At 43.7% G+C, this 60948-nt stretch overlaps 3 protein-coding genes across 6 annotated transcripts; all 3 read left to right on the forward strand.

Annotated features, from left to right (window-relative positions):
* Positions 1 to 2525: 2525 nt before the first annotated feature.
* On the forward strand, positions 2526 to 8810 carry znf408 (zinc finger protein 408). Of its 4 annotated transcripts, none has more exons than XM_077003348.1 (5): positions 2526 to 2546; positions 3464 to 3678; positions 3770 to 3828; positions 4944 to 5197; positions 6934 to 8810. In XM_077003348.1, coding segments are annotated over exons 1-5 (2328 nt in total). In that variant the 5' UTR covers positions 2526 to 2545; the 3' UTR covers positions 8733 to 8810. The 4 variants fall into 4 exon arrangements, with proteins under 4 accessions (XP_076859463.1, XP_076859309.1, XP_076859384.1 ...); XM_077003194.1 differs by lacking the exon at positions 2526 to 2546 and adding an exon at positions 2660 to 2809; XM_077003269.1 differs by lacking the exon at positions 2526 to 2546 and adding an exon at positions 2743 to 2869.
* Positions 8811 to 8946: 136 nt separating this feature from the next.
* f2 (coagulation factor II (thrombin)) lies at positions 8947 to 21683 on the forward strand. The gene is made up of 14 exons (XM_077003560.1): positions 8947 to 10282; positions 10400 to 10557; positions 10981 to 11005; positions 12166 to 12237; positions 17095 to 17200; positions 17633 to 17763; positions 18712 to 19023; positions 19184 to 19294; positions 19961 to 20084; positions 20198 to 20365; positions 20546 to 20719; positions 20875 to 21053; positions 21229 to 21299; positions 21446 to 21683. The coding sequence occupies exons 1-14, from the start codon at positions 10207 to 10209 to the stop codon at positions 21599 to 21601; spliced, it is 1863 nt and encodes a 620-aa protein (XP_076859675.1). The 5' UTR covers positions 8947 to 10206; the 3' UTR covers positions 21602 to 21683.
* A 3429-nt stretch (positions 21684 to 25112) lies between these two features.
* On the forward strand, positions 25113 to 35956 carry arhgap1 (Rho GTPase activating protein 1). The gene is made up of 13 exons (XM_077003688.1): positions 25113 to 25199; positions 26996 to 27165; positions 28096 to 28188; positions 28332 to 28419; positions 29500 to 29631; positions 30092 to 30178; positions 30413 to 30511; positions 30634 to 30744; positions 30865 to 30941; positions 32745 to 32822; positions 32924 to 33052; positions 33734 to 33837; positions 34028 to 35956. The coding sequence occupies exons 2-13, from the start codon at positions 27033 to 27035 to the stop codon at positions 34196 to 34198; spliced, it is 1302 nt and encodes a 433-aa protein (XP_076859803.1). The 5' UTR covers positions 25113 to 25199; positions 26996 to 27032; the 3' UTR covers positions 34199 to 35956.
* Positions 35957 to 60948: the final 24992 nt, after the last annotated feature.

A 60948-nucleotide genomic window follows, 5' to 3' on the forward strand; every position in this document is an offset into this window, starting at 1 on the left:
AATCCATACTCTCCTGTAACATTAGTGCGGAAGAAACATCCTGTGCCCTACCCACTAACTTACAATGCAACAGTAATGCCCACATCTCCTTTGGCCAACTCAGACACAGCTATTCGTTCAAATATCCCAAAATAGGTATCCACTTCGGTTTCCCGAAAGTGGGGCACCAAGGATACATTTTTACTCACATCAAACGTGGCTGGAACAGCTGGATGAGTTCCACCCATGGAACTCGCCAAAACAGATGGAAGTCTGTCCAACAATGGACCGGCTTGGGCAGGGATGGGCTGAGGCTGCTCTAGGTGAGCCGCGGAAGACTCCTTCACCTCCAACTCCCGCATACGCATTTCCCTCTCCAAATCCAAGTCCAATTTACATAAGGCGACGGACAAATCAAAGTGTGCTTGATGGTCACGAGCTTTCTCCCTCGCCTGAGCGTCAATCTGAAGTCGCGCTAAACGCATTTTCAACCGAGCCCCCTCTCCGGACCCCGCAGAACTCGATGACAACGGGTCATACCGAGGTAAAGTTGCCTTAACCTCTGGTTGGACTGGATTAGCATGCTCACATACCTCATCTTCCATAGCTACTGCGCCTGGAGTTCGAAACCCCTGCTGGACATCCTGGGTTAATGTATCCATAGAAGACACACCCACAACACCACGTTCCACCAACCTACCTACTACTAAACTCCTGATGTCCTGCTTTAGCTAGTGCCTTGCCACCGGAATATCAAAGTGGGCAGCTACTGTAAGTAAGTCAGCCTTCCTACACCCTTCTAACTGATCCAGAGTTGGATTATCCAGAAACTGTTGTAACACAAAGGACGCCATACCTCACAGCTTTCTACTCAAAACTCAACACAATCACATCCACACAAAAAACGCCAGACAACAGAGAATCCCGGACGAGCCCCCATATGTTACGACCCTCGGCTAGGTCTAGGAAGGTGAGAGTCATAACATAGGTGTTTAAGGAACTGGTGCAGTGTGACCAGGAGAGGAAACAACCAAAATGCCAGAGCTCCGATGCTGATATATGTATTTTAATGGCAACAATTAAGCAGTCTGTATTTCAACAATAGGGAAAACCCACTGGACGGCACCAAAGAAAAGAAAAGAAATCTTTTCAAAAGAAAAACAATACCTCAACAAAGTAAAAGACAACCCCTAAGCTTAACCAATAAAAGTATAATCAACAGGCTCCTACGTGGTGCATACATGTATAGGCATGCCTCATCTAGCCTGCAGGTTTTCCCATATGTTAAGCTAAAACAGCACATACACAGGTAGAACAACCACCTGTAAGACACGCAGCACAATAGTACACTAGCACACTAGCACACTAGCACACTAGCACACTAGCACACTAGCACACTAGCACACTAGCTGCAGCTTCCATACCAGCAGCAGTAATCACAATTCAAATCAAGCCACCATCACACATGGCCTCCTTGCCTCTCCTCTCTTTAGCCATCTTGGATTTCACAGTTTTTATACCGGAGGCTCCTCCCCTTCAGCAACTAGAAGTCCTCCGGATTGGTCCAGGGATGGGAAAGAGTCCACCAATAACTGAACACCTCATTTCTCATTGGAGACACAAACAGACTTTATGCCCCAATAGAGAAAAGACCTGTGGAACAGCATCTACAAAGAAAAACATCAGAGGCACAACAAAGGACAAGCGCCACAGCACGTAACACAAATGTTTTGTCTTTGTTGCTTATTAAGGACATGTTAATGCATTTATATGCAGAAAATAGATGTATGTTGGTGCAATAAACATACAGATCTGAATACATTTAAAATGTGTTCTTATTGAGAATAATTTGTAGTGTCTTTCATATCCAATTATTTGAAGTGCGTGGTCATGTGGCCCTCCAATAATAGTGCTGAAAAAATGTTGGCCCCCTTTGTCATGGAAGTTGCCCATCCCTGATCTAATGTGTATTGTAACAATTTATGTGACCATAAGGCAGGGGTAATCAATTAAATCTTTCCGCGGTCCATTTTTGGCAGATAGCTCAGACCTTAGGTCCAGGTCCGCGGTGGCGAACGAAAGTTGTTGAGCGGTAACACTCGTCTGAAAATAAATTCTCCGGTTTAAAATATAGTTTCCCGTTAAATTTTTTTTGGCATTTGGGTCCGTATCCAGTTAATCAGGAATGTGATTGGGTCTGGACAGGACGGCGTTCGGGTCCTGATCCGGACCGCGGTCCGCCATTTGGTGATACCTGCCATAAGGGATAATTATTTTACTAATTAATATACCAAGGTACATGTTATAGAAAATGTATATCACTAAGGGTGATATGTTTGATATGTCTGTAGATATATTTATATTTATAAAAATAAAAAATAAAACTTTTATTGCTGTCATAGGATTGAAATGGCGCCATTGCTCCAGTGACGCTCTTTAGATGTTGCTATGGCTTCAGTTGTCCACCAGATGTCACCGTCACTGAAGCTTTAAAGCTTCGAATCTTTTTAGGCACAATTGTTTGTAAAGCCTTAGTGAATCATGAGGCTTCACTTGCCCATCCCTAAGTATGTGCAGCAACTGTCAAAATCTTTTAAAATACTTTGTTCATACATATGCGTCACGAAAACAACATTACATCGATTAAGAAGCAGTCGCTGTGTTGGGTTTCTTGGCAGTAGTGGATGTTTCTGGACGAACGTGTTAGTCTGTGACACCCGTCACTCACTTCCGGATTGTAGACTTCCTCGTTAGTTGGACGACGACGATGTTCCCGGAGTTTTGGCTGCACCGTGGACCCGACCAACGTGCACAGCAAACACAACCCTGAGTGGGTTGAATTTATACTTACGCTATAAATGCGAATTACTCTCCAAAAACGGGCAGAACAGTTAAGACACCGCTCTCATGTCATTTGGCTGGCGTAGCTATAGTGACTATTGTAGTCAGCAAGCTGCATGTTAGTTTAGAGAAACCGGGTAATGTTGTATTATCTTCACCCCACATATTCTATACAATTTGCCTACGTTAAAGATAAATAGATTAACACAAAGAAATTAAAAATTCATCTTGTATCCTCTTATATGCTGGTTCTCTATTCGCAGACATTAAGCCGCGCTGTTTCTGTTGTAGGTTTAACTGTGCTTTTAATAATATATCGTTAGATTGACTTGTTTATTTTCTGTGAGAAAATAAGTATCAGTATCTCGGCTCACCTGCTCTTAACTTTTAGCTGTTTGGAGAAAAACGCTTACTTGGTGGTCTGTAGTGAAACTGCAGACTAAAGTAGTGAACCCTGGTGCGCATGCGCGATGGCTGCAGGGTCACTCCGGGTTCTCCAGAGATGTTTTCATTACACGCGGAGCTACACATGCATTTCTCAGTTGTCACAGACATAGCCCATAATTCATAAACCAACACACTGGAGATTTCGCGTTAGGATTAATTTTGTTATTCATTCAGCATAACTTCACTTTAATTTCAGTGGCTACACACAGTAGATGTGAGGTGTCCCTGGAGAAGGTGAAGGAGTCTTTCAGTAGTGTCCTGGGATTACTGCCCCGTGGACTCACCCTGGGACCCTCTCTGGCTGAAGATGGACAGATGGGCTTGTGGTGTGTGGGGCGGACTTTAAAGAGCGGAACCGTCTTGGGGCTTGACGACCCAGACAGACTGACAAACGATGGGCTGCAAGAGGAGGTATGGTTTATATGTTATATACCAGTTTATATGAGCTACTTATAGAATATAATGACATTAAAGTTCTTAAACTTTATTTGTTATATTTAAGGGGATGAAAACCTGCCAAAAAACACCTACAGGACAAACAGTGAAGAAGTACTGGATGAGGTATGTCTGATACAGGGTATGATGTCTGATACAGGGTATGATGTCTGATAGAGGATATGATGTCTGATAGAGAGTATGATGTTTGATAGAGGGTATGATGTCTGATACAGGGTATGATGTCTGATAGAGGAAATGATGTCTGATAGAGGATATGATGTCTGATAGAGGGTATGATGTCTGATAGAGGGTATGATGTCTGATAGAGGGTATGATGTCTGATACAGGGTAACGGTTCACCAGTCTCATGCCTTGAATACAGATGAGTACAGAATGGTTGAATGGTGAGGTCATGGTTAACCCCAGTACAGAATAGATGAACGGTAAGGTCATGGTTAAGCCTAGTTTTGTGCGTGGTTTGTTTACAAGCCTAGCGAGTCGCTAACACTTTGGTAGAAAACTGGAGACTAGCGGTATGAAGAATCTGTGATATTGTGATTGTGATTTGAGTCTCGTTGGTGAGACGCGGTTCTTCTGTCACACGTTTGTAATAAACCACATACGAGGTGCAGCAAAGGCACCGCACACGACTGAGGGAGGTTTAAAAACTACTGACACTGTCTGTTCTTTTCTTCCTAAGGTGAGCGCAGGTCAGTGGCGTTGTAACGAGTGTTGATAACGGAGTTTATCCACTTTTTACCTAGAAAACAACAGTTGTGTACATAACAGAGCTCGTAGTGTGCGTCCACCTCCTCCAACCGTGCCAAAGTCCTGAAGCAGATCACGCCTGGACCCGGTTGGGAACACTCACATTAGCCAACCCTGCATGTGCTTTAGGGGCCTTCCAGATCCTTACATTTATATCCACGTTTGTGTTTGTTTTTTTAATGTGCTGTTCGCTTAGCTTGAGTTCACCCCAGTACTTTCGTCAATGTGCCCATGTGTATGATGTGGCTCTTTGCTGTAACACAGAAAAAAAGTGGCTTTTGGTCTCTGATGGGTTGGCCACCCCTGCCCTAGTACAAAATAAACAAAGGGTAGCACAGGTAGCACACCTACTTCAACAGGCGCCTTTGCACTGCAGTTTCACTATGACAACCACTAAATCAAATAAAGTGAAAAACGACGTGGCCGTCTGAGTGTCGGACAACGCTGTCTTTCTTCCCTGCTCTCTCCAGGTTTGCCTGCACTGCTACATGTGAAGATGAGAGGAATGTGACCGTGCACAGGGAGAATGGGCAGCTGTATCTCAGGACCTGTAGAGACATCAGACCAGGAACAGAGCTCCTGGTCTTGGGAGATAGTCTGCCTGAACCTGGGGAGCCACAGCAGACGGATGTGAGCAGTTCTGGGAAAACCCTCAAACTGGGCCCAGCATTCAAATCAACAGACAGTGAATCCACCCAGACTGAACAGGCACCTGCAGTGTCGGGTAGGTTCAGGTGCACTTTTTTCACTCTGCATTACTATTACCTGTAGACCAGATGTAGACCTGGTTCACACCTTTACGCTCTGCATGAGTAGACCAGGTGCATGCGTTCTGCATTAATAGTACCTGTAGACCATGGGATGCCATGATCTTCTGGGACCATTGCTGAGTCTGTTGTAAGGGCCATGGAGCGGAGAGTTTAATTCTATGACCAGATTATGCTCTGGATATCTGTGGACTTTCAGATATTATTCTGTTTTAAGGACCATGTTTTTTTTTTAAACAAGAACAGTAATCATGGGTTAAAGTTCTCCGTCACTATGACGGATTTCCGTCATTTGATTTTTTGGGGGGAAAATTCCGTCAAATCATAATAAACCACACACGCGCGTGCTATCTGTTTTGTGGCCAAAATATGATTCTCTCACTGGTGCTCTTCAGCACTGGATGTATATATATATGTATATAATCGAGGGTCCGCGCGCCGAAAATGACGTAATCGCGGTGGCTCCACTCGTGCGCGAGAGCCTCGCGCGCTGGCGATTCGCGAGGTCGTGCACCTCTCGAATTTTGTAACTTCGCGCGCGCCACGCTTCAGCCCAATGTACTAATCATTAAATATTCATTTGTTCATTCATTTTGAAAATTATAATGTCATGTCCATACTATAAAGTGACTACATTTCAATTTTTATTTGAATTTGTAGTGAAATATAGATGTTATGGTTATTTATACTGGAGAATCTCTCCACCGATCACAGACTTTTCTTCATTTAGCTTTAATACAGTCGGAGAAAATAGGCGCATTTCTTCCATTAAAATGTCAACTTTTTATTTCTAAACCAATTTAACATGGATGGTGGTGTTCTGTTTGTATTTAAAAGCTCTATCCAGTGGTGTGATTTAATTTGCCATTTTTGGATATTTAATTTTTTTGTAACATATCTACTTAAAGCAGGTAATCTTACAGCTTATGTTTTTGCTATAGTGAATCTGATAAAACCAAGAGAGCTTCATACCTTTTAAAACTCACCAGGATTCACTAAATTTGACTTGATCTTTAAATAATTTTCTGGAAGAGCACCCCCAGATAACTCCATTATATAAACATTTATGTACATTTATTGCTCAGGTGTTGCATTTTGTTGCTTCATAGATTCTCTCTTCTCTCCTTACACAGGCTGTTTAGATAAATATACTTTATAAATGTGTTTATTGTGTAGAATTAGGCAAAAGAGGCCTTGTCCCAACTACACCACATTGTCAGTAATTTACATTTATGGCACTTGGCAGACGCCCTTATCCAGAGCAACTTACATTTTATACAAGTGAGCAATTGAGGTTTAAGGGTCTTGCTCAGGGGCACCTCAGTCATGGCCCACAACCTGGGAATCGAGCCCACAACCCTCCGGTCACAAGACCAGTTCCCTAACCGCCAGGCCATGATAATTACTGGCATTGTCTTTTGCCAGGAAAAATTTTCAGTCAAATGAAAATTTCTTGCTTTAACCCATGAGTAATCCTCTGTTTATTGTGGTTGTTGTTTTGTTTTTCTTTGTTTTTGTTTGTGTGTGTTTTTGTTTGTTTACTCTGACCTGCTATGGTGACATAAGGAAAACAAGAGAGTGCAGTGTGTGGTGTTGCCATGGATGTCACTGATCAAGCAACATGCACTTTTGAAGATAAATATTTTTTGTATCACTAGCAATTAACTTTGAACGTGTGGCATTTGTCTCGCAGCAAAATGCATGAAGGATAAATTCCTGTATGACGATCACGGGGCGGAGAAGAGTGCTGCCGACGGCTGCCACACCCGAGAGACTGGTGAGCTGGATCAGAGGGCGTCAGAAGCAGGCTGTGGAGAGAGATCTGTGGAAGGCCTGAGTACTGAGGAGCTGCGCAGCATTAATGGAGGCTCAGCACCACAAGAGCTCCCACACCCACGTGAAGAAGGTGGAGGAGCTGTGAGAGCCAGCTCTCGCCTAGCCGCCAAACCTCGCAGGGTGCACTGTCTGCGCAGCCACGCATACCAGCGACCACAACGGCCAACGAGTACCAACGTGTGTCCCAAGGAAAAGCCTCTGAGCAAAGAGACAGACACCGAAAAGGCCAGAGTGAACAAACAGAGCTCACAGCATTGTAAGGACGCAAGGTCAGATGACAGTCCACAGGACTTGACCAGAGAGGAGCAGACTGGGGATGGAGGAGATGATTCTCCAGACACCTTTCAGTTGAGCGTGCGAGAGCGGAAGCACAAGTGTGACACGTGCGGTAAACGCTTCTTCCAGCTGTGCCATCTGAAGAAGCACCAGCTCACCCACATGGAGACGAAGCCGTACGGCTGTGCCGAGTGTGGGAAGCGCTACAGCTCGCAGGAGAGCTACCACGCCCACACGCTCATGCACCAGGGCCAGCGGCCCTACGAGTGTCCACACTGCGACAAGACCTATGGGCTGAAGCGGGACCTTAAGGAGCACGCGGTGCTCCACACGGGAGCCAGGCCCTTTGTCTGCGACGTGTGCGGCAAGGCCTTCGCCCGCCGGCCCTCGCTGCGCGCCCACAGGGAGGCCCACGAGGCCCAGGAGGCCGGGCGCTGGGTGCCCAGGATCAAGTGCCCCGAGTGTGGGAAGGAGCTGGCCAACGCGGGCTCCTTGCGGAACCACCTGCGGCTGCATACGGGTGAGCGACCGTACGAGTGCACACACTGCGGCCGCCGCTTCCGTCAGCGCGGCAACCTGCAGGGTCACCTGCGGCTGCACACGGGCGAGCGGCCCTATGCGTGCGAACACTGCGGCCGGCGGTTCGCACAGGCGCCTGAGCTTCGCCGGCACCTGATCGAGCACACGGGCGAGGCGTACCTCTGCCCCGTGTGTGGTAAGGCCCTGCGCGACCCGCACACGCTCAGAGCACACGAGCGCCTGCACACGGGAGACCGCCCCTTCAGGTGCGAGCGCTGTGGCAGGGGCTACACCATGGCCACCAAGCTGCGCAGGCACATGAAGTCTCACCTGGACGAGAAGCCGCACAGGTGCGAGACGTGCGGGGCCAGGTACACGCTGATGCAGAGCCTGCAGCGCCACCTGCAGTCACACGTGGACCCAACTCGGAGCAGACACCCGCCCCCGGCTAGAGGGCGGCCCAGGAAGGAGACACTGGCCGAGGAGAACGAGGAATGTGCTGTGCTGTACGTTCAGGCCCTGGAGAACCTCGGCGTGGTGTCTTTCTCCGAGGACGCCATGGCAGGCTGCCCAACTTTCACCCAAGGATCTGCCATTGTAGACAAAGCTGAAGATCTTGCAGGACGGGTGAAACTCGCCAAAGATGTTGTGCAGATCATCATGACGGATGGCGCTGCCAAGTGTATTGTGGTTCAGGAACAGGGTGTTCAGGGAGCTGCGGGGGAGGAGCAGGCCGAGGACGCTAAATGTGTCTTAGTGGAAGAGCACATGGTGAACAGCAGTGCGGTCATACTGCAGGGCCACGATGGACCAAGCACAGTGGCAGAGACCATTGAAATAGAGTCAGGTAGCCAGGACTGAGAATGTTTATATATTTATCAAGATTTGAAATATTATACAGTACAACTGTGTGAGTAATAAACGTTTATTGCTGTTAAAGATGTAAAAGACTTTTGTCAGGTGTTTGTTTTTTTTTTTTTGTCACAGCAGCATACACGTTAAATGTAGGGGTAAATATTGACTCACCCCCTGACCTTTGTGTTATCGCTGTTTGTACCAGATCTGTTCAAGCTCTTGTACAAAACAAAACTCTGCTGGAAGAGTATCTGATATCCAATTCTTTTAGGAAGGTCTGTGTCCATGTTGTCTGATTAGTATTTAAATCTTAACTAGAAGACGCATGTTTTGTTAACCATTATGACGGAATCATATTCAATTTTACTCCAAAAACAGACAGAAAAAGCCAATGTTTAGTGCTTAACTAATAACGTCCATTGACTAATGTGTGTTTCTCTCTTGATTTGAGTTTGTCCTAATTTATCTTCCAAGGCCTTGATGCAAGAGCCTGTTATCTGATACTGCACGAATTACAGGCACAGTTCAAACAGTACAGATCAAACAGTACAGATCAAACACAATTTCAGCATCATCTTTTCTTATTTTTTCATATTAAGCTGTCATGCATCATGGTTGCATTTCCCCTTATTGCAAGAGATGTTTGGTCTGTCCAGCACTGATTGGTGTTTGGGAACCAACATGTCATTTACCTTCACTGTTTGCCCTGTTATAATCCTACACGCTGAAGAAACCACTGGTAGTTTAACGCCGATGGTGTCCTGTGGTAGTTTAAACCTTTTAACATTTTGGCTCTGCTCTCTCAACAGTTTAATTTCAAAAGTACATCCAACTTGGGGCCCATTCATTATAATCACTCCCTCCCTGTTTCTGTCTTAGATTTAATCTTTGCTCTGTCAGGCGAAATCTTTTCATGACCCTGCAACAATAGCTTTTTATCTTAACCCTAACTAAATTATCTTATTCTTTTAAAACGTCTAATCTTACTAATCTTTTTCTACACTGACACTATACAGAAACATTTTTGTCTTATTCCTGCTTTTACAAATAAGCTCACAGGGATGTTTATTTTGCTATTATCAGCTCTGACAAAGTTTATTTAGTGTACTTTAAACTGGGAATTTATCTGGTATTTGATATTTACTACAATTAATATTCAAAAGTTACAATACATCACTAGTGTTTTACTGTATATGCCAAAAAGTGATGAAGTGATGTAATATATAATTCACATCCACCAGCATATCATAAGAGTCCATGAAGAACGTTCTGGAATGTCCCCAGCCTGTCCTGGAGGAGTATGGGTGAATCACTGCTCAGACTGATATGCAGTATGAGGTCTAGGCAAGCTTGCATTAGACTCCGTCTGTTCTGTTTGAACTCCAGTAGTTCAATATTAACTCAGGTTGCACTGGTGGGTTTGGGGGTTTGCTAGCAGCCTGTGTGTTCCAGGTCTTCTCAGTTGTAGTGTCTTTAAAGAATGGGGGCTGTATCAGTGTCTCTCCTCACAACCCTTCTTCTCACCCAGGCGGTTCAGCTGATGTTCTGCTATGACGGTAAGCCACCTTTGCTGGTTACATTCAATAACGGATGGCCATTTGTCATTCACATTCAAATGAATCCACTATAACTTTTGATAAGGGGTGGCAGACAGGTGGTTTTCTGTCGTTCAGTGTTTATCGATAGTAAGAGGGCTGCTCAGGTTATCCGTGCGAGGAGAGCCAACATGCCATTTGAGGAGTTGAAGCAGGGGAACCTGGAGAGGGAGTGTATGGAGGAGATCTGCAGTCACGAGGAGGCTCGTGAAGTGTTTGAGAAGACCGACACAACGGTGGGCAGAGCAACACCACCACAGAGTAGTGTTTACGCCAAAATATCAAATCATAACACCTCTAAATGTAACCACCTATAGCTTAGGGGTAGGGCATTTCTAAATGCAACACTAAATGTAGCTTAGTTACATAAATGTAATACTATGTAACTATAGCTTTGATATAGAACACTTATGAATCTAACACTTCTATGGACACTGCAATAGGACACTTCTAAATGTAACACTAGCTTAGGGGTAGGGCATTTCTAAATGTACTACTATGTAACTATAGCTTTAGTATTGAACACTTCTAAATGTAACACTGTATAACTATACCTTTAGCCTCATCCCACTAGAGTTTAATTTGTCTTTTATTAAAGGAAACTGGACTTCATTTTAAAATGTCATCATAATTAGATGATCTTTTTCTCTTTCTTTTAGAGTAAATTTTGGGTGAAATACACAGGTAAGTCTTAAAGCTGTACACTGCCCTAGGGTTCAGGCTGCTAAGTCAGCGGTGACCTCATTTTGTGTAAATATGTGATATTGAACAAGGAGCAAAGGGCACAACGTTCCCCATCTTTGAAATCAAATTAGACAAAGTCTGAACTCTGACGGCTACTGACCGCTCATAGGCGGTCCGTCCGTTTTGAGCTTGTCATTGGTCAGCTCCAGATACTTTTGGAGACAAAACTATCCTTAAAAGCTGTCTAATTTATATGTCAAATTTAACAAATAGATCACGAAATGCTCAGACTACCAACCATGAATCTAAATAAGAGAGAGAGTCACCATCTAGTTTAGTGCCTAACTAACACAAGTCCTGAACCTCAACTTGAGTATTTTTCATTGTAGGTGTGTAGATCAGGTGCCTCAGTCCAGAATCAGCACCTTTAGGAAGTCAGAAGTCATGTTCATTTATACTGACAGCTGCACAGCCATTCAGGACGCAATCTGTAAACAAATTATGTGAAATCTTTGGACACAGTTAGTAGTCAGTGGTGAAAAATGTTAAAAAGGAACGTATGCTTTGACTGTCCACTGATGCTACAGTATACGTATACAGTATACATCTACTGTCTACATCTACAGTATACAGTATACATCTACTGTCTACATCTACAGTATACATCTACAGTATACAGTATACATCTACTGTCTACATCTACAGTATACATCTACTGTATACATCTACAGTATACATCTACAGTATACAGTATACATCTCCTGTCTACATCTACTGTATACATCCACTGTATACATCTACTGTATACTGTATACATCTACAGTATACATCTACTGTATACATCTACTGTCTACTGTATACATCTCACAGTATACATCTACAGTATACATGTAACTGTATACATCTACAGTATACATCTACTGTCTACTGTATACATCTCACAGGAAACTGTATCACTGTAGCTTCTCTGTTTTAATTATTTTTGGTAAAGACCTTAATCTGTCTCAGTAAAGATGTGGGCTTAATCTGACTCGGAAAAGATGTTGGTGTAAACTGTCTCAATAAAGAAACAATCTGTCTCAGTACAGATGAAGGCTCAATCTGTCCTTTCCTGTTTGTGCTCTCATGTGATGTGTAATGTATCACTTTCTCCCACACAGATTGTTCAGGCACCACATTGAAGAGGACTCCAGACAATGTGGGCAAAATTAGAAATTGTGTAGAACACAAAGGTAAGGGCCATATATGCTTTTTAATGTTCAGGAAATTATATTATGTGTTTCTGATGTATGGCGAATTACATGGATTCTGTCATTGTTTGTCAAAAACTGAATGAATAATTGTGCTGAGTTAAGGTTAGTTCTGCACAGTCGGTTCACTTTAAACTTGCTGCTTGGCCAAGTAGACCAGGTAGCATAAGATGTTTATATCTCCCGCACCATTGACTTTGATTCCCGGCGCACAAACCCTCTCATACTGATACATAAATGGAAATCACACCAGATAAAGGAATCTGTCAAATGGTGAATGTGAAAAATGTTGCATTAATAAACAGAAATAATCAATAAAAAAAATAAATCAAAATGTATTTATATAGTGCTTTTTACAACAGTTGTCAGAAAGCAGCCTTACAAGTGTCTGAGTCCAAGCCCCCAGTGAGCAAGCCAAGGGCGACAGTGGCAAGGAAAAACTCCCTAAGGTCATGAGGAAGAAACCTTGAGAGGAACCAAGACCATCCTCCTCTGGCAGACACCGGTCATCATAACAACAATTGTAGATAGAAAAACAAAGAAAAGATGGGAAGGATAAATAAATATCATCTTGGTGTGTATTTATATACATGTGTTAAATGGCCGAAACACCTAAAGATACTGCAGTACATAGTGTGTCGCATAGAGTAGCATCATTGAGTGGTACAAGCAAGGTCTCAACTGGAAACTGACCGTGGGATTGAAACATTGAGTCCTTTTGCTTAAATCTAACATGAGTTCTCTATGTATTTCCTATTCAGTCCTAAACGTCTTGATGGTTGGTAATGGTAGTCAAAGCAGAGGAGAATTCAGGGTGGTGAGAGGGTCCAGTGTAGTGGGTTTATCCTTCATCCACACTGGTTAGTCATAGCAATGGGTTGATCCTTCATCATATCTGGTTAGGCAGGAGGTGACTGGCCCAGGATGGATGTCGGGAAAGGCTCGTCTCTCCTCGTCTCAGTGTTTTTCGGGTAGGCGAGAAACCATATGGAAAAATAAAACGGAAAATTAGCTCTGTACGGTATTATATGTGGGACAGATGAAATTGAAACATTGCTGGAGTGTGGCAGCAACTCCGGCATTAAATTTATTTATATGCCTAGCTAAAAAGGCAAAACCAGGAGGTAACAGATTTTGGAGCATTCCCAGACATTGGCATCCATCCACTGCACCAAACTTGAGGGACCACATGCAGTGACAGGACGACAGCACCAGCGCCCCAGTCTACCATAAAACCCTTCGTCTATGAACCCCTGGATCTGTACCTTTATCTAAGGGGGCACATTAGTTATGTAACGCTAAACTAAATAAGTAAGTTTTCAACCTAGACTTAAAGATTGAGACTGTGTCAGAGTCCCGGATGCATTCTGGAAGGTTATTCAAAAGCTGGGGGGCCTTATAAGAAAAGGCTCTTCCCCCTGCTGTTACCTTATTAATTGTTGGAACTAATAAAAGACCAGCACCCTGTGATCTTAGTGGACGTGGGGGTTAATAATAGGAAATAAGTTGCTGGAGGTAATCAGGATCAAGTCCGTGCAGTGCTTTATAAGTCAGTAGAAGAATTAAAAAATCAATATGGAATTTAACTGGGAGCCAATGCAGGGCTGAAAATTCGATCATATCAGACCAGTCCCTCTCCTTCCTCGCCGTTTGTATCTGGTGCCAGATGACATTTGTGTATTCCAGACAGCCCTGCTTTCTGCACTGAGGTGTCAACAAAGTTGTTCTTCTGCAGGAAAGCTGAGAGCCTCTGAGCCACAATACTGATAAGAATATCTTCCCTTCCACATTCAAGAGATTGATCTGGTGGAATTGTTCGATGGTGAGGAGTTCTTCTCTTTGGGAATCAGGATCCCTCCTGCCCTTCGCCATGCCTTTGGTATAATTCCTTTTGCCCATGCCAATCTCATCAGCTTCCAGAGGTACCTCACGACTCCCGGCGTGTTCTTATAGAGCCTATATGGAACGCCATTGGGCCCAGGGGCTGATGCTGCTTTTGCCCGCTTTACTGTGCTCTCAATTTCGCTCCATGTAGGGGCCTTGTTTCCATCTGGTGTTCCACCTGTTGGATTGGTGACATGTCACCTGGAATGCTGGCTGGCCCGTGCCTCTGATTGTCAGAGGAGGTCTTCCTCAGGTGCTCATCCAGTTCCCTTATGGGTGCTTTGAGGGTTCTAGATTTTTCATTGACAAAGAGGGTTTTCACAAACTTGTAGGGATCTCTGTAGAAGGCACTCCTCATTCTCTCCTTCTTCTTGCACTGCTTTCTCAGGCATTCAGCTCTTCTCAGCATTGCCAGATGCTGCTTGATGTCACCTTGGAGTGCCTCAAGTCCTTTCCTTTCCTCTTCTGCGGCCTTCTTCCACTGTTTTCTCAGACACCTTCTTTCCTTCACAAGCCTTTCAATCTCTCTTTGCCTTCTGGACTTGGCATGAGCTAGTTCCTTCGGTACCTTATGACGCTTGCTTTTCACCCCAAATCTCTCTGCCCCATAGCTGTAGATGATTTCTCCAATTTTGTCCAGTTTCTTCTCTACACCTCCTTTCAGCCCCTCTAGAAGATGGACTAAGTCTATGTTGATGGTTTCCCACTCCTTTTTCTGGGAACATTTAGGCCACAAGATTTGAGGCTTCCGCCCTTCCATCTTCCTCTCTACTGCGACCTGTGGCTGGATGGGCTCCGGATTCAACTCTGTAGGTGGGTCCATGCTTGATTGAGCTTCATCTGGGGTTCTGATATCTTGTGGTCTATGGTCATTGTCCTGCCGCTTGGCTTCAATCGACTGATTTGCCCTACCTCTGAGGTGGTAGTGGTCAATGCGAGGCCCCTCGCCAAGCTCTCTCAAGCATTTTTTCCTACCCTGATGGATCTTGAGTCCTCTCTCTGATGTTATCTTTCTCCAGCCACAGATCCAGCTTTGTAGCTTGTGTCCTGTCAGAGCTGCTTCCCCGTCAACTGCCATGTTGAACGTATAAATCGTTGTCGTTTCCGTTGCAAGGTTTGTTGCCATATGGTCTGACGATGAGTCATCTTCCACCCCCGCTTTCACAGACTCCAGGGGTATTGTTCCTTTCATTCTTTTTGTAGCCATAATGGGTGGGACCGAGTCACTGTCTAGTGCCCGGCTCCTGCCAACATGGGTAGCTAACCCATGCAGCCCTGATGGGGCCTATTCCCTCCTGCCAGCAGTCTCTCCAGGCTGTCACCAGGTCTTTCCCAGGTTGTCATCTGCTCTTTCGCAGTGGTCACTGGTTTGACACCAGTCGTCAAGACTTTGTAATAGGACTGGATGTTTAAGTCCCTCCATGTTCATGATTGGTGACAGTGGAGTGGGATGACCATGTGGTGCCACCTGTGTGACATCATCAGTTGTGTGCCCTGGCATCCTCGGGTGTTTCGGCCATTTCCTCACAACACACCTAAAGAGGACACAGCTTAGCTGTGTTTTTGTAACACTGGGGTGTTGGAGGCTGGATGCAAGTGCGGATGATGAAGAGGTATATTTTGTCTAATATTCTCTATTTTATTATCAAAGAAATCAATAAATACATTACTAGTGAGGTTTGGAATCTGAGGTTCTGCGCCTGCTTGGTTTTTTGTAAGTTTAGAAATAGTATTAAAAAGAAATCTAGGATTGTTTTTATTTTTCTCTATCAGTGAGGCTAAGTATGCTGAGCGTGCTTTAGTGAGTGCCCGTTTGTACTCAATAATGCTATCCTTCCAGGCACAGTGGAATACTTCCAATTTAGTAGATCGCCATTTACGCTCTAATTTACGTGCTATTTGTTTTAAGTTTCGAGTTTGGTCGGTATACCACGGGGCGAGCTTTTTAGATCTAGCCTTTTTATATTTGAGTGGAGCTACTATATCTAGAGCTGATCTGCAGGTATTAACTATGCAGTCGGTTAGACTATTTAACTCCTCTGGATCGGATGGCAAGTGGGCTAAAGCAATTAATTCAGAGAGGGTTTCAATAAACTGTGTAGCTGTTGATTAATTTATCAAGCGCTTTATACAATGCCGAGGAGATGAGTGGGTTTATAGGTTAAGATGAAGCTCGAATTGGACTAGATAGCTAGGTCGAGACCCAGCATTAAAATTAAATCTAGTGTATGATTACGATAATGAGTAGGTCCTGTTACATTTTGTATAATGCCAACAGAGTTCAATATAGAAGTAAAAGCCCTTGTCAGTGGATCCTCCGCATTATCAAAATATATGTTAAAGTCTCCTACCATTATTATTTTGTCAATGCATACCGCTAAATTTGCGGTAGGTAGTGATTGAAGATTGAATCCAAGTTTCTGTGAGACATAGAACATCAATTTTCTGGTCGGTTATAAGTTTGTTCTAACAGTCTAAGGTTGCAACTAACGTCCGGTGCTCTGGCTCCTGGTAAACAACTGACTGTAACTGCTGGAGCCCCTAAAGGATTAGCTACTGTCACGGGCCGAATGATAGTCACCTATGACCAGAGTCCATGAGACAGGCTCCGTGAGACAGGCTCCTCAGCGGGTGTTTCACTAAGCAGGGCAAACCTGAGCGGGGAGCAGTGCTCTGGTGGGCTAGCGTTAGCGTTAGCTGCAGCCCTCATTCTCCGACTATGACTGTGGAAGAACTACCTGTGAAAATGGTCTAGGAAGGCAAACAGTTAAGAACAGTACAAAAATAGTTATTATAATTTTAAAAAACAATCGCAAAATTAGGAAAAAAACACCGCAGCAGCGTCAGCAGGAAGCAGCATCAGCAGGAAGCAGCATCAGCAGGAAGCCGCCCTCTTAAGTCATTTCTATGAGTTAAACTGTCTAAGTGCAAGCTTGGCCTGTTTGTACTCAACAGATCTGTGCTATCATGGCATCGGTGAAGAATACTCTGGAAATGTCAGCATTACTATTTCTGGAAAGCAGTGTCAGTACTGGAAAAGCAACTTTCCCCACAAAATCACGTATGTATGACTGACTGAGTTCCTGCTGCCACAGTACTATAGCTGCAACTCTGTTATTTGTTTACTTCATTATCATTCAGGCTGTGAAATTAACCCATGACAATTGCCCATGTCATCATAACAATCAATAAGATGAAGATGGGTTTTGAGATGAAGACATAATAATTTGATCACCTGTTTCTGTTGATTATACTGTTAAATTAGGTTTGTCAAACTAAACCTCTTCAAGCATATGGTTTAATTCTCCTAACATGTCAAGACAAATCTGATAATTTGCTGGTGAATGGATAGAACTAGACATTTGCTGGTGAATTGGGTTGAGGAAAATGCTAACTGTCAGGAACTACAATTCCCTTTATTTTAAAATTTGTCACATGTTAGCAGCTTTAATTTCAACGTCATTCTGTTAATGTGTTTTGTCTTTTCTCCCAGTGAGTTCAACACCACAGTGCTGAAACTGTCAAAGAACTTCTGCAGGAACCCAGATAAGAGTCCCAGTGGCCCCTGGTGCTTCACACGGGACCCCACAGTCAGGAAGCAGAAATGCTGGGTGGCAAAATGCGGTACTTCACTTACAGCACTGTAGTAAACGGTGTACACACCAGTGATGATGTAGCTCAGGGTTACAGCTGAAGGTGTAGCTCAGGGTTACAGCTGAAGGTGTAGCTCAGGGTTACAGCTGAAGGTGTAGCTCAGGGGTTAGAGCTGAAGGTGTAGCTCAGGGGTTAGAGCTGAAGGTGTAGCTCAGGGTTACAGCTGAAGGTGTAGCTCAGGGGTTAGAGCTAAAGGTGTAGCTCAAGGGTTAGAGCTAAAGGTGTAGCTCAGGGTTACAGCTGAAGGTGTAGCTCAGGGTTACAGCTGAAGGTGTAGATCGGGGTTACAACTGAAGGTGTAGCTCAGGGTTACAGCTGAAGGTGTAGCTCAGGGTTACAGCTGAAGGTGTAGCTCAGGGTTACAGCTGAAGGTGTAGATCAGGGTTACAGCTGAAGGTGTAGCTCAGGGTTACAGCTGAAGGTGTAGCTCAGGGGTTAGAGCTGAAGGTGTAGCTCAGGGGTTAGAGCTAAAGGTGTAGCTCAAGGGTTAGAGCTAAAGGTGTAGCTCAGGGTTACAGCTGAAGGTGTAGCTCAGGGGTTAGAGCTGAAGGTGTAGCTCAGGGGTTAGAGCTAAAGGTGTAGCTCAGGGGTTAGAGCTGAAGGTGTAGCTCAGGGGTTAGAGCTGAAGGTGTAGCTCAGGGGATAGAGCTGAAGGTGTAGCTCACTTTATTTTTATTTACTCACTAAGTGACCCAAGAATTACTCACTTGACAACCTCAGTGATAGAAGTGCTAATAAGAGGTTTTACATTTGTTAGGGTTGCTATGCAATTAAATTTATTGTAGATTGAATTTACCCCAGTAGTAGGGTTTGCTACCAGAAGGACCAGTCATTTTGTGTGTTTTGTTGTATAATGTGGTAATGTACTTTAATGCACTAGAGGTGCAGATGTATTTGAACTCCGTCCTGCCCACATAGGTCAGGTGCTGGGCCCCCCTCCTACTCCCCCAGCACAGACAATGGCGGAGCGCTACAGTAAGACCGACTGCCTGACTGACAATGGGGAGACGTATACTGGAAATTTGTCTGTGACGGTCCGTGGCTACACCTGTCTACAGTGGACCCTGCCCAAAGTGAAAGCTTTGAGTGTGGGGAAGGACTTCATACCTGAGGTAGCGCTGGTGAAGAACCACTGTAGGAACCCAGATGGTGATCTAGAGGGACCATGGTGCTATGTGAAGAATGAGGCTGGAAACTTCACCATAGACTACTGTGACCTGGAGCTCTGTGGTGAGTACCACCCAGGTCTACTGTGCAACCATGCCTTGTATGCAATTCTGTAATTTATGAAGAATTGTGATGGATTAGGTCATCCTACAATGACTGCAGATGCCTACTGAACATCAGACTTAAATCAGACCCTCTGAAAAGTGTCCCGTCTGTTTCTAAGATGAGCCGCTGGATGGGAAGGTGGAAGAGACGGGGCAGATTCAGCAGAGGACAGATCTGGGCAAAAGGACTTCATTCTTCAACCCACGCAGCTTTGGACAGGGAGAACTGGGTAACAATATCTTCTGTACACGTGTGTGTGTGTGTGTGTGTGTGTGTGTGTGTGTGTGTGTGTGTGTGTGTGTGTGTGTGTGTGTGTGTGTGTGTGTGTGTGTATACACACCTGTATGTTCAAAGAGGTGAACACTTCTCTTTCTCTTTCATATTCCATTTGGAACTTCACATCACATCCAGTTTCTGGTTCTTATAACCATTCAAAGTTAGTATGTAAATTAGTGGCCATTTTGTCTTTTAAGTTAAGTTTTGTGTGATAACTTTGTACTCGCTGAAACTAGAGTGGTTGTTTGAATAACTTTATTTTATAATATAAATGAATTTCATATGATTACAAATCCCAGACATGGATTTTGAATGTGCAGACTATAGTAGAAACCCTCTGCTATAAACCACCTACTGTTTACTTTACAGACTTATGTTCATTACATTACTTTACTTTCTCTTACATCATTGCCCTGTTCAGCTCCCCGACACTCACAAAATAGATGACAAGTCCCAAGTGTTGACAACATTGACAACCATGTTGGCTATAAAACTGGTTTCTTCCAAACCAGTGTGCTGAAGTGACAGCTGTGCAGTTTGACGGTTAGGGTTAGTAAAAGTCCGATAATACTTTCATCTTTAATAAATCTAATGCACTTATACTTTTCTTTGCTGTCAGAATGTGGAGAACGTCCCATGTTTGAGAAAATTCAGAAAACGGACTCAACAGAGCAAGATCTAACCGAATCATATTCTAAGAGAATTGTTGGAGGGGCTTCTGCTGAAGTAGGAAGTGCACCATGGTAACTACAACACTTTACTCACTCATGTCATCATAGAACAGTGATTACTGCACGGTCATTCCCACATCTGATTGGCCAACAGAGTGATTGACGTTGACGCTGGCCTGTTGCAGGCAGGTGATGCTGTACAAGCGCAGCCCTCAGGAGCTGCTGTGTGGGGCGAGTTTGATCAGTGACGAGTGGATCCTCACTGCTGCACACTGCATCCTGTACCCACCATGGAACAAAAACTTCACCAGCGACGACATCCTTGTTCGGCTTGGGAAACACCATCGTGCCAAGTGAGCCCCATATAATCTACAAAACACCAGCATACACCAACACAACTGGCAGCAAATTCAAAATGTTGAGTTAAATGGGAAGGGAGACAATGTGCTACACTAATGTCTGTTTTTGTAATTGATTGGTTGGATTGGTGGGGTCAGGGTCTGTCTGAAACCCTTGATTGTTGTCTCTGACAGGTATGAGAAGGGCACTGAGAAGATTGTAGCAATTGATGAAATCATCGTTCATCCAAAGTACAACTGGAAAGAAAATCTGAACAGGGACATTGCTCTGCTTCACATGAAGAAACCCGTCACTTTCACCGATGAGATCCACCCCATCTGCATGCCCACTAAGAGTGTTGCCAACACGTAAGATCACAATATTGTTAGGCTAGGGCAGCAGCTTAACATTTTCTAGCATTTCTGCTGTTCTAATAAAAAGAGCTTATGACATTTTACACCATTAACATAGCCTGTTATTATACCACTCCTGTCATACCGAAAGCCTCCCATTCTCTGTGTAGCATGATGACTGAAGGGTTCAAAGGCCGTGTGACAGGCTGGGGTCTCCTGAAGGAGTCATGGACGTCGAGCCCTCAGAACCTGCCAGCAGTGCTACAGCAGATCCACCTGCCCATTGTCAACCAAGACGAATGTCGCAAATCCACATCTATACGTATCACTGACAACATGTTTTGTGCAGGTGAGGGCACAGTGGTGTAGGCTATGTGTAGAAATCTGCTGCTCACTGCTACACCTGCTGAGTGGTAGTATCTAGGCTCTCAAACCTCTCCTAAAGCTCCCGTAGACTTTTTGCAGGAAAGGTAGGAAAGAAAGGAAGAAGAAGGAAAGGTAACCATGTGTGATATTCTCTTTAGGTTACAGCCCAGAAGATACGCAGAGAGGCGACGCCTGTGAAGGAGACAGTGGGGGACCATTCGTAATGAAGGCAGGAAGACACACTTCACTTCTTCAATAGAACTATTATTATATATATATATATATATATATATATATATATATATATATATATATATATATATAATATATAGTATTATAGACATATACTGACCTGTAACCTCTTCTATTCTTCAGAGTCCTGTGGATAAGCGCTGGTATCAACTCGGTATAGTGTCCTGGGGTGAGGGTTGCGATCGGGATGGGAAATATGGATTCTACACTCACCTGTTTCGCATGCGTCGCTGGATGAGGAAGGTTATTGAGAAATCGGATGGTGGTGATGATGAATAATGTTGACTGGTGGCCTTGTGATTTCACAAGAACCAAAAATCCCTCATTCTTTCTTTTGTTTTAACCCAACAACAAATAAAATGTTGACTATTTCATGTTTAACTTGGAGGTCTGTTTCTTTGAAATGATGCCACATTGTCTCTAAGTGTAAAAATGACGAGCCCTACAGTGTAAAGTTCATGAACAACCTGCAATGACATTGTTCATTACAAATTTTAAGTTCATGAACAATCTGTGCAATGGCTTGACATGGTGCATTAGAAGAGTGTGAAAGCTAAGCATATAATAATTGTGTTAGAAAAAATTTTATTAGCAGTATATGTGATGTTACAAAAACAGCATGCTGCCATGTGCAATAGATCTAATGATGCGAGAGCTATATGATTAAACTGGTTAATATAGAGTTAGATCGGGTAGTGTAGGGTTAAACTGGTTAATATAGAGTTAGATCAGGTAGTGTAGGGTTAGACTGGTTAATGTTAGATTGGTTAATACTGTTGGTGTGCAGTGATATGCTTGGTCTAACAGCTATCAGATATGGCAGGTATCAGAAGTTCAGTAAGTAGTAAAATCAATCAACTGTGTCAAGGTGGATGAAAGAAACAAAGAAAAGCAGTGTTGCCATCATGAAATGCAGTTGTGTACTTTGGAATGACGGTTATCAGGCTTAATGGTTCTATCACGATAACTTGAGGAGTCCTTTATGTTTCGGTAGGCGGATAGAGGAATTACAGAAAGAATAATCGGATTAAGATTATGGATGCAATAACAAAGGATTCACAAAGATCAGAGAAAACCAAACTGATGCAAACCTAAATCAGGATTCCTATAATATAGCTTAGAACGATTTGTGTTAGCATTGTTAGTTATGGCCTTGGAAGATAAGATAATAAGTCTTTATTGTCTGTCTGAAGACAGAAATTCATCTTTGACATGGCTTTACAGAACACAAATATACACAAAATCACAACAAAAATCCATCTTATACAATATACCACTTATAAAGGTTAAAATAACACCTATTTTGAGTTCAGAATTGTAGTTGCCGAAGGAACAAAAGATCTATACACATTCTTCCAAGCCAATGGGACTTTATATCTCCTTCCTGATGGAAGTAACTGAAAGTGTGTGTGTAATGGATGAGATGGGTCTGTAGTGATCAGGGTAGCTTTCCTAATCACTGCTTGCTCATACAATGCTTGTAATGGTGTCTGTAGTGAACCTATAATTTTACTTCCTTGTCTGATAATACGGGACATTGTGTTTTATATTTGACTGTGAGAAAATTGTACCAAAATGTGATGTTGAAAGTGAGGATAGATTCAATGAGTGATCGATAGACAACTGATGTCTGTGCTTACATTAAAAGTCCTGAGCTTCCTCAGTAAATTAAGTCTTTGCTGTGCCTTCTTATAAATAGTGTTGCTGTGATTTGTTAAGGACAGGCGATTGTCAATCTCCATTCCCAGATATTTAAATGACTCCACCTGCTCTACCAATTGGCCCTGAAAGCTGAGAGGCTGACCTGGGGATGTGGTTACTTCCCTGGCTCCTCCATTTCCACAGCACAATTCTTTCGTTTTAGATATGTTCAGTTCCAGGTGAAAATCTTTAAACGTTTGGCTCAAAGCGCTGACTGTCTGCTGGTACCAAGACAGACCATCTCCTAGGTGCTTGTAGGTGCTTGCATGTAATCATCTTAGGTAGAAGCATGCAAAAAGATAGACAATTGAGTGTGTGGACAACCATTGAGCGCAAAAGGGCAAGATGGGCTGTAGTAAGCAATGAATTCACTCAGATATTGTGGAGCAAGACCATTTAACGCCTTACAGGTCAACAGAAGAATTTTAAATTAAATTCGATATTTAATCGGAAGCCAGTGTAATTCCGCGAGAGTGGGACTAATATGATCGAATTTTTTTTGGATTGGAAGATGTATACAATTGAGTATCATCTGCATAACAATGGAAGCTAATAACATGCCTACAAATGATAGTGCCCAGTGGAAGCATATACAATGAGAATAATATGGGGCCCAGTAAAGATCCTTGTGGGACACCATATTTGACCTTGGTATGTTCTGAGCATTCGTTATTTACTAGTACACATTGGTAATGATCTGTCAGGTAGGACCTGAACCAGGAGAGTGCTTGACCTCTTATGCCAATGAGTATTTCCAGCCTATTCAGAATATTATGATCAATGGTGTCAAAGCAGCACTGAGGTCTAGCACAGGGTTGCCAACTTTTCAAGATCACTTGGAGTGAGATTTGAACCTGGAGGGGGTGGCGAGTGTAAATTGTTGATGGAGGGTGGCGAACATAAGTTGTTGGGGGGGGGGGGGGTGGCGAACTAGTAACTCATTGAATTATAACTAGTAACTCATTGAATTATAGATATGGATCAATGGATCAGAGGTAAATAAACTAGATTTTTTTTTTCAGCGTGAGAAATCGAATGTGTGGCATGAGAGCGTGTGAAGATGGTCAAATGCGTGTGTCTCATGCTCAATGCGTGAGAGTTGGCAAACCTGCTAGCAGTATGAGAAAAGAGACATGTCCTTTATCAGAGGATATTAAGAGACATGGTTAACAGACAGTTAACTGGTGTTAACTTCAGCGTTTCTGACACATTTTAAACATCAGCACCACTGCTCAACACCTACAGTCACAACTACACATTAATAAACTGCCAACAAAAATATATTACCCAAAGAAATTCTTAAGCTCAATAATTTCTAATTGTTTTAAACCCCGCAAAATCATGGACAGATTGTCCTGAGAGACAGACTGCATTAAATATCCTGCCTGCAGCAGAAACTAGAAAGGGCTCTTTAATTGGTTATTGCTAGCCTTTGGTAATTTGAATGCCAGCAAAAAAACTTGCCTTGGTACTTGACTCTCGAATCGCAGTTTGTCGGTGAAAAACATGTCAGCTGAGCCTGTAAATTAGCTGCCAACGTCTGAGCAATAGCCGCTCGTCCTTCTGTTGACTACTAGCATAGTTTGCATACTTCATAGCAAAGTGACGGCTGATATTGTTATTCTTTGAAAACTGCAACCGGTTCTTGACATATCAGCAGAGGTGGGAATTCCAGTTTGGGGGAAACGAGGGTATTGCAGATGAAAGGGTGAAAATGGGAAATGAATGTTTTTACAATAATTTGAAGTTCGGCGCATCTAATTAAAAAGCATAACGTGCCTTATATTGCCCGTGGGCCGTAGTTTGCCCATATCTTGTCTATGTGATAGAATTGGTGTAGGCCTACAGAGGGATGAAAAATGTTTTAGATACTTTTGGAATATTTGGTGGTATAATTTCTCGTTTTGCATAAAACGTTATTGAGTACAAAATGTTGCCTTAGGTTTGTGAACATAAGGCATCAGGGTTTCACAGAACCTGCAAACAGAGTGGTTGTTAATATATATGTTCATTAAATATTACGTTTTATTTAACATCTCAGACTTTTACGGTGAAATTGTTGAACATATACTAACCGGAAGTGATCATACTAACCGGAAGTGCGGCACTGAATTAGCTGTAGCTAGACTGTCACAGTTACGTAGTCTTCAGTGAGAAGCACCTCAGCTAACATCAGGTACGGGATTTCCTCTATTTTGTTTTACAAAGTTTGAGTCTTGCGTTGACTATTAAAGTCGGAACTATTTCTAGTGCAGTGGAAAGCTGTTGAGTGCGTTTGAGGCGATGTGAAGTTAAAGGTGAAGCGGTTCCTACTGTGGTGCAGCAACCGGATAACGTTAACAAACAACCCGCCGTCCTGGGCTTAAACACAACCACTACTAACTCATCTTTATCTTCATCTTTATTCTTTATCTCATCTTTATTCTTTATCTTTATTCTTTATCTTTATCTTATCTTATTAGGACAGAAGTTCACTGCGTTTGTTAAATGTCTGGTTAACCATATAAGAATCAAAATATTTGAATTGTTGGGTTGGCGAATATTAAACGAACAGTAAGATAGACGCGACCAGTTTTAAACTACAGGTTTAGTTTATCTTAAACTACAGGTTTAGTTTATCTTAAACTACAGGTTTAGTTTATCTATGAACACGACTGTCGGGAGGCCTGTACGTGTTTCTCTTGTTTAATCTGGTGATTAACGGCTGCCGGTTTAGACATTTGCGCGAAGTCACACCTGCATTTCCGGGCTGTGAGACGTGAAGGGTCAGGGACTGTGTTTAACCTCTTGAGACGTGAAGGGTCAGGGACTGTGCTTAACCTCTTGAGACGTGAAGGGTCAGGGACTGTGCTTAACCTCTTGAGACGTGAAGGGTCAGGGACTGTGCTTAACCTCTTGAGACGTGAAGGGTCAGGGACTGTGCTTAACCTCTTGAGACGTGAAGGGTCAGGGACTGTGTTTAATCTCTTGAGACGTGAAGGGTCAGGGACTGTGTTTAACCTCTTGAGACGTGAAGGGTCAGGGACTGTTTAACCTCTTGAGACGTGAAGAGTCAGGGACTGTGTTTAACCTCTTGAGACGTGAAGGGTCAGGGACTGTGTTTAACCTCTTGAGACGTGAAGGGTCAGGGACTGTGCTTAACCTCTTGAGACGTGAAGGGTCAGGGACTGTGCTTAACCTCTTGAGACGTGAAGGGTCAGGGACTGTGTTTAACCTCTTGAGACGTGAAGGGTCAGGGACTGTGTTTAACCTCTTGAGACGTGAAGGGTCAGGGACTGTGCTTAACCTCTTGAGACGTGAAGGGTCAGGGACTGTGCTTAACCTCTTGAGACGTGAAGGGTCAGGGACTGTGCTTAACCTCTTGAGACGTGAAGGGTCAGGGACTGTGCTTAAATGGGACTCGGCCTACTTGATGGGACCCCTCCTCTGCTCGAGCACTGTATTTAAAAAGATGTCACTGGAGATCAGTGTCTGGACCGAACATGGCCATGGGCCCTTATCCTTACAGCCAAGCACACTCACACTCATGATCTGCGGATACAAACGCACCTCCACTCTGGGCACTCACATTTACAATGGGATCATGTTCTTGAAGATGGTTTCTTTCTGTTCAGAAACAGTGTGAGAAACCTTTGTGCTGTTGAAGCTATTTGCATTAAATGTCGGTAATTCTTATACAGGAGACCTACCCAATATATTCCCACCAGACTCCGATGAAAGATCAGCAAACTGTCCCCTGTTGATCTCTTTTATGGAGTGAGATAAGACCCTGCTAGCATAAGATCTGGAGGGTTCTTATGTCAGTGTTCATGAACATTTTGGGGGCAGTGCCCTGTCTGCTTATATACAGTAGTTCTTCATGCAAAGGCAGCATACATGTGTGTGGATATGTTTGTGTGCTTTGGCATTCATCTGCTGTGACTGAGATGTGTGTGCATGTGTGTAAGTGTGTCTCGTTGTCCTCTTTGCCAGGACCTCGTGTGTAGCAGTGTTGGTGTAGAGGACAGTCATGTCCTCCGATCTGCTGGTGGACCTCCACGATGAGTTGGGAGGAGACGACTCTCCTGGGGCTGCGCTGGACCAGCTCAAACTGGTGCCAGACAAGCAGTGGCCGGACGACCCCGTGAGCGTCAGCAAGTCTGGTGAGCAGTGTCCAGTAGGGGGGGTGTGTGTGTGTGTGTGTGTGTGTGTGTGTTTGCTCATCCATGCCTATGTAATTTAACAGCAGTACATAAGCCCACTTATAGCAGCAGTTTATTTATTTATTTTGTCTTTGTTGCTTTCATGCATCAAGCACCTACTTCAGGAACAACTTGTCGTATGAATTTAACAGTAAACCTGCACAAAGTGATGACATCAGGAAGACACGGAATGTTGTCTATTTCAAGATGTGTATGTGCACTCATCTGTGTGTGTGTGAGAGGGAGATGTCGACGGAGGGAGGGGGTTAATTAGTTGTTTGAATGGAAGGGCAGTGCTTATGGATGCAGTAGCTGGTGTACTCTGATGGTGTACTGTACTGCTGAATCGGTTGCCATGTGGGAGAAGCTCACCAGGAGAGATTAGACTCTACATACAAACACACCCCCCTTATCACTTCAGTGCTGCTTACATGTCAGGCTTTATTGGGTCTTATCAGTGGGCTGAAGAGTGTTCCTGTCTCCAGCTCCTCATGGTGTGCCAGGTGTCCTTCAGATGTGAGCAGTCGGCATGGAATTGAAACACAGAAACTTCATGTCCGTGCAAACCTGTGTCAGTCACATAGGCTGTTGTAGTCCTGCAAACCTTTATCAGTCATGTAGCCTCTTGAAGCATTCGTTTGCATTGCTGAAATTTCATCACACTTTTGCACTTTATAGATTTATCAGGGTAAGGTAGTGTTTTAAGGTTATCTTCACATATTCAGCACGGTGCATGTAGGTCATGCATACTCAAACTGTGTTTGCTAAATAAGACGGTATGGGTCAGGATACATGCACAATGTATCCCTTTAATTCTCCTGACCTGTTCACTTACAGTTAATTGACCTGCACACGTTAACCTGGATGTTAATAGGTCTGTATGCTCTGCAGCAACAGACATAAAGAGCCTCGGTCAGGGCTCACACTTGGCCTGGGACGACCCGTTCTACGACATTGCAAGGCATCAGATCGTGGAAGTGGCAGGTGAGCCCTTGAGAGGATTTATTACCTCAAATATCACACAGATAGTAAACAAGGACATTTCAGTAGACTATGAACTCTCATGTGCAGGTGAAGATAACTCTCCCTCTGTGTGCAGGTGAAGATAACTCTCCCTCTGTGTGCAGGTGATGATAACTTTGGCAGGAAGGTGATCGTGTTCAGTGCGTGCCGCATGCCCCCGTCACATGAGCTGGACCACCACAAGCTGCTCATGTGAGCACTTCCTCCACCAGCACATCCACCACTCTGCGCTCATTAGTCAGCTAGTCCTGGCCTAGACCCACTGCAGAAACACCACTTCCTCCACACCAGACACTGGCACTGCACACCATTTATCAGGAGGAGGAACTGTCAGAGCAGAGAGCTGCCTTACACCATCTACTCCTTCTGTTCTCACCATTATGTATAATTGAATAATTATATAAAAAGACTGCCACTTAATCTGCCATTAATCTGATGTTGAGTTAAGTTTATTTGTAAAAGACTTTTCACAAGACGCGTTGTTACAAAGTAGCATCACACACACACACACACACACACACCCCCCCCCCACACACACACACACACATACACGGGTCCAGAATGGGTCCACACACATGGGGAAAGACATGACTGGCGTCAGAGGGAACCTCCACGTTTTATTACTTATTACCACATCTATAATACTTTATCCACTGGAGAAGATGGAGTGGGTGAAGGGATCTGGCACCAACAGTCCATCCACTGGCAGCAAAATTGCATTTTGTTAAGGGTCAGAGTGTGACCACAGTCTGAGAGTGTGTTTACATGGACACTGACCACAGTCTGAGAGTGTGTTTACATGGACACTGACCACAGTCTGAGTGTGTGTTTACATGGACACTGACCACAGTCTGAGAGTGTGTTTACATGGACACTGACCACAGTCTGAGAGTGTGTTTACATGGATACTGACCACAGTCTGAGAGTGTGTTTACATGGACACTGACCACAGTCTGAGTGTGTGTTTACATGGACACTGACCACAGTCTGAGTGTGTGTTTACATGGACACTGACCACAGTCTGAGAGTGTGTTTACATGGACACTGACCACAGTCTGAGAGTGTGTTTACATGGACACTGACCACAGTCTGAGAGTGTGTTTACATGGACACTGACCACAGTCTGAGTGTGTGTTTACATGGATACTGACCACAGTCTGAGTGTGTGTTCACGGCGGCAAACGAAAGTTGTAGAGCGCCGGGGGGAATATGGATGGATGAAGTGTCCCATCATCATTCAGTCCTGAGTAGCCTTTCCCTGTGACCATGCAGGTACGTGAAGCAGACACTAGATAACTATGTGGAGAGCGACTACACCCTCATCTACTTCCACCATGGCATGACGAGCGAGAACAAGCTGTCCCTCAGCTGGCTGCGAGACGCCTACCGCGAGGTGGAGAGGAAGTGGGTAGCCGCACCACTGTGTTAAGATGTACTTATATATTACCAGAAACTCACTATGTTAAGATGTACTTATATATTACCAGAAACTCACTGTGTTAAGATGTACTTATATATTACCAGATACTCACTGTGTTAAGATGTACTTATATATTACCAGAAACTCACTATGTTAAGATGTACTTATATATTACCAGAAACTCACTGTGTTAAGATGTACTTATATATTACCAGATACTCACTGTGTTAAGATGTACTTATATATTACCAGAAACTCACTGTGTTAAGATGTACTTATATATTACCAGAAACTCACTGTGTTAAGATGTACTTATATATTACCAGAAACTCACTGTGTTAAGATGTACTTATATATTACCAGAAACTCACTGTGTTAAGATGTACTTATATATTACCAGAAACTCACTGTGACCCTAACCCTGTGATTGCGTGTTCTTGTCAGGTACAAGAAGAACATTAAAGCCTTTTACATTGTTCACCCCACAATGTTCATCAGAACGGTCCTCATCTTCTTGAAACCGCTTATCAGGTTCACACTAAATATCATTATATATACTGAAATATCTAATAACTTGCTGTCACAGTCAGTAGAATGTGTGTTATCTGTCTCCGTCTGTACATGTGTATGGGAACATAAACATCTTAAATGAACTGTATGGGTATTCTTCATGAATCTGATTACAGAAGCAGTAGCAGAAATGTGTGTGTGTGTGTGTGTGTGTGTGTGTGTGTGTGTGTGTGTGTGTGTGTGTGTTGTCCACAGCTTTAAATTTGGCCGTAAAATACACTATGTGAACTACCTGAGTGAGTTGGAGGAGATTGTGAAGTGTGACCAGCTGGTCATTCCCAGTCGAGTCCGAGCGTAAGAGTCTGTATTACCCAGTGGAATCGAAGCACACGTTCACGATGGCATATGAATCATAAACTAGTCAAATTTTATTCTGAATTAACAGTGTGCCTCATACAGCTACTGTATGTCTGTAGATATGATGATAAGATCCGTGTGAACCTGAAGCCACCTGTGACCCCGGGGCCCATGGGCCGCCCCCACAGTCCCCCCCTCCCCCATCAGCAGTTTGGGGTGCCTCTGGCAGTGTAAGTGTGTTCACCCCTGATACTGAGGGCAGGTTCTGCTTCTTGAAGAGTTCTTCTAGTCATCAGCTGTGTGTGTGTGTGTGTGTGTGTGTGTGTGTGTGTGTGTTTGCGTGCACACAGGCTGAGAAGTAGGGGGGCCGACTCGGACGGTGTTCCACTTGTGATGCGAGACACCATCAGCTTCCTACGTGAACAGGGTATGCACCACCTCTTCTACCATTATGATCCATCATTTATCTCTTCTACCATTATGATCTATCTATCTATAAATTGTTCTATCTATTTCTTCTACCATTTATTCCTTCACTTTTTTCCATCAGTTTTCAGGTCCTTCAGTTTGTGTGTGTATTTCAAAGGTAGGGTTACAGTGAGGAAAATAAGTATTTGAACACCCTGCGAATAAGTTCGCCCGCTTAGAAATCATCGAGGGGTCTGAAATTTTCATCTTAGGTGCATGTCCACTGTGAGAGACATAATCTAACAACAAAATCTGGAAATCACAATGTTTGATTTTAAAATAATTTGTTACTGCTGCAAATAAGTATTTGAACACCTATGAAAATCAATGTTAACATTTGGTACAGTAGCTTTTGTTTGCAATTACAGAGGTCAAGCTTTTGCTGTAGTTTTTCACCAGGTTTGCACACACTGCAGCAGGGATTTTGGCCCATTCCTCCACACAGGTCTTCTCCAGATCAGTCAGGTTTCTGGGCTATCGCTGAGAAACACAGTTTGAGCTCCCTTGAAAGATTATAGGGTTTAGGTCTGGAGACTGGCTAGGCCACTCCAGAACCTTGGGTTTTCTTACAGAGCCACTCCTTGGTTAGACTTAGACAATCTTTCTTGTCATTCATTGTATTACAGGGGTACGCCAAACAAAATTTTGTTCCATTTAGGCTCGCTCAGTGTACAACAGAATTTGGATATAAAAATATATATCAATAGATTTCCAGTAACCCAGGTTTGAGATAAGATTACAAGAATGTGACGGATGGCATTCCAGGATTAACCAAAATGCGTAATAAGAGTGTACAATATAGAGATGCAGAGAATAGCAGCCGGGATAATTAAATTTGGATATGTGGTATAGATATATAATGTACATCTGCATATATGTATATACATATCAGGTAGTCTGGCAGTAGTGCATAGATGGCATGTAGCTCAGTAATTTCCTGCCCTCGTCCAAGGTATCGAGTCCAACACACTGATGGCTTGAGGGAAAAAGCTATTACAGAACCTGGTGGTCCTGCACCGAATACTCCTGAATCTTTTACCAGCAGCGAGAACAGTCCACAGTGAAGATGTGAGCGGTCACTGATGATGATGTGTGCTCGGGATGTCCTGGCTGTGTGCTTTGGGTCATTGTCATGTTGAAAGACCCAGCCATGACCCATCTTCAGTGCTCTAACCAAGTAATATCACTTTATTACATTATTTTATTGTGCTTGTTTCCTTTTTGTCTTTAATTTCTTTTAATATTTTATTTTTGCCTTATCTTTGCTTCCTTTGAATGTTTCTTTTTTATTTATTCTGTAAAGCACTTTAAGTTTCATGTATGTATGAAAGATGCTTATTATTATATCTGGATTATTTTTTATTGTCTGGATTTTTTTTTAAGTGGACATAAGATGAAACTAAGATGAAAATTTCAGACCCCTCCATGATTTATAAGTGGGACAACTTGCAAAGTCACGGTGTAAAAATACTTGTTTTCCTCACTGTATGTGCTTAAAATTATTAATATAATTATAATATATAATAGGCTGATAATTATAATATATATATAGGCTGATTTCATACACTCAGATTACATTTAATCTTGGATTGAAAAGCACAGTAGTTTAGTTTTTGTGGAAAGCCAGCCATGTGGTTTCCTTAAAGAGAAGTTAAGGTTAAATAATACTGTAACCCTTCAGTCTTAGTGAAACTTTCCCACGTAACCAAACCAGAAGACGTGGCCTTTGTCATCATGTGGTTTGTGTGTGTTGTTGTGTCAGGTCTGCAGACAGAGGGAATATTCCGGCGTTCTGCTAACGTGAGCCTGGTGAAGAACTTACAGCACAAATACAACTCAGGTACATCAGGACTGACCTGACTTCAGTCTTAGGAGTGTCTGTTTGCTTTCACAGTAGGTTTGACTGTATAAATGCTGATGTTGTGGAGGGCGTGTGTCTAGGCGAAGAGGTGAACTTCTTTCAGATGGAGGATGTGCACCTGGCCGCTGTCATCCTGAAGACCTTCTTGCGTGAGCTACCTGAGCCGCTGCTCACCTACCAGCTGTACAACGACGTGGTGAACTTTCAGAGTGAGAGCACACCTGAGACAGAGAGCACACCTGAGACAGAGAGCACACCTGAGACAGCCTGTCCACCACACAGGGCACTGACCTCACTGAAGCACACCTGAGACGAGCACCTCATCAACATGAATTTCTCCACATGGGGCGCGTTGGTGCTGTAGTGCCTTTTGTGTGCTTATGTGCATCCTGGAACCAGCAGGATCTCTCATGTTTGTATTTGCAAATCAATAAATCTGTGTTTGCTATAGCATATTCAGCAAAACGGCTTAATTAAACGTTACATAACTTTATGTAAACCCCAAATGTTCACTTGATTAACAATTAATAATCAAAGATGAACAATTTAGTACATTGATTAACCTGATTACTGGTACCACTGTACATGTTCAGCTGACTTGTTGGGTTGGGTAACATGGCTGAACTATAAGACCACTGAGAAAATCTTGTGAATACCCTAAAAGTGTTAATTTCTAAGAATTTGTAAGCTACTAAAACTGAACAATACTCTTTATTTTTAACTTGAAACATTGCATTACTTTATTTCATGTTGTAAAACTGACCCCTGACATCACTAAGTACAGATACATTGTAATGACACTGTGAGTGGTGACTGATGCCTGAAATTAAAGGAAACACATGGCCATGTCACTCAAAACCAATCACCACTTTGGTGTTCTTTTCCCTCAGATGTAGACAGTGCGACTCAGGCAGTAACAATCCGCAATATGCTGCTGTGCCTTCCTGAGGAGAACTATGCCTCCCTGCGCTTCCTCACTCAGTTCCTCGCTCAGGTGAGGTTTGGAAAAAGCAAAATCACTATCCAGCATGTGTGAAGCTCTAGGCTCGGTCTCAGGAGTGTTGTATACCTGTGGTATTGACTGAACTCCAGTCTTCATTGGTATTGGGGATGTTCTTATCTGTGATATTGAGTGTGTGTTTATACTTTGTCTCTCTATCTTATTGACCACATTTTTCCCGTAGGTGTCAGCGGAGAGTGAGGTGAATAAGATGACCAACATGAACCTGGCTGTGGTGTTTGGCCCCAACCTGCTGTGGGGGCAGGACGCCGCCATGACCCTTAGCTCCATTGGACCAATCAACAACTTTACACGTATTCTGCTTGACCTGCATGAACAGGTCTTCACCCAGTAAGACCAGTGGAATTCACCCAGGCCCCAGAGAGTTTCCCTCCTACTCCCTGTACGGCTATAGATGTCATCTGCCCCGCCCCCAGCCCCTCCCTCAGTCTAGCCCCTCCCCATTTATTTTCTGTTTTTACTCTTGCCAAAAGCATGCTGTTGGGGGGGCTGTAGCAGGGAAGCTGGTGCAGGATTTGACTTCATATTTAAGACTGAAACATGAGAAGCTTTTTTACAGGATTTTACTTTCAGACAATCAGCAGTTTGCCCTCTGTGTGCTGTGCTTGTGTCATGAAGACATATTATAAAGATGTGGCAGAGGAGCTTTATGTAGTTTCTGATCAAAATCATTCACATTTGTAAAAATGTAGCCCAGTTTTTACCATCACCTTTGTAAGGTTGGGTGGGGGGGGTCGCCTCCATATGATATCGGCCCTGTTTAGTAGTTTCAGTTGAGGGGCAGTGAATAGGTTTGCTGTGAAAAAGCAAAGCCTCCTATCCTGTGGACACAGTCACTGCTGCAGACAGTAAAGCACTAATATAACTAGAAACACTTGTTTTAAACTTATGATACTGCCTTTACAATTTCTGTTAACTTCATTTTTATTACATTTCTTGTATCATTTGTATTGTCTTTTCTACTGTATTGGTCAATGTATTTTTTGATGCTGTAGTTAAATGCAGTGTTATGCTTGTTAAACATCTCCATGCTGTATATCACACTTCGTATGTAAGCTCTGAGAGTTATAAGACAGAGGGCAATTATTCCCAAACATGTACCATATCACATCTGGTAATCATGACCAACATCTCAGACGCACTGGCAGGCCTGAAGATGATTAAAGACCACAGTGAATTGAAGGAGGAGCTAAATCTAAATCAGCACTCTACATAGGACCATTAACACGTCTGTAGATTGACAGGGGAGGAGCTAACCCTAAATCTGCACTCTTCATAGGAGCCTTCATTGGTCTGGGGCCAAAGGATAAGGGTTATTAGGTCATGCTGATGCCAAGATACCCAGCATATTACAGCTGTCCTCCTCCTGACAGCACTAGACATCTCCCTCTCTTACCTGATTTATATATGTAAATGTGTGGGTGTGTCTGTTGGTTATATATGTAAATGTGTGGATCTGTTTGTGTGTTATGTATGTAAATGTGTGGGTGTGTCTGTAGGCTGGTGTATCTTGACCAGCTGTACTCTGAAGGACAGGTGTGTTGGCTGTTCTTTCATGAGGTTTCAGGGTTCTACAGGCCACTGCAGTTCCTCGTGTCAGTAAGGAGTCATTTTGGTGTCTTGTACATTTTACTAAACCTGTAGATCTGAATCTCCAATCTTGAGGATAGTGGTGTATTCTATACCTTCATATTGAAATGTGACTGTTTACTGTGTATGTCAATCTAAAACCCATGTCAATACTGTTCAACATTGACATGTGAACCAGTGGCTTAAATTTAGTAACCCTACCCTGACACCCCTGTGTTTGTGTGCCTTATTAAGGTCAACAGGTCATTAGGTTAACTTGTACAAGACTAAAGCTCTGACCTTAGCTCAGATCTTTGACCTCAGTGTCATCCGGTGGTACAATGTAATCCGTTGCCAGCCAGTGTACCTGTGCTGTGTATTCTTGTGTTTATGGTCTCTAGGTGAGTACTGTTTTCTTCTTTAAGGTTCTTTATTTTCATCTTGACTTGAATGCATTTATTTGGCTCTTTGAGATCTGTACTTTTGTAAATGTGATAATAAATGCATGTGATGGTGTACAGTCTTTGTGTGATAGTGTACAGATTTTTTTTTCATATTTGTCAATTGTGATTTTTACACCCCAATCGAAATTTGTCCTCCGCTTTTAACCCATCTGTGTAGTCAGAACACACACAAGAGTGATTACTAGGGGGCTGTGGTTCACACGTGCCCAGAGCGGTGGGCAGCCCTAGCCCGGCGCCCAGGGAGCATTTGGGGTTAGGTGCCTTGCTCAAGGGCACCTCAGTCATGGCCTGTCTGGGAATCAAACCCACAACCCTCCGGTCACAAGACCAGTTCCCTAACCGCCAGGCCATGACTGCCCATGATTTGTACAGAACATTAAATACAAGACAGTGAATTTGTAAAATGTTTATATTCTTTCAGCAGGTATGTTAAATATAGCCTCAGGTGATCAATCTAACATTAGTTAACAAACAAAATATGAAGCTCTTTTGTTCTTTGAAGCTCAAGTTCTTTTGTCTGGTTGTCTTGATTGCTGTGCTTCTTAGAGAACCTTAACCCTACTGAATTACTGAGGTTCTTCTGTGATAAAATTCTTGTCTGAAACCCTTCAAATACCTCACTGATTATTTGTTCAGTATTGCTCTGTAAATATGTAGTGGTGAATGGTGAATGTACAGGAACCAAAAATGATTACAAAATGATAATGATAAATTCGTGCTGCATTTGAAACCAAAATAAATTCTGAATGCTGGTAATTAGAATAAAGACGTTCTGAAAAGGAAGAAGGTATAGAAGGTATAAAGAAAGTATAGTGGCTGTCTCACAGAGAAGATGTGTGATGGTGTGTTTAAAGATCTACACTAGGGAGGAGATGTGTGATGGTGTGTATACAGTTCTACAGTAGGGAGGAGATGTGTGATGGTGTGTGTACAGGCCTACAGTAGAGAGGAGATGTGTGATTGTGTGTGTACAGTTCTACAGTAGGAGGAGATGTGTGATGGTGTGTGTACAGTTCTACAGTAGGAGGAGATGTGTGATGGTGTGTGTACAGTTCTACAGTAGGGAGGAGATGTGTGATGGTGTGTGTACAGTTCTACAGTAGGAGGAGATGTGTGATGGTGTGTGTACAGTTCTACAGTAGAGAGGAGATGTGTGATTGTGTGTGTACAGTTCTACAGTAGAGAGGAGATGTGTGATGGTGTGTGTATAGTTCTACAGTAGGGAGGAGATGTGTGATGGTGTGTGTACAGTTCTACAGTAGGAGGAGATGTGTGATGGTGTGTGTACAGTTCTACAGTAGAGAGGAGATGTGTGATGGTGTGTGTATAGTTCTACAGTAGGGAGGAGATGTGTGATGGTGTGTGTACAGTTCTACAGTAGGGAGGAGATGTGTGATGGTGTGTGTACAGTTCTACAGTAGGGAGGAGATGTGTGATGGTGTGTGTACAGTTCTACAGTAGGGAGGAGATGTGTGATGGTGTGTGTACAGTTCTACAGTAGAGAGGAGATGTGTGATGGTGTGTGTACAGTTCTACAGTAGGGAGGAGATGTGTGATGGTGTGTGTACAGTTCTACAGTAGGGAGGAGATGTGTGATGGTGTGTGTACAGTTCTACAGTAGGGAGGAGATGTGTGATGGTGTGTGTACAGTTCTACAGTAGGGAGGAGATGTGTGATGGTGTGTGTACAGTTCTACAGTAGGAGGAGATGTGTGATGGTGTGTGTAAAGTTCTACAGTAGGGAGGAGATGTGTGATGGTGTGTGTACAGTTCTACAGTAGGGAGGAGATGTGTGATGGTGTGTGTACAGTTCTACAGTAGGAGGAGATGTGTGATGGTGTGTGTATAGTTCTACAGTAGGGAGGAGATGTGTAATGGTGTGTGTACAGTTCTACAGTAGGAGGAGATGTGTGATGGTGTGTGTACAGTTCTACAGTAGGAGGAGATGTGTGATGGTGTGTGTACAGTTCTACAGTAGGAGGAGATGTGTGATGGTGTGTGTACAGTTCTACAGTAGGGAGGAGATGTGTGATGGTGTGTGTACAGTTCTACAGTAGGAGGAGATGTGTGATGGTGTGTGTACAGTTCTACAGTAGGGAGGAGATGTGTGATGGTGTGTGTACAGTTCTACAGTAGGAGGAGATGTGTGATGGTGTGTGTATAGTTCTACAGTAGGAGGAGATGTGTGATGATGTGTGTACAGTTCTACAGTAGGGAGGAGATGTGTGATGGTGTGTGTACAGTTCTACAGTAGGGAGGAGATGTGTGATGGTGTGTGTACAGTTCTACAGTAGGAGGAGATGTGTGATGGTGTGTGTACAGTTCTACAGTAGGGAGGAGATGTCTGATGGTGTGTGTACAGTTCTACAGTAGAGAGGAGATGTGTGATGGTGTGTGTATAGTTCTACAGTAGGAGGAGATGTGTGATGGTGTGTGTACAGTTCTACAGTAGGGAGGAGATGTGTGATGGTGTGTGTACAGTTCTACAGTAGGAGGAGATGTGTGATGGTGTGTGTACAGTTCTACAGTAGGAGGAGATGTGTGATGGTGTGTGTACAGTTCTACAGTAGGGAGGAGATGTGTGATGGTGTGTGTACAGTTCTACAGTAGGGAGGAGATGTGTGATGGTGTGTGTACAGTTCTACAGTAGGAGGAGATGTGTGATGGTGTGTGTATAGTTCTACAGTAGGGAGGAGATGTGTGATGGTGTGTGTACAGTTCTACAGTAGGAGGAGATGTGTGATGGTGTGTGTACAGTTCTACAGTAGGAGGAGATGTGTGATGGTGTGTGTATAGTTCTACAGTAGGGAGGAGATGTGTGATGGTGTGTGTACAGTTCTACAGTAGGGAGGAGATGTGTGATGGTGTGTGTACAGTTCTACAGTAGGAGGAGATGTGTGATGGTGTGTGTACAGTTCTACAGTAGGGAGGAGATGTGTGATGGTGTGTGTACAGTTCTACAGTAGAGAGGAGATGTGTGATGGTGTGTGTACAGTTCTACAGTAGGAGGAGATGTGTGATGGTGTGTGTACAGTTCTACAGTAGGAGGAGATGTGTGATGGTGTGTGTACAGTTCTACAGTAGGAGGAGATGTGTGATGGTGTGTGTACAGTTCTACAGTAGGAGGAGATGTGTGATGGTGTGTGTACAGTTCTACAGTAGGAGGAGATGTGTGATGGTGTGTGTACAGTTCTACAGTAGGGAGGAGATGTGTGATGGTGTGTGTACAGTTCTACAGTAGGAGGAGATGTGTGATGGTGTGTGTACAGTTCTACAGTAGAGAGGAGATGTGTGATGGTGTGTGTACAGTTCTACAGTAGGAGGAGATGTGTGATGGTGTGTGTACAGTTCTACAGTAGGGAGGAGATGTGTGATGGTGTGTGTACAGTTCTACAGTAGGGAGGAGATGTGTGATGGTGTGTGTATAGTTCTACAGTAGGAGGAGATGTGTGATGGTGTGTGTATAGTTCTACAGTAGGAGGAGATGTGTGATGGTGTGTGTACAGTTCTACAGTAGGAGGAGATGTGTGATGGTGTGTGTACAGTTCTACAGTAGGGAGGAGATGTGTGATGGTGTGTGTACAGTTCTACAGTAGGGAGGAGATGTGTGATGGTGTGTGTACAGTTCTACAGTAGGAGGAGATGTGTGATGGTGTGTGTATAGTTCTACAGTAGGGAGGAGATGTGTGATGGTGTGTGTACAGTTCTACAGTAGGAGGAGATGTGTGATGGTGTGTGTATAGTTCTACAGTAGGGAGGAGATGTGTGATGGTGTGTGTATAGTTCTACAGTAGGAGGAGATGTGTGATGGTGTGTGTATAGTTCTACAGTAGGAGGAGATGTGTGATGGTGTGTGTACAGTTCTACAGTAGGAGGAGATGTGTGATGGTGTGTGTATAGTTCTACAGTAGGAGGAGATGTGTGATGGTGTGTGTATAGTTCTACAGTAGGAGGAGATGTGTGATGGTGTGTGTACAGTTCTACAGTAGGAGGAGATGTGTGATGGTGTGTGTACAGTTCTACAGTAGAGAGGAGATGTGTGATGGTGTGTGTACAGTTCTACAGTAGGAGGAGATGTGTGATGGTGTGTGTACAGTTCTACAGTAGGAGGAGATGTGTGATGGTGTGTGTATAGTTCTACAGTAGGAGGAGATGTGTGATGGTGTGTGTACAGTTCTACAGTAGGAGGAGATGTGTGATGGTGTGTGTACAGTTCTACAGTAGGAGGAGATGTGTGATGGTGTGTGTACAGTTCTACAGTAGAGAGGAGATGTGTGATGGTGTGTGTACAGTTCTACAGTAGGAGGAGATGTGTGATGGTGTGTGTACAGTTCTACAGTAGGAGGAGATGTGTGATGGTGTGTGTACAGTTCTACAGTAGGAGGAGATGTGTGATGGTGTGTGTATAGTTCTACAGTAGGGAGGAGATGTGTGATGGTGTGTGTATAGTTCTACAGTAGGAGGAGATGTGTGATGGTGTGTGTACAGTTCTACAGTAGAGAGGAGATGTGTGATGGTGTGTGTACAGTTCTACAGTAGGAGGAGATGTGTGATGGTGTGTGTACAGTTCTACAGTAGGAGGAGATGTGTGATGGTGTGTGTATAGTTCTACAGTAGGGAGGAGATGTGTGATGGTGTGTGTACAGTTCTACAGTAGGAGGAGATGTGTGATGGTGTGTGTATAGTTCTACAGTAGGGAGGAGATGTGTGATGGTGTGTGTATAGTTCTACAGTAGGAGGAGATGTGTGATGGTGTGTGTACAGTTCTACAGTAGAGAGGAGATGTGTGATGGTGTGTGTACAGTTCTACAGTAGGAGGAGATGTGTGATGGTGTGTGTACAGTTCTACAGTAGGGAGGAGATGTGTGATGGTGTGTGTACAGTTCTACAGTAGGGAGGAGATGTGTGATGGTGTGTGTATAGTTCTACAGTAGGAGGAGATGTGTGATGGTGTGTGTATAGTTCTACAGTAGGAGGAGATGTGTGATGGTGTGTGTATAGTTCTACAGTAGGAGGAGATGTGTGATGGTGTGTGTAAAGTTCTACAGTAGGGAGGAGATGTGTGATGGTGTGTGTACAGTTCTACAGTAGGAGGAGATGTGTGATGGTGTGTGTACAGTTCTACAGTAGGAGGAGATGTGTGATGGTGTGTGTACAGTTCTACAGTAGGGAGGAGATGTGTGATGGTGTGTGTACAGTTCTACAGTAGGGAGGAGATGTGTGATGGTGTGTGTACAGTTCTACAGTAGGGAGGAGATGTGTGATGGTGTGTGTACAGTTCTACAGTAGGAGGAGATGTGTGATGGTGTGTGTATAGTTCTACAGTAGGAGGAGATGTGTGATGGTGTGTGTACAGTTCTACAGTAGAGAGGAGATGTGTGATGGTGTGTGTATAGTTCTACAGTAGGAGGAGATGTGTGATGGTGTGTGTACAGTTCTACAGTAGGGAGGAGATGTGTGATGGTGTGTGTACAGTTCTACAGTAGGGAGGAGATGTGTGATGGTGTGTGTACAGTTCTACAGTAGGGAGGAGATGTGTGATGGTGTGTGTATAGTTCTACAGTAGGGAGGAGATGTGTGATGGTGTGTGTACAGTTCTACAGTAGGGAGGAGATGTGTGATGGTGTGTGTACAGTTCTACAGTAGGGAGGAGATGTGTGATGGTGTGTGTACAGTTCTACAGTAGGAGGAGATGTGTGATGGTGTGTGTACAGTTCTACAGTAGGAGGAGATGTGTGATGGTGTGTGTATAGTTCTACAGTAGGAGGAGATGTGTGATGGTGTGTTTACAGTTCTACAGTAGGGAGGAGATGTGTGATGGTGTGTGTACAGTTCTACAGTAGGAGGAGATGTGTGATGGTGTGTTTACAGTTCTACAGTAGGGAGGAGATGTGTGATGGTGTGTGTACAGTTCTACAGTAGGAGGAGATGTGTGATGGTGTGTGTACAGTTCTACAGTAGGGAGGAGATGTGTGATGGTGTGTGTACAGTTCTACAGTAGGAGGAGATGTGTGATGGTGTGTGTATAGTTCTACAGTAGGGAGGAGATGTGTGATGGTGTGTGTACAGTTCTACAGTAGGAGGAGATGTGTGATGGTGTGTGTACAGTTCTACAGTAGGAGGAGATGTGTGATGGTGTGTGTATAGTTCTACAGTAGGAGGAGATGTGTGATGGTGTGTGTACAGTTCTACAGTAGGAGGAGATGTGTGATGGTGTGTGTATAGTTCTACAGTAGGAGGAGATGTGTGATGGTGTGTGTACAGTTCTACAGTAGGAGGAGATGTGTGATGGTGTGTGTATAGTTCTACAGTAGAGAGGAGATGTGTGATGGTGTGTGTACAGTTCTACAGTAGGGAGGAGATGTGTGATGGTGTGTGTACAGTTCTACAGTAGAGAGGAGATGTGTGATGGTGTGTGTACAGTTCTACAGTAGGGAGGAGATGTGTGATGGTGTGTGTACAGTTCTACAGTAGGAGGAGATGTGTGATGGTGTGTGTACAGTTCTACAGTAGGGAGGAGATGTGTGATGGTGTGTGTACAGTTCTACAGTAGAGAGGAGATGTGTGATGGTGTGTGTACAGTTCTACAGTAGGAGGAGATGTGTGATGGTGTGTGTACAGTTCTACAGTAGGAGGAGATGTGTGATGGTGTGTGTACAGTTCTACAGTAGGAGGAGATGTGTGATGGTGTGTGTATAGTTCTACAGTAGAGAGGAGATGTGTGATGGTGTGTGTACAGTTCTACAGTAGGAGGAGATGTGTGATGGTGTGTGTACAGTTCTACAGTAGGAGGAGATGTGTGATGGTGTGTGTATAGTTCTACAGTAGGGAGGAGATGTGTGATGGTGTGTGTATAGTTCTACAGTAGGAGGAGATGTGTGATGGTGTGTGTACAGTTCTACAGTAGAGAGGAGATGTGTGATGGTGTGTGTACAGTTCTACAGTAGGAGGAGATGTGTGATGGTGTGTGTACAGTTCTACAGTAGGGAGGAGATGTGTGATGGTGTGTGTACAGTTCTACAGTAGGGAGGAGATGTGTGATGGTGTGTGTATAGTTCTACAGTAGGAGGAGATGTGTGATGGTGTGTGTACAGTTCTACAGTAGGAGGAGATGTGTGATGGTGTGTGTACAGTTCTACAGTAGGAGGAGATGTGTGATGGTGTGTGTACAATTCTACAGTAGGAGGAGATGTGTGATGGTGTGTGTACAGTTCTACAGTAGGAGGAGATGTGTGATGGTGTGTGTACAGTTCTACAGTAGGAGGAGATGTGTGATGGTGTGTGTACAGTTCTACAGTAGGGAGGAGATGTGTGATGGTGTGTGTACAGTTCTACAGTAGGGAGGAGATGTGTGATGGTGTGTGTATAGTTCTACAGTAGGAGGAGATGTGTGATGGTGTGTGTACAGTTCTACAGTAGGGAGGAGATGTGTGATGGTGTGTGTACAGTTCTACAGTAGAGAGGAGATGTGTGATGGTGTGTGTATAGTTCTACAGTAGAGAGGAGATGTGTGATGGTATGTGTATAGTTCTACAGTAGGAGGAGATGTGTGATGGTGTGTGTACAGTTCTACAGTAGGAGGAGATGTGTGATGGTGTGTGTATAGTTCTACAGTAGGGAGGAGATGTGTGATGGTGTGTGTACAGTTCTACAGTAGGGAGGAGATGTGTGATGGTGTGTGTACAGTTCTACAGTAGGAGGAGATGTGTGATGGTGTGTGTACAGTTCTACAGTAGGAGGAGATGTGTGATGGTGTGTGTACAGTTCTACAGTAGAGAGGAGATGTGTGATGGTGTGTGTACAGTTCTACAGTAGGAGGAGATGTGTGATGGTGTGTGTATAGTTCTACAGTAGGAGGAGATGTGTGATGGTGTGTGTACAGTTCTACAGTAGGAGGAGATGTGTGATGGTGTGTGTATAGTTCTACAGTAGGAGGAGATGTGTGATGGTGTGTGTATAGTTCTACAGTAGGGAGGACATGTGTGATGGTGTGTGTACAGTTCTACAGTAGGAGGAGATGTGTGATGGTGTGTGTATAGTTCTACAGTAGGGAGGACATGTGTGATGGTGTGTGTACAGTTCTACAGTAGGGAGGAGATGTGTGATGGTGTGTGTACAGTTCTACAGTAGGAGGAGATGTGTGATGGTGTGTGTACAGTTCTACAGTAGGGAGGAGATGTGTGATGGTGTGTGTACAGTTCTACAGTAGGGAGGAGATGTGTGATGGTGTGTGTACAGTTCTACAGTAGGAGGTGATGTGTAATGGTGTGTGTATAGTTCTACAGTAGGGAGGAGATGTGTGATGGTGTGTGTACAGTTCTACAGTAGGAGGAGATGTGTGATGGTGTGTGTACAGTTCTACAGTAGGGAGGAGATGTGTGATGGTGTGTGTACAGTAGAGGTCTGCACTCCCGCGGTAATCCCGCGGGTCCCACGGGACCCGACAGAATATCTTGCGGCGCGGGACAGAATTTAATTGTTATTGGCGGGAGCGGGAGTTGAATTAGTCCAGGCGATGCGGGAGCGGGACCACATATACATGTAGAAAAATCCCACAAATTAATAATTAAAATGTTGTCTGAGTGTGTGTGTATGAATGTGTGTGTGCTTGTGTGCCCAGTGGTGGATGGTGCTCTGCCACTAGGGTCTGTCCTCTCTCCCCTTCCTGCACCCCATTCAGTCCTCCAGGGGGCTGTGGATCCCGGTAGAGTACGCTGTGCGCAATTGGCTGCCGCTTCTCGCCGGTGTGTGATTGGTTGTCTGTAACGTAGCTGTGTTAACAATTGTAAAGCGCCTTGGGTATCTAGATAAGGCGCTATATAAACTGAAACATTCATTCATTCAATAGTCTAGAAAATTATAATAATAACAACGCAATGATTTCCATGCATAAGGAACAGGACGAAAACAACTAATCATTCAGTAAGTAAGCAATAAACTAATTCAAAATATTGGCTAAGCAACTGATCACGTGAACATGAAGTGTGCGTCATTTTGTCATTTTTATACAGAAATGGCAGAGACTGTAGACCAGGACATGAGACTGTAGAACCTTTGAGACATGGAGTGCCAACTTTAACATGTCCAGTCAATGAGTGTGCCACTATGGCGGTGAGTTTAAATTGTTGACCGAGGAGGGGGGGAGGTGTAAATCGACACAAAAAGTATTATATCGCGATCGATCGCCAAGTTTAAACGCCTCCGCCGTTCGCGCGAGGTGTGCGTGCGGAGTCGCGCGCTACGGTCACTCGCGAAAGTATAATCCATTAATATAATAATTTATATTAAAATATATATTTTTGCTGATGCTGGTCCAGCGTGTCGCGTGCCAGTGACTATGCCTCGGTGTGCCAATGGTGGCACGCGTGCCATAGGTTGCCGACCCCTGCTGTAGACGGTCAACCAGTTTCAGCTGTGGAAAATTCAGCCCAGCTCAGGTTGTGAAGCAACCTATTGTGAGCTTGTTACAGATCCCCCCCCCCCCCCCCCCCCCCAGCCAGCGGCATAGCAGGGCCATAGTAGGGCTTAAGGTCAACCACGTTAATGTTATCAGTCCTCTCTTTCTCGTCACCCCATCTCACTCTGTAATTATTCGGGCCTAATTGCTTCACAACCTGAGCTGGTCCCTTCCACTTGGACGCAAGTTTGGCTGAGAACTTAGCAGCTGCATTCGACAGAGGGTGTGTCTTGATCCAAACCAGATCCCCAACTACAAACTGTACACATCTGCGTCTATCATTGTAGTATCTGGCTTGTCTGGCTCTAGCTACACCCAGATGCCTTTCTACCTCCCTACGCAACCTTGTGTGGTCAAGTAAAAACGAGAGGAGCCCTCCGGTGGACCTGTGAAGGGGGCAGGATTAACTTCTATATGGCCTCTGAAAAAAGGGGGATTGGCGAAGATGTTATCACAGACCAACCTGAACATGTGCAGGCTCTCTTAAGGAGGTGGCCCACAGTATGGACCAACAGACTGGGTGCCACTAAGATGGTTGCACATCATATCATCACCACAGATGAAAATCCGGTGAGGAAGAGAGCTTACCGCACTTCAGTCCAGAAACAAGAAATAATAAAAGAACACGTCCAGAAGATGCTAAAAGATGGTATCATTGAGCCTTCCGCTTCCTCGTGGGCAGCGCCTGTCGTCTTGGTCCCTAAGCCGGAGGGCACCTTCCGTTTCTGTGTCGATTACAGGGGTCTGAACGCCAAGACCCTGCATGATGCCTATCCTATGCCTTTGGTGCATGAGATATTGGAGTCCATGCAAGGCGCCGCTTTTTTCAGCACGTTAGACCTTCAGAGCGGCTATTGGCAGGTGATGATGGATGAAAACAGCAAAATGAAGACAGCAGTGATTACCCCAATAGGATTATACCAATTCAAAACTATGCCGTTCGGGTTGCGCAATGCTGGCGCCACCTTTCAACGTCTCATGGAACAAGTGTTAGGAGAATTGAAAGGAAGGATATGCTTCGTCTTTATAGATGACATCATTGTGTTTTCCCACACGCCAGAGGAACATCTCCAACACTTAGAAGCTGTCTTTGGTAAATTAAAGCAAGCCCAGTTGACGCTGAATGTGAAAAAATGCCGCCTTTTTCAAACTCGGCTTACCTTTCTGGGGCATGTTGTATCTGGTCAAGGGGTGGAAGTGGATCCAGAGAAGGTTGCTGCTATCCAGCAGTACCGAACCCCTACGGACTTGAAGAGTCTGCAAAGGTTTTTAGGTCTAGTGGGGTGGTATCATAAGTTCATTCCCCGTCTGGCTGACATATCTATCCCATTGAACCACTTAAAAAAGAAAGGTGTTAGTTGGGAGTGGACAGAAGAGTGTCAACAATCTTTCCTGAAATTAAAAGCAGCTCTCCAATCTCCTCCGGTGTTGGCCCAACCCCAGCGGGACATCCCGTTCCAAGTCCAAACTGACGCGAGTGACGCGGGATTGGGAGCTGTGCTTACCCAGGAGATAAACGGAGAAGAAAAGGTCTTAGCCTATGCCTCAAGAGCACTCAGAGGGGCAGAATTGAGATACTCCACAACTGAGAAAGAATGTCTCGCGGTAGTGTGGGCTGTGGAAAAATGGAGACATTACCTTGAAGGCACAGTGTTTGACGTCTTTACAGACCACAGTGCACTTACGTGGGCCTTCAACTCTCCAAAGCCAGTGTCCAGATTAACAAGGTGGACACTTAGACTGCAGGCTTTTAACTTCCGAGTCCACTACAGGAAGGGGTGTTGCAATGTAGTACCGGATGCGCTGTCGAGGGCCACATCTACCACAGAAAGTAGCGTCTGCATAGCTGCAGCATACTGGTGTGACCTTCCCTGTACTCTCTCAGATATTGAAGCCGCGCAGAAAGGTAGCGTGGTGTGTGACCAAGTAAAGGACACCTGCACAAGTACCAAGATGGGGCGGGTGCAATATCTAGAGCAACAAGGCGTTCTCTACCGTGTAGTACCTTCCAGGTTTGGGGGAAACAACCATCAATTAGTAGTCCCAGAACAACTGACGAACCAGTTCTTGGACTACTTTCACAGTAGTCCTTTTGGAGGTCACTTGGGGAGAATGAAAACCCTCAGAAGGATCCTGGAGGTGGCTTGGTGGCCTAGTATGCGCAAAGATGTGTGGAAATACGTGAAGGAATGTCAAATATGCCAACGATATAAGAGCCCGAATGTGAAACCTGCGGGGTTTATACAGCAAACCGAAGTCAGTCAACCGGGGGAGATGATCGGGGTGGATTTTATGGGTCCCTTCCCGAGAAGTCGAGCCCGGAACACTATGTTAATGGTTAGTGTAGATTATGGATCCAAATGGGTGGAATTGTTTCCTTTACGAGATGCCAAGACTCCACAAGTTTGCAGGATACTCAAGGATGAAATATTCACCCGCTGGGGTGTCCCTGCGTTCATTGTGACGGACAGAGGACCACAGTGGACCAGTGAAATGATGGCGAAGTTGTGTGAAGCATGGGGCGTTACTCAAAAACTGACCACAGCATATCATCCCCAAACAAACCTGACTGAAAGGGTGAATAGAACCCTGAAAACCATGATTGCCTCCTTTGTGGGTAAACATCACCAGGATTGGGATCAGTGGCTACCTGAGTTTCGTCTATCCATCAATACTGCGGTTCATGAGTCAACTGGTGTGCAGCCTGCGGTGTTAGCTTTGGGGCGCTTCATAAAGGGCCCATTTGAACACCTCATTGCTGTGGCTCCTACACCATACACTGCAGCCTACAACACTTTACATGACCACACAAGGTTGCGTAGGGAGGTAGAAAGGCATCTGGGTGTAGCTAGAGCCAGACAAGCCAGATACTACAATGATAGACGCAGATGTGTACAGTTTGTAGTTGGGGATCTGGTTTGGATCAAGACACACCCTTTGTCGAATGCAGCTGCTAAGTTCTCAGCCAAACTTGCGTCCAAGTGGAAGGGACCAGCTCAGGTTGTGAAGCAATTAGGCCCGAATAATTACAGAGTGAGATGGGGTGACGAGAAAGAGAGGACTGATAACATTAACGTGGTTGACCTTAAGCCCTACTATGGCCCTGCTATGCCGCTGGCTGGGGGGGGGGGGGGGGGGGGGGATCTGTAACAAGCTCACAATAGGTCTGCTCCGGTTAAGGTTTTATTGTGTTCTTTGTGTTGTGGGTTGGGGGATGTTTTGAACGATACAAAGAGTAACGGTATCGCATCGCTTTATCCCTTACACATCCATTGAGCCCTTGCCACCTCATTCACGACGTCACGGGCAAATCATCGAATGGGAAGTGAGGAACGTGTAAATAAGGACGGCACGGTTGGACGGTGTGGGATACCTGTCGAGAGAGCTAATTTTTCGGAGTCGCCTGGCGTGCACGCCGAGAGTTTTGGATTGTTTTACTGAGGGTGATCCGGCGCGGGATAACCAGCTCGGAGCTCCGATCGGACTATGTCGCAGAAGTTGTATCTTCCTTGCTGTGGGTGAGCCGACGGATTTTGGTGAGGCCGCCGTGCCTCCCATTCAATTCCGTTCTCTAGCTCTCTCTCCTCCATCTCCTATGTGTCTGTGGAATCATTGACTGTGTCGCGCGGCGATTAATCAAGCCGCTGGGGGAACGGACTTACGCACTTACACTCATACATAAACACGCACTCACAAACATGTTGAACGGACACACAGGGGACTAAGATCGCCGAGTCTTAGTGGTTTCGTTTGATTTATGGTGTTAATTGCTTGATATGTATATATGTATGTATCAGTAGCGAACCGTGACCTTTAAACCTGGGCCCGCTACCCCCCCCCCCCCCGAAATTTTTTTTTTCCTTTCTTAATAAACTAAATAAAGAAAAACTGAGACGACAGTACAGCTTTAAAAACGCAATAAACAATAATATCTGTACTAGATAACATCTTAAGCAAAATAAGTTTCCAAACAAAATAAGGTTCACAGCTCCGTGGTTCTCGGAAGCGGAATATGTAAACAACGCGCACGAGGACGTCAAAGGGATGAATCGAAACTAGCTAGCGATGGTGCTAACGACAGCTAGCGTCGCCACAGCGGGCGGAAATTATCATACAGTTAAGCCCGCCCACTAAGAGAGAAGATATGATTGGTCAATTTTGCTGTCATTTGAAACTGGTATTGCGCTGAATTATAACTGCCAGGCCCTCTGTAAACGAACAGCGGGCATCACAGTCCTGATAGGGGGAGACACAGGCTCACAGGCTTCCACTCAACCCCTCACCTTCCAACACAGATTGAATAGACACGGGTGAATATTTTATTTGCTTATATTTTTGTAATTGTTTAGATGTCGAATGTCAAACTGTAAGTAGATAAAATAAAATTGGATAATTATATATATAATGCTTTAAGAATATTTTAGGCCCTCTGAGAGGGCGTAGAGGGCCCTGACGGTTCCCCACTGGTATGTATAGGTGGGGAAACAACGGGAGGGATTAAAATCGGTCGGTTGAAACTGTATTTCGTTGTACGAGCTCCAAGCATTACTCTCCGCCCTAACCTTAAAAGGTGTTTGTAACGTCTCGCTATAAGAGTGGATCCATTAGCAGAGAGTGTTACAATACATGTCAGAAAGTGTTGGTGTACGTCATCTAACGGGATGTGTTTGGACTGTGATAAGAAATGGGACAGCGCGATCCATCGCTATATTGCTGTTTTAATAAATACATAAGAAAATTTCAAGTACTAAATCTAATTAGTTCAATTCATATTAGGATTGCGGGCGGGGGCGACAGAAACGTGTATGTGGTGGGCGGGTGCGGGATTAAAACAAGCAATTTTTTGGCCGGTGCGGGCGGGAGCAGGATTAAAACAAGCAGGTGCGGGCGGGAGCGGGATTAAAACAAGCGATTTTTTGGCGGGAGCGGGAGGGAGCGGGTCTAAAACAAGCGGGAGCGGGATTAAAAAAGCAGTCCCGCGCAGACCTCTAGACAGAGGTTCTTGTTCTTGGCAGTGATTCACAAAGGAATGATGTCCGGACTTGTTTAAATCAAATGAATCTGAATGCCAGACAATGTGTTAAGAACCTGGGCGTCACCTTTGATAATGAGCTCAGCTTCAAATCACACATCATGACTACATGCAAGACAGCTTATTTTCACCTTCGAAACATCGCTAAGGTCCGAGATATGCTCTATCCTGCTGAAAGAAATTTTAGCCCTTTTACTGCATACTGTGTGTGTGTGTGTGTGTGTGTGTGTGTGTGTGTGTGTGTGTGTGTGTGAGTGTGTGTGTGTCTAGCCTTTGTTTTTTTACTGCACACTGTGTGTGTGTGTGTGTGTGTGTGTGTGTGTGTGTGTGTGTGTGTGTATGTGTGTGTGTGTGTGTGTGTGTGTGTATTACTATGTTAATATTCTGTAACAGTATGTTAATTTGCACTGCTTGTGTGTGTATGTGTGTGTGTAAGTGAGTTAGTGAGTGATTATCAATATATGTTTGCTAAACTGCACATTGGAACTGGCCAAACGCAATTTCAAACTTCTGTGTTAACCTTGTTACATAGATTTTTGACAATAAAGTTATCTTGACTTGACTTGACTTGACAGTGAAAAACTTGTTCATGCTTTTATCACATAGATAGATTATTGTAATGCTGTTCTATCTGCTCTTCCAAAGAGCTCTATTTCGCACCTACAGCGAGTTCAGAACGCGGCTGCAAGGGTTCTGACCCGCAGCAGAAAGAGAGGTCATATTACACCTGCACTCCACTCACTGCATTGGTTACCTGTCAGCTTTAGAATAGATTTTAAGGTTCTAGTCATGGTTTTTAAATGTCTTCATGGTCTTGCCCCTCTTTACCGCAGTGAAATGATGGTTAGATATGTTCCAGTCAGGTCTCTCAGGTCTTCAAACAGTAATCTACTGGTGATTCCTAAAAGTCGATTAAAGATTGGCAAGGGTGCTTTTAGCCACTAGGAATTCTCTTCCTGAAGGTCAGAGGCATTTCATCCCTGCATAGTTTCAAGAACAGTCTCAAAACATTCCTGTTTAGATCTGCTTTTAGTTAAGAAACTCTCAATCTTATTTACTTTATTACATTATGTTGTCTATTATTATGTTTGTTTCCTTTTTATATTTACTTTACTTTTTTACTTTTTATGTTATTTTAATATTTTATCTTTAATTTCTTTTAACATTTTCTTTTTGTCTTATGTCCTTTTAATGTTTCTTTTTATTTATACTGTAAAGCACTTTGCATGTATGTATGAAAGGTACTATACAAATAAAGATTATTATTATTATTATCTGGAAAATATTTGCGTGCGCGCTTTTTAAAATTGTATTTCTTCATTTACCAGTTTAAACTATTATACATCAGAAGTGTCATAACAGACCATTACAACTATAAAGTGATTTGCGATTGCAGTGTCACTCAAATATTTGGGACTTGACTTGAACTTGAGACCAAAGACTTGAGACTTGGACTTGAGATCAAAGACTTGAGACTTAACTTGGACTTGCAAAAAATTACTTGTGAGCATCAGTGTTGGGTAAGTTACTTTAAAAATGTAATTCGTTACAGTTACAAGTTTACAAGTTACCTTGTTTAAAATGTAATTGTAGTGTAACTTTTCGATTACTTTAAAAAAGTAATGTAACTAATTACTTTTGGATTACTTTTTGATTACTTTAAGGTGTAAATGAGTATTGACCCATGTTCAACATTTAATTTTTGAGAACTGACAGTGTGAACCTTAAAAGAGTACTAAGCTGAGAGGGAATTGCTGACAGGCAATCACAGGAGGTCCACAAGAAGAGATGCCTGCACTAGGCATGTACGATTCTCAGACTCCTGTCATCGGGCCATACTCTTTTCTGCTCCTCCCCCAGGCTCTACCATTTTCACATTTTGCAGACTAACACAAGTAGGTTCAGAAACCACTTCTTTCCCACAACGGTCACCTTATTGAACTCTTCCCAAAGATCATTCTTTCCTTCCCCTCTATCCATTTTCTTTGTCCTGTGCATTGTACTGCCATAACTACATTACACATACAAGCATTTCCCTAGGTCAGGGGTGCCCATTACGTCGATCGCAGGAGTGATAGTGGGAAAATAGTGATGGGTGTGTGTAGTGGAAGTGTACCATATTTTGAATATTTAATAATTAATCTTTAAATTATTTAATAATAAATAAGTCAGGTAATCATTATGGTGAAATAAAAAAAACAAATTTCTATTAATATTCTGAGAAAATGCTGTAACAAAGATTCTGTTAACACAATTAGACACAATATGTTAAAAACAGGCATGATTAATTATTTATTCATTACTGTTAGTAAATTATAGGATACCAGACAACTCAAAGAAATTATGCAAATAAAGTTTAAAAGAATTACAAGTATTATGATTATAGTTAGTTTTAATATATCAAATATTGAATAAATATTTTGTGTTGGATTATTAGGACATACATTTTGTGCTTTTGTTCATGTATTACACCTTACGCCGTAAGGCAGCCATGGTGAACCAGATCGTCTGACCACCTGTACCGGCTAAAAAAAAAAAACACTTTCTTATATTTCTGATAAAAAATTAAACTTCATCAGAATAAAGATAAAATACTGAATTTATCTTGTATCTACCTCTGAAGCTCTTCCGATGTCTGAAATACAAGCGGTCCCCGGGTTATGACGTCGATCCATCATAAATCGATTTTCGGTGTAAATCAGAACATACATACATACTGTATGAACTTTAACCCATGCACTAGGCAAACCTTTTTTTTCTTGCAGACATGTCGGTACGCCGGAATTCTGGCGTGGCACCTGAAAACTACCAGGCCTGCGATCGCGATCGACAAGGTAGTGTGGGTTGATCACGAAGGAAGTGTGGGTAGATCGCATGACATTAAAAAGTAGTGGATGAATGACAGGCTATCATCCATCTGCACTGACGGTTGTATTTTGATTGATATACATGGTAGCCCCCCCCCGTCAACGATCGACACACGCCGCTAAAAAAAAAATAGGTAGATCTTTCTGACTTGGTCATCAAGTAGCTCGCAAGCTGAAAACTTGTGGACACCCCTACCCTAGGTAATTTATTTATTCAGCACATATCTATTAACCATCTTTACTTACACTAGCTGTAAATAACTGCATTTTATCTCTAAATGCTGCATTCTATACAATCTGCACGTGTTGCACTTGATTAGATACCAAATTTATTACTTCATACAAATTTAATTTGAATGTATTGCTCATCGAACGGTAAATAGGGTAGGCTAGGTCATGTCATAGACATCGACAAACGTTTTTCTAACACCAAACAGTCCTAAATATTCATTTGATACCGTCTGTCATTGTCTATAATAGTCATGTATGATTCCAACGAATACCTGTTTAGGACTTTAAACAGTTAATTTGGTTACCCTGTAAATCAAGCTAGCATGCTAAAGGACGAATGGAAACCACAGTGTTTGACGGTCAGCATACCTTGCTGTAAGCTTTCTTACAACCTCAATAGTGGTTGCCTTCTCATCGGTAATAAACCTCCAAACTCCGAAATTTACACAAAGGCTAGGCATAATCACAAATAGTTGCTGATTGTGGCACGTGGTTCACATTTATTGACAACAGATGTAGCGCAAACAAATGCTCCTTAAATTTCCAGTGCTTGAAGGCATCTGTCATTATTGCTTCTTGAGCTGAAACTGAACCGCGCGCTTGCTGCTCCAGCACAGAAACAAGCGGGAAACAGCGATATAGGGCGCAAAGCAATAAAAAACATAATTAAATTATTCGCAAAGGTTTTTGTTTATATATTTTAAATGTAACTAAAGTAGTAATTCTTAATATTTCCAAAGTAACTGTAACTGAATTACATATTTTCTCATTGTAACTAACTAATTAGTTACACTTTTTTTGTAATTAAATTATGTAACATCGTTACATGTAATTCGTTACTCCCCAACACTGGTGAGCATCTCTGACAAGCTCTCTTCAGACGCTCTTTTGACGCGGAGATAAACGGAAGGGGATAAGCAAACTTAGAGGTGACCGCATTCAGCGCACAATAGTCTATGCAAGGGCTCAGCCCCACTCCCTTCTTCTCTACAAAGAAAAACCCTGCAGCCACAGGTGACATGGACGGATGGATGAACCCCTTCTGGAGGGCCTCTTCCACACACTGTTCCATCGCCAAATCGTCGAGATGGGACCAGAGACTGTATATATAAGTGGACTGGACAACATGAGTGAAAAGTGAAGCCTCCGTGTGTCAGCTGCCCTCTAGTGGCTGGCTGCAGTATAACTTTTAACCCCGCCCATTCCCATGTAAGTGAACGGGCCGGACGAGAAACTTTGAATATTTATTACACGTAAAATGTCAATTGTCAATTCTATAACACCACATTGCGTTAGTATCTCTCCCAGTGTTTTTCTCTACGATAAACAGATTTTATAGAAGATATTAAGTGTTATTTAAAGGGGTGTGGCGATAAGGTGATTGACAGTTAATAGCTGCGTTGGTTGACATCTAATACCAGACGCTCAAACGTGAACGCGCTCAACATCAAAACTCTCTACAGCAAAACTCTCGACAGCAGTATTAAAACCTTTTACCTTTGTTTATTTTGTAAAACGTCAAAAGTGTCTATAGCCTACTGGTGGGCGTATCCTAACGAATGTCGGGGCGGAGATACGGTCTCTGGCGGAGATACTGTCCTGCCTACTGGTTCTAATGCGCATGCTCTGGCTCCAATTTTCATCTACTGCGCAAGCGCATCCAAGATGGCGGTGTCCGTGTGGCCATCTTGGTGGCTTCAAAAGTTCACAATGGGAGTCAACGGCGACGTACCGTCCATTATATATACGGTCTCTGGATGGGACAGGGGGTAAGGTTTTGTCTTTTGCGGGAGACGGGACCCGGGCAGTAAATCTATGGCACAATCCCACGGTCTGTGTGGTGGCAGGTGACTGGCACTCTCTTCATTGAAGACATTGGCATAACTTTGATACTGTATTGGAATAGCAGTCTCGAGTGGGGAGTCGGGGCTTTCTATCAACGAGGACCATCCTGCCTCGAGTCAGTCGTCCCTGCCCCGGCCTCGCCCACGGGTCCCCCTCAGCGTCGTTGTGTTCCTGTTCCCAGTGTCTGTTCCTCCCTCCCTGTTTTGCGGCCACACCCCCCGATGACGTTTGCCTGGTGGCGTTTGCCTGGTGGCGTTTGCCCGGTGGCGTCTGCCCGGCAACCACGCCCCCGATGACGTCTGCCCGTGTTCACTCGTCCTGGAGACACTAGTATTCTGGGGAGTGTGAAACTCTGGCAGTTTGGCATGTTTATAGCAGGGCCAGCACTGACAGAGAGAAAAGAGAAGTGTGCGTGCGTGTGTAATGATGCAGTGTCAGACAACACACTTGGATGCATCTCTCCGTCACAGACAAACACACACGTTGCACCTTCATGGTTTACTTTATATAGGTGGAAAGTGTTTTGTCCTTTCTGGAACCCAGACCAGCTGAACTGGTTTCTAGTTGTGAAAAGGTGTATCTGAATTCCAAACTGTCAATCAGAACTTGAAATGAAGCTGAAGAATGTGGCATCTCCCTCTGTCTGTCTCTCCATTATTCTCTCACACAGATTTATGACACAGCGGGTTAGAATCTAAACAGCAAAAGGGGTCCAGTGAGAACAATACAATACATAGTTGTCCCCTATTGTCACAACACTCCCAAGGCAGCACTCATGTCTTTGTTTTGATTTTTATTTCTGTGTTTGTTTTAATCTGTTCACGCCCTTTGACTCATCTCGGCCTTGTGTAATTGATTTCACCTGTGTCTAGTTTAGTCCCTTGTTGAGTCGTTGGTTATTTTTTTTACCTTATTTTTTCTTATTTTCATGTACACAATATAGGTATAATCACGGTGGGGTGAAGCGCACATGGCAGCAAATAAAAATGAAATATAAAAACATAGTGCAAAGTTGTATGAATCATAGTACATAATTACCTAATGTTTTACATATAACCAGCCCAGCCTTGTATAGTTTACAGTTGGTTATTGTTTTGTAGCTAATAGGAAAAAGGCGGGGGCACGCAAAAACTGGAGGGGGGCCACCACCACCGTCTTTCACCCAGGCTGAAGAGCTGGCTCCATCACAGACCAGAGACCGGCCTTTAGATAACTGACGGCATCCCTGGAGGAAGCTCAACCGAGCCAACTACCACCCAAGACATGAATGTTTATGTTAAAGGTATATTAATTACATTTATTTGTTACAGTGCCTAAACCACATTTATCTGAACAATTTAAATTCCATCTCTTCAGTGATCGACAGTGTGGCTCTAACAGCTGAGCTTCCTGCAGTTGTAAGTCATTTTAAGTATCTGTATCTTGCCTGAAGTGTACAAATATTTCTCTTGTAAACCACAAAAAGCATTAATCCAGGATGAAGAAACCGTCTCTGCTGCCTGAGTGGGATGATGCACTTGGGAGGCCTATGGATGTACAGTATATGTTGCTTATATTAAATATATTGACCATGGCATTTCATATGATCTACAGCAGGGGTGCCCATTACGTCGACCGCGATCGACCGCGAAGGAAGTGTCGGTCGATCACGAAGGAATGTGGGTAGATCGCATGACATTAAAAAGTAGTGGATGAATGACAGGATATCGTCCATCTGCTCTGACGGTTGTATATATACACCGCCCCGGTAACAGTTTACGTTCGCGGTAGATCTTTCTGACTTGGTCATCTTATAAGTAGCTCGCAACCTGAAAATTTGTGGGCACCCCTGATCTACAGTGATACCATATGACTGCTCTCTTACAGAACATGACAAATGTACAGCCCAATACAGGACCATCAGCATCCAGAGATCAGCTTGGAACAGGAAGATTAGTTTCATGTCTTATCAAATAGTCAAAATATTTAAGAACACAAAGATATCTCAGGATGTTGCTCCCTTCGGATAGTGGCAATAATGTGCAACACAGCACATGCCACTATAATATCACACCCCTCTCTGGAGTGACCCTGAGCCTTTGCAGGCACTAAAACCTGGCCTTGAGTACCCGATTGTCATTTCCACCCTTGCTCTAGTTTTAGATAGGGCCAGGTTGTAGTCAGAGGCGGTCTTTGCATAGAGGCGTTCCTAGGCAATTGCCTTGGGCCCCTCCCACTGCAGCCCACTGTAGGGGCCCCCTGACTAGCTGTTTTATACTTTCGCGAGTGACCATAGCGCGTGACTCCGCCCACTTCGCACAAACGGTGGAAGTGTTTAGACTTTCCACGTGCAGTGTTCTCCGAAACGATATGCGGTAGTATAAAGAAACACCCCTCAAAAACAGGGGAAGGAACATTTATGACGAATTTTAATGTTGCTTTGTGTTTCAGGTTTAAATATGCTGGAATTTAGGCTAAAGTACTTGAAAATGCTTGAAATTGTAACTACTTCGTTTCACAACAAATATCTGTCTGACTGAACAGTTCTCCTGTATTACAAATACGAGCCTCTTGTAATTCCAGGACGAAACATGAGAGAACGTGAAGACGTTAAAATTGGGCATTTTGAAAATAAACAACCATTAAATAATGTGATAAAAAAGCGAATTATTTCGATTCATTTCGAGTATATGTATAAATATTTAACTTAATTAAGTTTAACGTGCTGGGAAATATTGAAATTGACCTTGAAAGTGACGTACAAGTGTTTTAATTCCACCTTGTAAAGGTTTATGAACCCTGCAAACACGACTTTGTCCATCGCGCTGAAGCGCGGCGTGCGTGCGAAGTTACAAAATTCGAGATGTGCACGACCTTGCAAATTGACACCGCGCGAGGCCCTCGCGCACGGGCGGAGCCACAGCGGTTACGTCATTTTCGCCGCGCGGACCCTCGAGCCGCTCGCGACACGTCAAGTATAAACCAGGCTTTATTTCTCGCATATTCAATCAATCAATCAATCAAATTTTATTTATATAGCGCTTTTTACAAAAGTTGTTTGCAGCTTTACAAGTGCCGAGTCCTAGCCCCCAGTGAGCAAGCCAAAGGCGACAGTGGCAAGGAAAAACTCCCTAGTTTTTTTTTCATGAGGAAGAAACCTTGAGAGAAACCAAGACTCAGGGGGGGAACCCATCCTCCTCTGGCCGACACCGGTCACCATGACAACAACAACAATATAGACAGAAAGAAGAGAAAGAAAAGGAAAGAGATGTAATAATGTCCATCATGGTGTAGGCATCCGGTTTGGCAGGAGGTGGCTGGCCCAGGATGGATCGCTGGTCTCCTTATCTCATTATTCCTCAAGCAGGCGGGCAGCCATGTGGAGAAATGAAACAGGGAAAATTAGCGCTGCATGGGGACATATACAGGACAGGTGAAATTATAAACATTTCTGGAGTGTGGCAGCAACTCCGGCATTAAGTTAAATTATTACAGCCTAGCTAACAAAGGCAGAACCAGAAGGTAACACCGGCTTGGGGGCATCCTGAGACAATGGCATCCGTCCACTGCACTGTCAACAAACTTGAGTGACCTCGAGCAGTGACAGGATGACAGCACCAGCGCTCCAGTCTACCATAAAACCCTTCGTCTATGAACCCCTGGATCTGTACCTTTATCTAAGGGGGGATATTAATTATCAAACGCTAAACTAAATAAGTGGGTTTTCAACCTAGACTTAAAGATTGTTACTGTGTCAGAGTCCCGGACGCATTTAGGAAGATCATTCCAAAGCTGGGGGGCCTTACAAGAAAAGGCTCTTCCCCCTGCTGTTACCTTGTTAATTTTTGGAACTAATAAAAGACCAGCACCCTGTGATCTTAGTGGACGTGGGGGTTCATAATAGGAAATAAGTTCCTGAAGGTATTCAGGAGCAAGCCCGTGCAATGCTTTATAAGTTAATAAAAGAATTTTAAAGTCAATACGGAATTTAACTGGGAGCCAATGCAGGACTGATAGGACTGGACTGATATGCTGAAATTTTCTAGTTCTGGTCAGAACCCTGGCTACGGCATTTTGAACTATTTGAAGTTTATTTAAATTCCTATTTGAACATCCTGACAGTAGTGAGTTACAGTAATCTAATCTAGAGCTAACAAAGGCGTGCACCAATTTTTCCGCATCATCCTGTGATAATGCATTTCTTAACTTAGCAATGTTGCGGAGATGTAGAAAAGCTATCCTAGTAGTATTATCTATGTATTTATCAAATGATAGGCGTCATACTCGACTCCGACCTAGGTTTTTGGCTACTGTGCCAGGTGTAATGGGGTAGTCTGCGAGATTAAGCATTAGATCTGGAATTTTCTGTTTTGAGGCCTTAAGGCCCAGGAGGAGAACTTCTGTTTTGTCATTATTAAGTTGGAGGAAGTTTAGGGACATCCAGCATTTAATATCTCTTACACAGGCCTCAATTTTTCCGAAACTGAGTTTGTCATCAGGTTTGGCTGATATGTAAAGTTGAGTGTCATCTGCATAGCAGTGAAAATTGACACCATGTTTGTTTATAATTGTGCCCAATGGTAGCATATATAATGTAAATAATAGTGGTCCTAAAATGGAGCCTTGCGGGACCCCATATTTAACTTTTGTACGTTTAGATGGAATATTATTGAGCTCTACAACCTGATAGTGATTTGTTAGGTAAGAATAAAACCATGAAAGGGCTGTGCCTGAGACTCCAACCCAGCGTTCTAACCTTTCTAGCAGGATCCTATGATCAATTGTGTCGAAAGCTGCACTAAGATCAAGAAGCACTAACAGTGATACATAGCCTTGATCTGAAGCAAGGAGGAGATCATTTGTTACTTTAACTAATGCTGTTTTAGTACTGTGATGGGGCCTAAAACCATTTTTTTGGAATTTTTCAAATATGTGATTCCTATGCAGATATAGGCATAATTGCTGGGCAACAGCTTTTTCTATGATCTTAGATATAAATGATGTGTTTGAAATGGGTCTATAATTAGATAGTACAGTCGGATCAAGATTTGGTTTCTTGATCAGAGGTTTAATAACTGCTAATTTACATGATTTGGGCATGTGACCTATTGTAATGGATGAGTTAACTATAGTTAGAAGAGGTTCAGTTACCGCTGGTAATACCTCTTTTAATAACTTCGAGGGAACCGAGTCTAGTGTTGTAAGGAATGCCACCTGATCTGTCTTAATCAACCTCACCTGCCCCTCATTACCACACCCCCTTCAGCCTTACTTAAGCACTTCACCAGCACATCTCAGTTGCGAAGTATTGCCGACTCATGCCGCGTACCAAGCCTTTCTATATCCTGTCTGCTCTCCTGTGTCCTGACCCTCGCTTACGTCCCCGACCTTGTCTCCTGCCTAATCCCTCTGTACCTCCTGACTTCTGCTCCCCCGGTATGACCCTGGACCGTCCTGACCACGCCAAGAAAACGCTGTTACTGATCCTAGTACTCGTGATTCACCTGCCTGTGTTTGTACCAGCGTCTCATTTAAATAAAAACGGTGTTCTTCCGCATTTGGATCCCTCTCTGCCTGTTCAATACGTTACAGAAATACTTCGCCATCAAATGGATCCAGCAGAAGCAACCATCGCGACTCT

Source organism: Brachyhypopomus gauderio, chromosome 1, assembly GCF_052324685.1.
Source record: "Brachyhypopomus gauderio isolate BG-103 chromosome 1, BGAUD_0.2, whole genome shotgun sequence".
NCBI classification, from domain to species: Eukaryota; Metazoa; Chordata; class Actinopteri; order Gymnotiformes; family Hypopomidae; genus Brachyhypopomus; species Brachyhypopomus gauderio.

Bases quoted from the DNA above. Each gene is read 5' to 3' on its own strand.
- znf408 (XM_077003348.1), top strand. The intron at 3,679-3,769 runs GTATGGTTTATA...GTTATATTTAAG, and splicing joins ACGATGGGCTGCAAGAGGAG to GGGATGAAAACCTGCCAAAA. The intron at 5,198-6,933 runs GTAGGTTCAGGT...TTTGTCTCGCAG, and splicing joins ACAGGCACCTGCAGTGTCGG to CAAAATGCATGAAGGATAAA.
- arhgap1 (XM_077003688.1), top strand. From the start codon at position 27,033: ATGTCCTCCGATCTGCTGGTGGACCTCCACGATGAGTTGGGAGGAGAC. The intron at 30,512-30,633 runs GTAAGAGTCTGT...GTATGTCTGTAG, and splicing joins ATTCCCAGTCGAGTCCGAGC to ATATGATGATAAGATCCGTG. The intron at 32,823-32,923 runs GTACATCAGGAC...GCGTGTGTCTAG, and splicing joins ACAGCACAAATACAACTCAG to GCGAAGAGGTGAACTTCTTT.
- f2 (XM_077003560.1), top strand. From the start codon at position 10,207: ATGGGGGCTGTATCAGTGTCTCTCCTCACAACCCTTCTTCTCACCCAG. The intron at 20,720-20,874 runs GTAAGATCACAA...TTCTCTGTGTAG, and splicing joins ACTAAGAGTGTTGCCAACAC to CATGATGACTGAAGGGTTCA. The intron at 21,300-21,445 runs GCAGGAAGACAC...TCTATTCTTCAG, and splicing joins GGGGACCATTCGTAATGAAG to AGTCCTGTGGATAAGCGCTG.